Below are 72,089 nucleotides of genomic sequence, written 5' to 3' on the forward strand. Positions count from 1 at the left end.
GGAGAGGCCTTTATATAGAGAAGGACAAATGATCTTTCCCAATATATTTTCCTTTTCTATAATTAATTAAATAATATTTATTTAATTAATTAGCTCATTTAATTAAATAACACTTATTCAATTAATTAGTCAAATTAAATAACACTTATTTAATTTTGATTTTCACAATAATTAAATAACTACTTATACATTAAACTCAATTTAATGATTACATTTAATTATCATATACATTCCATGTATATGTGAAGAACCTCTCTATTAATTAATTATTTGTGAATATAATTCACTTGATTTAATTAACTTGAATCTTATTCAAATATAACTTTCCAATTTGATTATAGATCATATCCCTATTAATTATATATTAATCACATTAATATATAGTTTCCTTAAATTAATTTGAACAATTCAAATTATCCCTCTTAAGTATCCTCTAGTTAGCTAACGATGGGACATGGTGGACCTGTATATCAGAAGTTCCAACGATATGAGATTAATTGGTTAAACTCATTAACCAAATTAATCAATATTCTTTAACTACGTGTACACTCCACTAAAGACCCACAACTACACTCTTCTCACTATAGATATATTTCTGTGTCTATGGATATAGACCAATACTAGCAAGCTAGTCCTTCACGAGTGTTCATAACTTCAAACTGGGTCAAATTACTGTTTTATCCTTGGGTTACCTCTGGCTCCTTAAGTATCAATGCTCCTCTAGTGAACAACCTGTTTATGGTCCAACCAATAAACAGAAACCCCTTTCGAGCCAATGAGAGGGTAAGACCCTTTGTTCAAGTCTCAGAGACACCACTTAAAGGAACAATCATCTACTTACTCTCAAGAAGGGAATGAGTGAATTCCATCTTATATTATTATGTTCCCAGCTCCCCACTCGGTCTTGTCCCTAAAATGGTAGGCATATTGGGTTGGCAAACTGCACACCCTCACCCATGCAAGTCAAAGGACAATTCCTCGTGAACAGAAGTTTATAATATACTTAGGATTAAGACTAAGTCACCTAGGTCATCCTATTGAAATATAAACCTAACTAGTCAACAATGTTATATCTAATGGTTACTATTCTACAGTCCAGTCTTATGCAAACTCATTGCATAGGATACCCCCACTCGCGTGTCACCTACACGAACACATTGGATCAATACGTTTGTATTAAATACAAAGTGGGTCGTACTCATAATGTTGCCAGGATAAGTACCCAGTCTTATCCCTATACTATAGACCCTTTAGGTTATATCTTGAACATTGATCCATGCATGTCTTCACATACAGTTCAAGACTCATAAGGCAACCTTGGATGCTAGTTTATTAGCTTTAGGGTTATTTAGACAAAATAGACAACAATACAAATGATGACATTTATTGATTTAACATCCATAACTCTTTATTGATGACGGTCAAATAATAACATTTACCATCTACGAGTTTTAGGGCATAAAACCTAACAAACAAGAGTTGTTGATGTTGGTTCATCTAGTAGGTCACATCCACCTCAACCATTGAAGGAGCCTCGACGTAGTGAAAGGGCTGCGAGCCTGTCTGCTCGTTATATGGGTTTAATATAAACCTTAACCGTCATATCTGAAGGCGACGTTGAGGATCCATTGTCTTATAAACAAGCAATGGAGGATGTAGACAAAGTTGAATGGATCGAAGTTATGGTTCTTGAAATGGAGTCTATGTACTTCAATTCAATTTAAGATTTAATAGATCAACTTGATGAGCTAAAACCAATAGGTTGCAAATGGATATATGAGAGAAAAAGATGTGTAGATGGTATGGTGCAAACCTTTAAGGTTAGACTAGTGGCAAAAGGTTATACCCGGGTTGAGGTAGATGACTATAAGGAGACTTTCTCATATGTTACCATGTTAAAGTCTATCTAGATACTTCTGTCCATTACCGCATATTATGACTAGAGATCTAGCAAATTGATGTTAAGACTACCTTTCTAAATGGCAATCTTGAGAAGACTATTTTTATGTAGAAACTAGAGGGATTCATAGACCAAGGTCAAAAGCAAAAAGTTTGCAAGCTTATTTGGTCTATTTATGGACTGAAACAAGATTCTCGATCTTGGAATATAAGATTTGATTTTGCGATCAAATCTTATGGCTTTGATCAAAATGTTGATGAACCTTGTGTTTACAAGAAAATCATCAACACTTCATTATCTTTCTTAGTGTTATACGTAGATGATATCCTACTAATTGGGAATGATTTAGGTCTACTGACAGATATAAAATATGATAGAACAAACACATGCAGAATGGAAGAAATAACGGATCTAAAGTACTCTAATTAGGTTAATTTCAAAGAATAAGCATGCAATTAAATTAAGAACAAAGGGATAGAGGATATACATCCTTCGTAGTCTCAATTCTTCTCCAAATCAGCTCCAATCTCCTCACAAACGGTTCATAGACCACCACGAGAGTCTTCTCGACTATTCTTCGTCCTTAGAACGGGATGGTGGGATCTGGTGAGTGACTAATTTGGAGAGGAAAAATTAAGGATTTGAGAGAAAATAGGTTGAGATTATCAAATAATCTCATAAAATAGGTTGCATTGCTAAATGTTATCTTCATTTAAACACATGAAACTTTGAGTTTGATGAGAATTTGACATTAGAAAATCTACTAATTCAAAATGGGATTAGTAGGGAAAGTGTCTTCGAATGAAGATAACATTTAGCAATGCAAAGTTGGAATTTCCTTCTCATAATTGTTGGATCTTTCCACCAACTTGATCAAAGGTTAAAGTTTGACTCTCAAAGTCCAAAGTCAACAATTTTTATTTTTTGACTTTCATTACATTTTTTTACCTAGTCAACAATTTTGATTTTTATTGCAATTTTGACCAATTCAATTTAATTTCAAAATTAATTCTAATAATTAATTTTAAAATTAAATTAATATAAAATAATTTAATTAATTTAATTTAATATTAAGTTCAATACTAATCCCAATTAATATGAATTCCTATTCATAATCTTGATATTTAAATCTTATTTAAATATCTTCTATTTTCTCTCTCTTCATGTTTAATTCACAATTAAACATTACGTTAAATATATCATATATATTTAACGCTTTGCTCCAAAAATCGAATTCGAACACTTTTATTTTGTTCGTCATACTGTTTTAAGGTTTAGTCCGATATGAGCTAGTAGGGGGACTTCATGGACTCCAACGATCCAAGATTATTCGACTAATCTCTTTAACCTAATTAACCACCATTCGTTAACTATCAGATCATTCCACTAAAGCCAAGTAGTTGCACTCCCCTCAATGTAGATATATTGTGTCCACTCGATATAACCATGATTAGTAAGTCAACCTTTCATAGGTTGTTTGGGTCAAAAGCTGTTTTACCCTCGAGATTACATCTTGCTCCTTAAGTCCCACTGATCCTCTAATAAATAATTAGTTTGTTATCCAATCACTAAACCGAGTCCCTCTTGGGCCAATGAAAGGGTGGGGTCCCTTATTTAAGACCTGGAGTCAGCACTTAAGGGAACAACCTCTCTACTATTCCTAAAAGTAGGTAGGAGTGAATTCCATCTTGCAGTCTATGTCCCTAGCTATTTACTCGGTCTTACCCCTGAAATGGGAGGCTCCATCTTGCAGTCTATGTCCCTAGCTATCTACTCGGTCTTACCCCTGAAATGGGAGGCTTATTAAGCCAACGCTGTTGAGTCAACCTTCACCCATGAAAATCTAAGGATAATCCTAAATAAACAGGATTTCATAGTTAGCTCAAGATTAAGGTCAAGTTACTTAGGTCATTGCTTTGAAATAGTCAGTCTTAAATAGTAAACAATGTTATAAAATAAGAGTGACTTATTTCTTGGTCCGATCTTATGAAAATTCATTGCATAGGACGCCTTCACTCCTCATGTCACTACATAAATGAATCAGGATCACTTTGTTTGTAGCATTTTATAACAAATTGTAACAACTACAAAGTGGACCACATCCGATAGTGTTACCAGAATAAGACACCCAACCTTATTCATATACTATAGACTGTTTTGGTTATTTACTCGAAGTTGATCCATATTTATGTCACCACATAAAGTTCAAGTATTCATATAATAGCCCTAGATCTTTAGTTTATTGGATTTAGACTTTACAAATAGAATTTACATATTCAACAACAGTTTTATTGAATAAACGTCATGACATCTTTATTGATAATAGAATATGTTTAACATTACAAACTGTGATTTTTATGACATATAACCCAACAAAAAATAGTGGTTGGCACCCCAATTCCAAATGAAAGATTTGGGGGAGAGGTGCAATTTGTTCTGGGCATTCAGATCTTTAGAGAACGTAGGAACAAATCGCTGTCTTTGTCTTGGGCATTGTACATGGACAAAATACTTATCAAGTATTCGATGCAAAACTCCAAGAGAGGCTTGCCATCTGTCAGGCATGAAGTTGTTTTATTTAAGGAACGGTTTCCTAATACACCTCAAGAAGTTGAGGAGACGAGACAAATCTTCTATACATCGATTCTTGGTCCTGACATTTGTGATGCAGTGGGGATAGTCAGTAGATATTAGTCTAATCCAAGATTAGATCACTGGATTGCCATTAAAACATCCTCAAGTATATTAGGAGAATAATAAACTATATATTTGTGTATGGACTAAGGTTTTGATCCTTATAGGATACATTAACTCTGATTTTTAGACTGATAGGGATTCAAGGAAATCCACTTCAGGATCAGTGTTTACTCTTAAAGGATGATCTATGTAATATAGGAGCACAAAGCAAGGTTACATAGTTAACTCTACCATGGAGGCAGAGTATGTACAGCTTGTGAAGCTACCAAGGAGGTTGTTTGGCTTAAAATTTTTTTAACTGATCTGGAAGTTGTTCCAGACATGTCAAAGCCCAACACCCTTTATTGTGATAATAGTGGTGTTGTGGCTAATTCCAGGGAGCCTATGAGTCATAAGTATGGAAATGCATATTAAGCACAAGTATCACCTGATACGGGAGATTGTGCATTGAGAAGACGTGATCGTCATAAAGATCGCTTCGGAGCATAACGTTGCTGATCGTTTACAAAGGCCCTCACGGCTAAGGTATTTGAGAGCCACATGGAGAGTCTGGGTCTACGAGACAAGTCACATTTAGTCTAAGACAAGTGGGAGATTTTATTTGACACATATTGTATGCCTTAGTTTCTTGTTTCTGTGCACTGTTGTACTTGTTTGTATTTTTATTATGTACACCCCACTAGCTTTAGGACAAGTGGGAGATTGTTGGGATTGATGTCTTAAATCTCGTGGTCTAGTAGTTTATAATTGTATTATATAAACATTTTATTTATCTAATAAAATAAGAGTATTTTATTCGAGATTTAGTTGAATTAACCCACAAAAACTAATAAATTAAGATCCAAAGTTATCTCCTGTAACTTAAACATGTATGTGGAGACATACAGGTGAATCGTGTTTAAGTGATAGTCTAAACGATTTGTAGTAGATGGATGAGGCTAGGTACCTTATCCTAGTGACATTATGAATATGACCCGCTTTGTAGTTATTACAATTGTTGTAAAGTGCTACAAAATGTCTGATCCTAATCATTCATGTGGAGGCATATGAGTAAGGGTATTCCATACAAAGAGTTTGTATAAGACCAGACCACGAAATGAATAGTCTCTCTATATAACATTGTTACTAAAAGAGGCTTACATTTCACTAGGATGACTATAAGTGACTTGGCTTGAATCCTCAGTGAGTTGTGTACTCCTGCCTATGAAGGCATTCCTTTGATTTGCATGGGTGAGAGTGACCAGTTTTGCTAACTCAATATGCCTATCATTTTGGAGATTCGTCTAATTGGGGAGCTGGGAATGCAGCTTCACAAGAAAGAATTTACTCATTCTCTATAGTTAAAGCAAGTAGAGAAATTGCTCCCTTTAAAGGAAATTTATAACACCCCATATTTTTTTTAGTAGTATTAATGTAATTTTAGTAATTTTTTTTTAACTAATTGAGGACGTTTTTAGAATTTTGGACCTTAAGTGTAATTGCGGGAATTTAATTATGGACATTGGAAAATATTTATGTTGGAATTGAATGGCAGTAGTTAAATCTTGTTGAAAAGAAGGGAGTTTAAAGAATTTATGTGGATTAAGAAAAGAATAAAATATAATATAATATATTTTATTTTATTTTTCCTTTTTTTCCCTTTTTTTTTTCTTTTTCTTCCCCTCTTCCTTCTTCTTCCTCACGCAAACTTAGCAGTCGATCTCCCCACTGCCGACCTCGACCAGCTATTCCGATCTCCCTGCCACTCGCTGCTGACCTTGACCGCCAGCCCAGATCTGAGCCGCGAACAACCCAGTTTCGACTTCAGCTTCTTTGCACCTCAATCGGCGTCCAGATCTGATTTCGGTCTCCCACATCGAGCCACCCAGATCTGATTCCGGTCTCCCACGCCAAAGCCGCCCGCGTTCGAGCGGCTTCGTCCGAATCGACCAACGCTGCTCCATACGCGTCTGCATCGGTGCCACCGCGGTGCAATCGACCAGATCTGTACCGGATTCTTCATGTCGCCGCTGTCATTGCTCGTGCCGTCATCAGATTTGTCAACTTGGGTAAGATTTCGACTGGTTGGGGTTGTTTTCAATTGATTCTTGACTGCCCATTTACTGTTAGCACCAATCGATTGAGGCCTTTATGTGTCAACTTTGGATTCATGTTCTTGAAGGTATTAAGGTGCTGTTTAGTGAAGTTAGAGTTGTTTAGCATATGGGCGCCTCATATCACATCTTGGGTGAGTTTACCCGGATTTTTGGCAGTATTTGGAATATGTGTGATTAGGTATTGGTTTTAATTTTAAAACTTGGTTGCGTTCTTATGTCAGGGTCTTACTTAGATTTACTGGTTTCATTGGCTGTCTGAGATTGTCTGCGGATTTTCGATTTAGGTAAAGTTAAATTAAAGATCTTTAAATAATTTGGTTAATTGGATTTAGAACCCAGATGAGTTTAGAACTTTGGATTTGTTATTTTTGGACCAGGGGTGCTAAACTAAAATTTGTAATGTATGTTATAGGGTGGATTCAAAGCCTTCCAAGAGTTGTAACAGGGTTAATTACTTGGATTAAATTGTGACCAAATTTAAGGTAAGTAATCTTAGTACTGGAACTGCCCACGGGCCAGGCACTAGATGTATGCTAGCACGATAAATGAATGTTATGGCAGTATGACAGCATGATATTCTGATAGCATAGTATAACCAATGTACGCTCGGGTAGGAGATCTGAAAGGTTTATTTGTGCACATAGACACTTGAATGCTAGTATGAGATTGTATTTGATTCCATATGGTTGTATTGAATCTGATGATATTGAGGTATATGTGTATGTTATAGAGCCATGATGTTGAGGTATATATGTATGTCATAGATTCATATAGTGATAATTTTGATGTTGAGATTGTGCAAGTGTCCTTATTGATTAATTATATGGCCATTAGATTTTGTGTTTTCTTCGGGATTCATCAGTTTGTGTTTCCTTCGAGATTCACCAGTTTTGTGTCTCCTTCGGGATTCACCAGAGGTAGTGGGCATACTTAACTACAGTAGGATAGAACTCAGTCTCCTTTTTGTTTCATGTGAATATGTGTCCCATGAGGACTAGAGCAGTTTATATGTTTCACCAGAGGTAGGTATCTAGAGGACATAGATGCCTAGCCTGACCCCAGTGGTGGAGTTACTTACTGAGTATTTTATACTCATTCTTTCTCGTGTTGTTGTTTCAAGTAAGGGTAGAGATGCACTGACGATGGACAAGCGAAATTCATGATCGAGCCACTGGGACTAGTTTTTACGCTTCCGCTCATGAGATTTAGAGTTCTTTTCATGTTTCTCTTAACTTTTAGTTTTGATGGTTAAAACTTACTTTTAAGAATCGTTTTTCAAACTTATTTATTATCCTTTATGATTTATGGGTACTCTACTATTGTTTTAGTATTTGAATTTAATGAAAGTCTTTTGAACTTACCTTATTTAATTAGCATTTATTTTGCCATAACTGAGTGTCGTTTTGAGTTCCATGCATGCATGTATTTAGTAACGGCCTAACCTAAGTCCTAGGGGGTCAGGTCATTACAAAATTAGACATGAGGATTTTCATGAGCAACGTAATTATCGTTCCAAATTTCATTCGAATTGAACATACACAATTACAGTACAAGAAACGAAAACTAACAGGTCATGCACAATACGATATTACAACATGCTTTCAGATAAGATCAAGGGATAAAGTATCATACCTTTGAAAACTCATTCTTCAAACTCCCTCGATCACGAACGCTCTTTCACAACGACCGCAACACAGCACGATCAACAGCAAACACGAACTCAATGATCTTCAAGATCACGAACCCAACGAACCTCCAATACGTCGAACTCAGTCGAGTTGAGTGAGGACACCACCACAATGATTACCTTGGTATTCTCGGTGTGAGAATCTGGAAGTGTGAGCTTTGTGTGGACTTGGTTAGAGGAATAGACCGAAGGAACAACAATCGTATAGACGATTGAGCAAGTGGGAGATGAGAAGTGTCTATCGTATAGACGAATGCTCAATCGTGTAGAAGAAGGCAACCTATCGTGTAGATAATGCCTTGCGATCGTTTAGCTACTATCAGTTGAGTGAACTATCGTATAGTAACACTCCACGATCGTTTAGTCTCTCTTTCAGCTATCATTTAGTGAAATGATTCCACTTGATAGCAATCCATGAGTTTCTTTTCGAATTAAGCAACTCTCCTAAATTTAGGAAACATTTTTCCTTTTATCTCACGTTTACAATAAAACTACCAATAACCTCACACTCAATTGGTTATTAGAGAAAAAGAGATAATTATCCAATAATTAATATTATTATAAATATATATGATAACCAACTTATCATCTTATATTTATTGTTGAGGTTGATGCCCTAAACTCTCACTGGGTCTTGTAGTTTGTAAACATTTTATTGAACAAATGCTTGTGATGTAATAATATATGATATTTTCTTCACTATTGTCTATGAAACATTAGATGTTTTAATTGCTTTACCACAAACCAATAAACTAAGATCCCTGATTGTCGTTGTAACTTAAGCATATATGTGGAGACATACAAGTCGATCATATCTTAAGTGATAACTGGTTTGTAGTATATGGATATAAGAGGGAAACTTTATCCTGGTAACGCTACAGATGCGACCTGCTTTGTAGAATAGTTACAAGTATTCTGACTTGCTACAGATTGTCTGATCCTGATCATTCATGTAGAGACATGCGAGCAGGGGCATCCTATACAAAGAAGTTTGTATAAGATCGGACCACAGAGTGAGTCTCTTTATATAAAGTCGTTCATGATAGAGACTTCACTTCATTAGGATGACCATAGGTAACATGACCTCAATCCTGAGTGAGTGGAGAACTCATGCCTTTGAGGGCAATCCTTTGATTTGCATGGGTGCAAGTGGCCAGATTGCCGACTCAAACCTACCATTTTGGGGATTCGTCTGATTTGGAAGCTAGGAACTCAGCTACACAAGATGGAATTCACTCCTTCCTTAAAGCAGGGGTAAGTAGATAGATTACTCCCTTAAGGGCTGATTCCGGGGTTTAAACGATGTGGTGCCACACACCTTCTCATGGCCCAGGAGGTGTCCACACATAGTAGGACTATGTTGTATTGTTCATTAGAGGGATCAGTGGTACTTAAGGAGTTAGATGTAACTACAGGGGCAAAACGGTAAATTGGCCCAACTGTACTTACGAGCATCTGTGAAGGGTTATCATACTGTTGATTGGTTATAACCGATGGACATATAAATATATATGTAGTGAGAAAAGTGTAGCTGTTGGTCTTTAGTGGAATGCTTGGCAATTAATGGATGGTGGATCTTGTGGCTAAAGATTTTAGTCAGCTATTCATGTACCGTTGGAGTTTCGAGACAGGTCTATAAGGTCCCCTTGTTAGTTCAATGGATTCAAGTTGAGAATAAATTTTTGGGTCAGTTTGAAGTGTTTAAATTGACAAGAGGGAGTTTGATTATATATGATATAATTAAACAGGTCAATTATATATGATATAATTGACATGATGTATGAGATACATTAATTGGAGGAAAAGGATATAAATATGATTTATATCTAGTAGAGAAGAAAAGGGTTATGGTTTATATGTTTCATATGATGTGATATTAAACTATAGGTTATAAATATAATATGATTATATTTATTTTTTAATTAAACAATTATAGGATAATTGTTGGCGATTTTTTCTCCGTAACCGAATGAGATAATGGGATGTTGCAATCAGTTTTTGTAACTGAAGGATAAAATAAAAATGGTTTTCATTTTGCAAAGAAATCGATTAATTGCTTCACGATTAGTACACTGCCCATCGCCTAGCAAACGAGAGCATACACGATGGCTCAAAGTTTACTAAATGAACGCGTACACGTGCGCTTTTCCTAAACGATCCCATAGTTTTTTCTAAACGATCGCGTACCCGAGCAATTTTACTAAACAGTCGTCTAATTGAACAACCCCTTTTTACTACATGATCGTGTACCTTTACCTAAACGATCAAGCACCCGTCTATGCGATAAACTCCAGATATCTCCGACTTGCTTGATCGTGGTAAACGATCGTTGTTTCCTCCTCCCCTCTACCAAATCCAATAGAGCTCACACCTTCTAGATTCTCACTCCAAGAATACCAAGGTTTCTGAGTGGTTATGTCCTTCTTTCTGTCTATTCTGAGAAGTTCGTTCAGTGGTAGACGATAGTGAGATTTGGTGGGCGATAGACTTGACGTTCACAGTGACAACGAGAGTTGCTAGCTTGACAAGAGCGAGATTTAAAGAGAAGAAGAGTTCTTCAACTGGTATGTCTCTCATCCCTTTGTTGTTTAATAGTTCCAACCTTGCCGTAATTTGTTGTTAAATGCATAACTTGTATGTTTGTTTATAAATGCGGTATTTTTGTCACAATGAATTTGAAACGATCTTGCTTCCACTCATAGGTACTCTTTAATAAGAGTTCCTTCATTTATAACTTATAGTTTTAATATTTCATCTCATGAAACACATAAACCATAGCTCTTTTTCTATTTTATGGTACTTAATGGAAATAATATTTACACTAATCCTCCACTTGATGTATCTTATTCATCACACAGATTATATCATATATAATTAAATTTTCTCTTGTCAATTTGAACATTTCAAATCAACACCAAGAACTGATTCTCAACATAATCCATAACTCTTTTTCTATTTTATATCATATGGACTTGTAGCTTGAACCTCTAACGGTACGTGAATAACTGACTAAACTCTTTAATCACAGGGGTCCACCATATGTTAACTACTAGACTGTTGGGATTGGTGTCTTAATTCTCTCGGAGTCTCGTAGTTTGTAATTTATACACATTGTTTATGAATTAAATAAGAGTTATTTCATTCTAGCATTTACTCATATCCAATAAACAAAGCTCCATGGTTATTGTATGTAAACTTAAGTATGTAATGAGATATATAAGTGGATCATGCCTTAAGTGATAACCTAAATAGGCCTGTAGTATAAGGATTAAGGAGGGTTACCTGATCTTTGTGACACTACGAATACGGTCCGCTTTGTAAAGGTTTGCAAGTGTTGTGAACTACTACAGATGGTAGATCATGACCATTCATGTGGACACATGCGAGCGGTGGTGTCTTATACAAAGAGTTTGTATAAGATCGGACCACGAGATGATTCGTCTCTGTATATAATGCCATTGATACTGGAGACTTACACTCACCTAAACGATCATAGGTGACATGACCTCAATCCTGAGTGTTTTGAGAACTCCTGCCTTTGAGGGCGGTTCTTTGATTAGTATGGGTGAAAGTAGCCAGATTGCCAACTCAACATGCCTATCTTTTTTAAGACTTGTCTGATTTGGAAATTGGAAACTCAGTTACACAAGATGAAATTCACTCATTCTCCGAAGCAGGGGTAAGTAGATAAATTGCTCCCTTAAGGGCTGATTCTGAGGCTTGAACATGATGGATACAATTTCTCTTTGTAAGAGAGGACTCAGTCATAGTAGGACTATGACTGATGTTTATTAAAGGGATTAGTGGTACTTAAAGAGTTAGATGTAACTATAGGGGCATAACAGTTATTGGCTGAGCTGTACTTACGAGCGATCTGGGAAGGATTATCGCACTGTTGATTGGTTAATATAGACACATAATATATATGTAGTAAGGAGAGTTCAACTGTCGGTTTTTAGTGGAGTGTCTGGCAGTTAACGGATGGTAGATCCCGTGACTAAAGAGTTTAGTTAGTTATTCACGTACCGTTGGAGCTTTGAGCTACAAGTCCATAAGATCCTCTTGGTAACTCAATGGATCCAAGTCGTGGATCAGTTTTTGGTATTGATTTGAAATGCTCAAATTGATGAGAGGTAATTCGATTATATATGATATGAACAGTGTGATGTATGAGATACATCAAGTGGAGGATTAATGTAAATGAGATTTACATTAAGTGTCATGGAATATAAAAAGAGCTATGGTTTATATGTTTCATGAGATGAAATATTAAAACTATAGGTTATAAATATAGTATGGTAAGTTGGTTATCATATATATTTATAATAATATTAATTATTGGATAATTATCTTTTTTTTCTCTAATAAACAATTGAGTGGGAGGTTATTGGTGGTTTTCATGGTAACCGTGAGATAAAAGAAAAAAATGTTTTCCTAAATTTAGAAGTAGTTGAATTGAGATTTCCATTCTCGGAAATTACTCACGAAAAGGTTGTGAAGTAAATACGATTTACTAAATGATAACTTGGAGAGACTAGATGATCGTGGAGTGTTTCTATACAATAGACACTCTGTAACGACCCGAATTCAGGAGGAGTACATGAATGAACTGGTATCACATCCGAATGAGAGGGATCCTAGGGACATGAAAGTATGGTTAAGAAAGGCTTAAAAGAATTGAAAGTTACTACCTATACCAACAAGGTGAACCTTCCTTTTCGGTGGCTCAATCATAAGAACTCCAAAGTTAAGCGTGTTGAAAAGACCCGTGTTGGTTTGTGGGGACAACTTTCACTTCTAGAATCATTCAAAACAAGTGAGGATGATATAGCCAGGTCGCAGGGGAGGCAGGGGAATGCCGGGGCCATCCAGATTCCGAATCCTGGGCCTGGGGCATTATACACTCTGTTGGCCGATGAGTTGAACAATCGTGCAACTTCTGCTAAAAGATCGCATAACCTTTGTTAAACGATTGGGATTGGGCATCGTCTATACGATAGACTTTGACATTTTCCAGTTGCTCAATTTTTTACACGATTGTTCTTCCTCCAGTCTCATCCTCTAACTAAGTCCACACGGAGCCCACACTTCTGGATTCTCATGTTGTTGTATAGCGGTCGAAGTTTCGAGCGTTCGTGTTGCTGTTTTGCTGTGTTGCTGTGAACGAGCGTTCGTGATCAAGGGTGTTGAAGATGAGTCTTCAAAAGTATGTGTGCTCTTCCATTGATCTTAGTAAAGCATGCTATAATTTCGATTTTGTGCATAGCCTGTTGTTTCCATTTCTTGATTGTAATTGAGTGTGTTCATATACGATTGAAATTTGGAATGATCCTTCCGCTGCTCATGAAAATCCTCATGTATGATTTCCTTCACGGACACTCCACTAAAGACCGACAACTTCACTCTCCTTACTACAGATATATTTTATGTCCATATCAACCAATTAACAGTGCGATAACCCTTCACAAATCGCTCGTAAGTACAGCTGGGCCAATTAACCGTTATACCCCTGTAGTTGAGTTGGCAATCTGGCCACTCTCACTTATACTAATCAAAGAATCGCCCTCAAAGGCAGAGTTTCCAAAACACTTAGGATTGAGGTCATGTCATCTATGGTCGTTTAGGTGAGTGTAAGTCTCTAGTATCAACAACGTTATATAAAAAGACGAATCATCCCGTAGTCCGATCTTATACAAACTCTTTATATAGGATACCCCAGCTTGCATGTCTCCATATGAATGGACAGGATCTACCATCTATAGTAGTTCACAACACTTGCAAACCTCTACAAAGCAGGCCGTATTCGTATTGTAACCAAGATCAAGTATCCCTCCTTAATGCTTATACTACAGACCTTTTTAAGTTATCACTTATGGCATGATCAACTTGTATATCTCATATGCATGCTTAAGTTTACATACAATAACCATGGAGCTTTGTTTATTGGTTATGAGTAAATGCAAAATAAAATGACTATTATTTTATTCATAACAATATGTACAAACAAACTACGAGACTCCGGGAGAATTAGGACATCAATCCCAACACCCTTACGAGCTGATTCTGAGGCTTGAACAATGTGGCGCCACACCCTCTCCTTGCCCGAGAGGGGTTTGGTTATAGTTGGACTATAACTTATTGTTCATTATAGAGATCAGTGGTATTTAAGGAGTTAGATGTAATTATAGGGGCAAAACGGTAATTTTGGCCCAGTTGTACTTACGAGCAATTTGTGAAGGGTCAACGTGCCGTTGATTGATTATATCCAATGGACACAAAAATATATCTATAGTGCGAAGAGTGCAGCTGTCGGTCTTTAGTGGAATGACCGACAATTAATGTAAGTTGGTTAATTTAATTAAAGAGTTTAATCAATTACTCATGTACCATTGAAACTTTAATCTATAGGTCCATAAGGTGCCCTTGTTAGCTCAATTGGGATTAATGATAATCAAATTAATTTTAGATTAATTTGAATTGTTCAAATTAATAAAGGGAATTAATTATATGATACATTTTAATATAAAGTTTTATTTGAGAGAAATAAATATTTGAATATGATTCAAATATTAATTATATTAATGTAATTCATATTAAATTCTATAGCTTAAATGTAATAATAAACTATAAGTTATATTATATGTGATATGATATAAATTATAGGTTATGTGTTATATTTTCTTCTTAAGATCGATCTGTCTTGAAGTGGTCAAGGAAGTATATATTATAGCAATCGCGCATAGAGTATGATTTTCTTATTCTTCCTGCTTCTCAGACGTACGAAAGACAGGCAAGCTCTCCCAAGAAAGACTCTGTGAAAAATTTTCTCTCAAGAGATTACTTCTCCTTCGCTTCCAAAAATTAATTTTTGAGTCTCATACACTTTCAATTGATTCTCAGTTTTGAGAATATCGAGGTTGCCGCGTGGTGGTGTACGAATTCTTGGAAAATTGTTGCTGCGTTCGTGAGTTTATTCGAAGAGTTTGAATTGTTCGTGTTGATCATCGGGAGAGGATTCATGAAGATAATTTGGTCTTTAAGGGTGAATATTCTTCCACCCTTTATTTCTTCTTAATTCTGTGAAAATTGCATGTTTAGTAGAATGAAGATCAATGTTTTTGGGGACTACGTTCATTCCGCCGCGGGTGTTCTTACATCCTTTCAGCATCGTGCATGTATGAATTTATATATCAGATTCAAAGGTTATAACGTTATAATTCCACTTTTGATGAAGTTGAAATAATTGAGTTTGTCTATAAAAATATTTATACTTTAGCATATCTTGGATATTTATTTTCTTCGTTTTCTTTATAATTTGTATATTTTTAGTTTAAAATATTCGTTGAAAAATAAAAGATTATTCAGCACTTACAAGCTTATGTTTCTTTTGTTGAGAAAAACAAAGCATGTGTAACTTAATGCCTCATAAAATCTTTAATTAATTGCCAATATTTAATTAAAATTTAATCGTTTATAAATAAAACAAAGTAATCATATTTTTTTAAAGGATCTAAAGAACTGGGATGTAAAGAGATTGCTCATTTCATTCTCAAGAAGTTATAATAATTTTTATTTAAGAATAATTATCTTATCATACTATTTTAAAAATTGGACTAAAGGAAGAATATTGTTGGACTATTTTGCCACCTCAACAAATCTTAAATTTATAACATTAACCTTTATTTTAAAAATAAACCTTTATTGTTCTTATTACTTCTTTTTTTAATATTTAAATCATAATGAGAAGAAAAAACTTCTTGTTACGGTTTTATTAAAAAAAAGTATTACCTACTTTTTCAGAATTATTTCAATATTTATTATTATTTAATTCAAATTCAAACTAAAATTAGAATTTACATCAATATTATTTATTTATTATCTTCTGATATTCTCACATCCATCCATAACATATACATATTTAAGAAATAAGATGTTAGAATATGAAAAAAAAAAAATCTCTTTATTTCTATAATTTAATTTCTAAAATTTATGAATTTACCTCAAGTATATGATAAGATTTTAAAGGTTTTATATTGTAACTTTTATATTCTACAACCATATAAGCATTTTTTTTCACAAACATTTAAACTCTCTTCTAATTTTTGTGTTGCAATGTTAATACATTGTAATTTAAGAGAATACTTGAGACCATGCAAATAGGTCAGGGTGCTTGAAAATGATAAAATTTCAATTGAAATTAAGTCAAACAGTGCTTTAAATTAAGTATATACAAATAATCTCTCTTGTGATGATGTATTTAGTTTTTCTTTAAAATGATAATAGTAATTAATATAAAATAATAATATTATGAAATTTTGTATATTCTATGATTTTTAAATTTAATTTGTGGTAACATTATTATATTTACAGTTTGTCAAATTATTTCTAATACTTATGCTTTTATCTGCTGATAGTTCAATCATTTTTAAGAATTAGATAAAAGAGTTGCATTGAAAATAATAATTTCAATTTACTTATAACATTGAAAAAAAAAGTGAAAATCTAAAATACAAACAACTTGAACATAGTGTTTTACCAATTCATTTCTAAATATTGATTCTAAGATTTATAATTTTACCTATAATTACTTTAAAAAAAAAACTTTACCTATAATTATATTTAATAATAATGGATTTAAAAGTTACTAAATTTTATTAGTTAGTTTTTAAAAATAAAGGTCTAAAGTACGTTGGCACCAATAATTTAAATGACATGCATAAAAATAAGAAAGGACTATGCAAAAAGTTAGATTGGGAAAGATTTTGAATATTAAAAGTTTTGTCAATTTTATTCATAAAAAAGAATTATAAAATTTATGAATTTAGTTTAATTATATAAAAAATGTAAAATTTTCGAGTTTTAATAATTTTTAACTTTCTACACCGATACAAATAAATATTTTTTTCAAAGTATAACGAACCAATGTTGGATGCTTACTCAAACTCTTCTACAGAAATTTATTCTTAATATATAATAAAATGAAACGAGAATTATATCAAAATGATAATATAATCGAAAATATCACAATCAATGCACGTGTTAGAAAACTTGCATTAAAAAAAGTATGACATCAAGTGTGTACAAACATCACGAACAAGGTTAGATATTCGATCCTTTACTCCACAGTCGCAAAATTAAAAACAAAATAGAAAAATGAAAAAAATATTAAATTATTTACAAAAATAGCAAAAAAAATACTGATAGATACTGCGTCTATCAAATAATAGAAATTGATAAAAGTCTATAATTAATAAAAATTGACAGAAGTATAGAAAATGATAGAAGTCTAAAATAATTAAATTTTATTATTTTATATAAATAAATTCTCTTTATCTTTCTATTTTTGAAAAAAAAAAAAAAAAAAAAAGATCTGAGGGCGGTTCCGTGGGCGAGACTATAGGATTTGAGGAGTGCAAATCTCCACCGCACATTAATGTTTACGACGATGCTCTCCTTTCTCCATTCCTCCGAACCAACGTATTCTTCTTCACTAACTTCCTCCTCCCTTTCCCGTTTAGCTTCAACTTTTCCGGCCACCGCCCCCGCCGCCCTTGCCGTCGTAGTTACTTTCAGAGTCGATCCTTCTCTTTCACGTCTCGTCATCCCCACCACCAAATCAACCATCTCTTCCTCAGATACTATTACTTATCCTCCCAAACATTTTCGGTCCGCGTTCAGAAATTATTATTCCAATTCCGATTCCACATTCTCAGATAGTGACGACAATGGCGATTACTCTGACGCCTCAGAATCTGAAACGAGTTTTGACGACGGTGGTGGCTTAAGTATCCAAATCGAGAAGTTGGGTAGCAACTCTCGCAGAATTTACTCGAGGATTGGTATTGATGCCCCACTCCAGGCCGTGTGGAATATCTTGACTGATTATGAGAGATTGGCAGATTTCATACCTGGGCTTGCTCTCAGCCAAATACTTTTTAAGATTGGCAACCATGTCCGACTGTTTCAGGTAGTCTTTTATTCTTCTTCTTTATTGCCTTTTTCCTCTTTATGTTCTTAATTATGCAGGAATTTGAACATATTTCATGATTTCTGGAGCATTGTCTTTTAAGATTGGTTATGATCAAGGTTAAATATACCATAGCCCAGCTTAAGAGTTTGATTCTGATATACTTTAACTTGCTACTATAACAATAGATGAGGGATGAAAATTCCAACAGAATCAGGTTATTTCCAACTGATATTAATGATTTTGTGCAAAAGGTCATCAATTAAATTTATATAGTTATCCATATTGTGAAGGGAGTGGTAAGAATTTAAATAAATATTCCATGTGTGAGGAGTGCCTCTAGACCTCACTTCTAACGCCTAGGCGTCCATAAGAACTATATGAGAACACAAAACTAAATCCTATCCCTTCCCTTCGAAGATTTAATTTCCTTTCTCACCAAATGTTATGAAGCCTTGAATGTGTAGTTTGGCCCTTCTTCTTGAATGAATTAGCCATTAGGGAAGCTTCATTTTCTTTATTTGCCTTTCCCTTTCACCAGAGCTAAAAGGTAAACTTTCTTGATCTTTAGAAGATCCTTCCCAATCTCTTTAGACTGAGACTGTACTCGTGGGAGGACAGGAACTGACATATCAGATCTCTTCTTCTTGAATGAATTAGCCATTAGGGAAGCTCCATTTTTTTAAGGTATAATCTCCTCTATGACACTTACAAGAATGCCGAGCTGCGGCTCGGTTTCATTTGTTGTTTTGTATGGATGAAATGCTCTCCTATCATGATTGCTATGTAATATAACAACCATTGCATCTCTATTTATTTCTCCATTCTCAAAGCTCTCTTTATTATTTCTCTATTCTCCCCTATCGTCTGTCATTTGTAGCCTTCCCCTTTATTATGTCTGCATTCCCAAAGCTCCCATGGGAGTTACTAATTAGATGGATAGGCTGGTTATGAGTTTCTTTTGGAAAGGAGGAAGCTTTCGGCCTTGTGTTCATTTGTTGGTGAATTGGGGAAAAACCTCCCTCCAGTGTCATGGACGTCTTGGTTTTGGAGCTTTCCAGTAGGGGGAATAGTGCTCTTTTACTCAAGTGGTGGTTGTGGAGATTTACGCAATAAAAGGATGCTTTGTGGTGAAGAGTCATCTCGGATATTTACGGTGAAGACAAATGGTTGAAGACCCTTTAGTCGAAGTAGGAAGTTAAGTGGGATCTCTAACCTTTTCAGGCTCAACAAAATTCGCCTTTTCATGACAAGTGGTGGATTTTGTGGCAAGCTGGCTTTTTCATTGTTTTTCTTTTTTCTTCTTTCTTTTTTTGGGTAGTCTTCCCTTGTTGGACCGTCTTTATATGCTATTTTTTTGGTATTCTTTCATTTTTCTCCCAATGATGCCCTCAATTTCTCATTAAAAAACCAAAAGTAGTTAGTTAGAGCACATTTCCTTTTGAGAAGTTCTGCATTTTGAAACAAGACCAAAGGGCAGTGATTTACCACTACTCGAACGAATTATCTTTCCTCTGCCAGAAGAGTTCGGTTTCAATGTTTGCTGGGATGAAACTGCAGAATTTCTTAAGCTTGAATGCAAGTTTCAAAACGATAAAGCTAAATTGATGATTTTTGAAGTGCACCGGATAAATCCCCACAATTTCCTTAGATTTTCAAAGATTTCTTTTTTCCAGAATACTAAGCGAACAGACATTGTAACTAGTTATTGCATCCTATTTCTTATGTTTTCTAGAATCTTATTTTTCAAATTGCTTCTTGGTGGTGTTAAAGCTATAGCAAATTCTATCAAACAGAAGTTAGAAATTTGTTTGATTGGAAATTAAAAGAATGGAAAAGTCTCCATAAGACTTTAAGAATTCATGCACTTCAAGCCATCCAAAGACAATTTTGTGGTAATTCAATAGGTAAGAGGTTTCACGTGAGCTCAGCCCTGGAGGCTCTTTGAAATTCAATGTCACCGGTGGTTGGAAAACAGAGCAGTGGATGCACTCTTGTCAACAACCCACAGTTCGACTTTCTTCCCTTGCTACATTGAGCATAATTGATGTTGAAAAGGTCAAGAAAGAGTTAAGACCCCCATTCGTTGAAATCAAGGTTGAGCTACTTCAAGACACTGATATTATCCCACATGCTTAGAACTTCAGGACATAGTTGTACAACCTTTAGAGCAGATCCTGTTCAAGTAAGGTTGTTATTATCCTACTTTCGTGCTGCAACTTGCAACAAGATAAGCAACTGTCCAGGGGGCAGATAGTACTCTCATCATGACACCGTTACAGAGAGTACTGACGTACTTACAAGTGGATCACTAGCAAATTGTATTGGCAAGGCATGGAAACTGACGTCAGAAAAATATGCGGAAGCCCCAAAATCTGAACAGATCTCTGTATGCCACTGCCCCATAATCTGGTAGCCAGAAGCCCCAAAATCTGGGATGATCCCCATATACCACTTCCAAGAGTCCCTGGAAATCTATTATGAAATATCAGGAACTTGTTCTCGATTGAATTGCCTGCAAAGTTGGGGACATGGCCAACACTCGTTGGAATGATTTTTGGCTTCTAAATGATCCCTTGGCGCACATCTTACCTCTCTATTGAGGAAATATGGAATGAAGATGCAAAAACTCGGAATCTTTTTTGAGAAGGAACCTCAAGGATGTTGAAATTGAGGGAGGGGTTCATCCAAAGAAAAGGAAATTGAGGAATGGTTTGCCTTTTGACCCCATATCTCCTCCTTTTGGTTTAGTACCTTCCTAGACAGAATTCTTTGGAAGCTGGTAAGTGGTAAGGACATACTTTCCACCAGCTCTATTGGTCAACTAATCATACAACGTTCCAGTGTCTACTGCCAACCTTTGATGGCCCGATTTGGAAAGAACATGTAGCATATTTTTGGGATGTTCATCCTCTCATCATATGGTTGGAGCACAGCCCTCCCAAATGAAGCACACTGTCTCCTCACATATGTTCTTACGCTCCATCCGTTCAAAAGGTAGAAGTAATTTATTTGGTTGATGGAAGTTAGTGGGAAAAAAGCAATGGTCAGTCTTTTAATGAATTAGTATACTTTCCCATACTTGTAATTTCAATTGAAGCTGGTGCTGCCCAATGAGTTGTGACTTAGTCTTCTTTTGTTACCCATTGTTGCGATGCATTTTTTTATGTACCAAAATATTGTTTTCCTGAATTTGAAGCTGTTTCTCTTCACATGCACTTCTGCTTTTCTTCGTGTATTAAACATGCTTTGACATTCCTTTGATAGGTTGGAGAGCAAAACTTGGCCTTTGGTTTGAAATTTAATGCTAAAGGCATCATAGATTGTTATGAGAATGATCTTGAAAGACTTCCATTGGGTAAAAGACGAGTTATCAAATTCAAGATGATTGAAGGTGACTTTGAACTCTTTGAGGGAGAATGGTCAATTGAGCAGGTAATTATACTTACATGTAACATTCATAAGAAATTATATCAGTAGGTTCTCTACAGTTCTCTTAGTCCTTTTATTTATCATTAATACCACAAACCATGAATTTTATAAATTCCTTTTTAAAGGCCTCGTATCTTATAAACCAGCACTAACTCATTGAAAGGTTATGTTAATGCAGCTTGATGAAGATGATAACTTGCAAGATCAAGAAATACATTCAATTCTATCGTATAGGGTTGATGTAAAGCCAAAGCTTCTGTTGCCCGTTCGACTTCTTGAGGGCCGGCTTTGTGGTGAGATAAAGGCTAACCTAATATGTATTCGAGAAGAAGTACATAAAACCAGTTCAACCACCTCTTAATGGATTGGATTCGATTCTTCCCACATTTATAATGTAACTACCCTAGAATCACATTTATACCGACTGCAATGGTATAAATTCCTTTGATCAAATTAGTTTCATCACAAATTCTTGCCAAAAACTACATTGGATTTGTCATTTTCCAACACAAACAAATGGGTATAGTGTATTCTTCATCATTCATTTTTATTTTTACTTCATATATCTTGATTGACTGTAGCTAGAGTGCATATTACACAAAAGATGAGGCACATACACGTTTAGATCATTACAAACAACGAGCTTGGAGTTTCTCTAGTAGATGATCTCTCAATGCTGCACAAACATTCTTCCAAATCCGCCAGTTGACTGCCAGAACCTTTAAGTCAATACCATGTCAGTAAAGATGCCTTGTAATAAATAAACGAGAGAGAAGAGAGAGATTATGGGGTAAAGAAAAATAAGCTTACTTCATGGAGACAACTATGCAGCTTCTAGATGTTCTTGGGCGACATTATCATTTATCATTGCAGTAAATACAGCAATTATTTTGAGTATTAGGATGTCCCAATCAAAGACCAGACCATTGGTCTCCTTGGTAACTATTATTGTCTACTTGGCTGAACATGTAAATCATAAATCTGTGAAATATAGTAGGTGTTAAGTTTGACTTCATCTTGACGTACCACCATCTACATATGGCAAACCTATTCACACTTTTACAAGAAATCTTGCTATTGCAGTATATTGGCCTATTGCATACAGGCAGACGACAGTTTAGGATAAGGGATATCAATCAAGAATATATATGTTACAAGCTTGTTCTTCTTCTAACTACTTGTCGATTCTGAGGTTATTACATAAATGACCCAATTCAGGTCGATCCTTCATCCATGATGTGAATTTCATCTCCTCTGCCTTAGTACAGTAGAGGTAGGATCTGAAAGTGATGAGAAAAAAATACCGCCTGCAGATGCGAAGTTGAATTAAAATTACACAACTTATTTGAGCCAAAAAAAAAAAAATCCCAATGTATCGGCGAAACAAGTGGAAGGAAAAAGGTGAGTATGAAAAAATCATAGCAAATGCAAGAAAATCTAGCACAAGCAACACACTAAACGCAAGGCAATTTAATGACACACTGAACGCAAAAGTTGAAGGTGATGGATCAATATCCCCAATTGTGGCTTGAAATTTTGGTGGAAAGTCTTGGAGAGGAAATGACAATATAGGCGTTTGAAAATAGAACCTCAATGCTTTGATACTTTATTAAATTACCACTAAACTCAAAAGTATAATCTAATGGGTTACGTTGAATTTAATTAAATCAATAATTTAACACTGACCTTAGAGCCTTGATACCCATGTCCATTAGGTAAGCTCGATGTTCATCATCATAGCCAGGAAATTTTTTAAGTTCCTTGCAGTAGTAGAGAATGTCATCTCGTAGATGCCCTGCTCCTGCACACCTTTGAAAAGCAAATGACAAATTCAGCCTTACCGTTAAAAAGAAAGGAGTCGTTCAACAGCAGGTTACAAGCACGTATACATAGTAGGAGTTGATGTTCTCTTCGGTGTACAGGCCATATACAATAAAGCAAGAGCCATAAATAATCTTTGGAATACCTGTCAATGACAATGTCAACATCTGCTTTACTCTTAGGACCATACATGAGAACTCGTGTAAGGCTTAGGATGTCACGATAATCCCCGATTCTGAATGCTGCTTCTTCAGATGCTTGAGCATGCAAACTGTCTCCACATGCATAAGATAAATCTGAATTAGTCATGGATTGTGGAATATTTGTTGCAAAATGATCTGCCTCGCCCCCAAGCCTTATACATAAAATCGCCATTGCATATGCTGCTCCTCCAAAACCTGTGTGTGATACAAAGAGGTAGCATCCTGCAGAGCTAGAGAAAAAAAATTATTTCAAGAATTTGAATTTTGTACAAAGAATTGAAAATTTTACAAAACTGAGAAACATGAAAGCTAGTTTCTGAAACCATAACACATGGAGGCTTGAGAATCAAAATAGTCCGACACCACATGACATTAACCAATTATAGAACTCGTGTATCTGAACCACCTCGTAAATAATGAACAAAAGCTTATAAACTATAACGGCAAATCAAAGGAAATTTTGTTATTTATTGCATTTTAATTCTTGAAGCAGTAGTGTCACTGTTGTAAAGCCATTCCACAAACAAGCTCCTTTAAGAACATGGACTCGAGATTAGGTCTAGGTGGGCATCCTTAAAACCTGGAAAATACTTTTGTTTGACCATATTTTTCACATCACTATAAAAATAGGCTTTAAAATACTTTGGTCCCTCAGTTTTTTATAAAAGTAACAATTTGATATTTGGAAGTTTGAAACAATAAAGTCCTTCAACTTCAAATTTGTAATAATCTAGTTGTTGACTTCAACATACAATTTAAAAAATTTAACACTTCAATCTTGACCACAAACAAATTCCATCGAAATGAAGTGTCAATTTTTACCATGTAACACTTGGTATTGTAGTTAAAACCATATTGTCTTTATTAGCTTATCGGTATTAAAAAATAATCTATATCTTAATGATTCATTTTACAATAAGAATGAAGTCGTTATAAATTTTAAAGTACATAAACTAAAATGTTACATATTAAGGCTTAGAAACTAAATTGTAACAAAATCTAAATTATAAAGACTAAATCGTTATAAACTACATTTGGGCTAAATTGTTGCTCTATGAACTTTTAGAGATCAGAAGTGTTTATTAACCATACAAATATATCAACATGGAGATGCATGGGAATTTTTGGGGGAAGGTACTTACTTATCTTTACAGAACTGGATTGCATCAACGTCAGAAGCTAATGCTTCCCTTTCTCTGGTCAACGGTACCCTCTTATAAGTAACATCATGTCCCTCATCCTTCAGATGTGCATAAACTTCAGCAGGAGTCTTCACATCATCGGCAAAGATATTTTCCCAATATCCTATAACATTGGATTGATTCAATGAGGGATTATATTCCTCACGATGTAAAAGCATACGACCACCAGACTGTTTGATTTCTGACACTATGTCTTCTTTTAGTCGTGCTTCCATGTGTTCTACCTACATTTGATCACATTCAACGAAGTTGGGATATTTGGCTTGATTATTTATTCATAGACAATAAGCATGTATGCAGTTACAAACCACTGGACCGGTGATTCCAGCATGCTTGAGAGTATCAAAGGGTTTATTCAGCTCCCTGAGGACAAATGGGGTATCATTGATGTAAACAACCGCTTCCTCCCTGAGATCAATTATTGTCACATTTGGAGAAGAAGATGCATCGACTTCGAGCTTAGTACGTAAATATACTAGCATCTCTCGTGCTCCAGTAATTGTTGGAGTTCCCATGCTATAAACCGGGTATCCATCAACCTTGGGTCCAATAGAGAATTTTTATATAAGAACATTATTTATTTTGTATATTAAGATAAATGAAATAATATAAAGGGCATAAAAGACCAAGTCCAACAAGGGGGAAAGGGTTAAAGAACAAAGGAATTTCATGGAGTTGCCGGTGGAAGGAATGAAAGATTAAAAACAAGACAAAAAGAACAAGGTCAGTAAAAGGTAGACTAAAAAGAAACATAGTGCAATATGGAAAACTAATGCCTTAATCCCACATAAAGGAAAAATATCTGTATGATATAATAACTAATAATTCTTCGCATGCTAGGATTACCATTTAGAATCTCTTTAGTAAGTTAGTTGGTCACGGACACTCACAGGTATCAAAAAAAAAAAGGAAAAAAAAAAACCATTTAGAACCACTTTAAATAGGTCAAGATATCATTATAGAAAAGAAACTAGAAAAAGTACACATATACCTTGAACACATGAGGTGCACCATGAATTTGTATATAGCTGGAAGTTCTCTGCCCAGGAAAGAAGTACATTTTAAGAATGGATCCTTTGCCCAAAACAGAACCACAACGAGCCTTAACAACAGCCTCCATAACAGCATCTCCATGTTGAGACTCGTGCTGGGCTCTCAACGCCTCCTGAATTTCCAAATTCAATATTACTCAGTATATGCCCTTCATTTCTGACATTGGGTAACTTAAGTATATATAGACAGAGACTGAGAGAGAGAGAGAGAGAGAGAGAGAGAGAGAGGGAAAGATAGGACACACAGGCACAGTAAAAAATCTCCCAGGCCTTAATCTTATGCTCCATTTCATTGCTTGGACTTCTGGACTCTGATGCAACCAATTCTTGAATGTCATTCCCCTACCTTCTCCTTGACCACAGATACCATCAAATGCTTCACTACCAAGATATGCAGCAAAAGCAATCAAACGGAAATAACGCTCCAAATACTCAGCTCCACGGTTCAAGGCTACCCTCCTCACCCTTGGCTCCACATGTTGATTAAATACCTTTCTGTACTGCAGAACAGCTTGGCGAATATTCTGCAGTGCAGAACATCGATCAATAATAGCATCTAAGGCTTCTCTGCATTCCATGCCATTATCAAATAGTCTCGTAATCTTCCACAACAATAAGATGTCATTTATACCAAACACACGGCTCTGGTTCTTCTGTTTAACTTCTTTATATGTGGAGGGTGATACTACAGCGTTAGTTTCATTATCTTCATCACTCGACGAACTGCCATCCACTTCTTCACGAGTTTTCTTATTGAGCAGAATTTTAATAGGCCTTCCATAATCCATCCGAAGTTTTAATAGGCAGGCAATTACAGTTCCAGTGGTTGTTCTTCCTATACCCATCTAACAATATAAAACAAAAGATTAAAAAGTAGTAAAACAAATTAGAAAGAAATGATGATCATGATTCTCTGATCCACAAGTTGACATTCAGGCAAAGTGGGTAGAGTGGAAACTTCAACCTGGCAATTGAACACAAAAGCAGTATCCTTTGAAGCAGAAACTATATTCAATGCCAATGCGTCAAAGTCAGAACTTTTAGGAGCTTTACCATCAGTAATTGGTACACGTGCATACTTAATAGGAAAGCCATCACACTCTAGTCTTTTGAAAACTTCAAATGGAGTCTGAACAGACTCAGAGCTCACGTGTTCCCAAGTGTCATAAATTTGCCCATTGTCTGTTTCGTGAATGACCATTATTGCACCTCTATAGCGTTCAGCTTCCCTCAGAATATCTTCTTTTAGTCGTGCCTCCATTCTCTCCACTCGCTCCCGATCAATTCCCTGAAAAGAATTTGTATGATCGTGACTTCCCAAAGCATGGTGAAATGGTGTAAACAATAGCTTAAAAGGAATAGGTGCGGTTATTGCATCATATGAATTGTCAAGACCAAATGCAGGGAGAGTTATGTTGGGGAGGTAATTTTCTGTCCAAGGTATAGCTGCTGGCTAATCTAACCCATACATATGTTGTTTGTTTGCTATGATTGTTGGTTTAGTCAGAGGTTTCCTGTTGTGACAGTCAATTCATATAAATTTTGCCATAGTGAAGTGTGGATTCTCTTGTGCATGGATATTGTCCCAAAGTCACATCAACCACGTTTTAATGTTGTGCTCCTATTTACATGAAAATGTTGAATGTAAGGTACCGTGTACTCCAACATGTTCTTGTACGGTCTTTCCACTTCACGGAGCACAAATGGTTTTCCATTGATATAGATAACAGGTTCTTCCCTCATATTGTGCCAAAAAATTGGACGACCACCTTCTGAACTTCCAATTCTTCTAATGACAGATCGAATACCATCAATGGTGGGATTTGCCACTCCATAGACTGGAAATCCAGGGACTTCTCTAAAATTGGGTGCACCTTCCACCCTCTCGGGTAGACTTTGGTTTTGACAACCGGGACAATGGTCGCTTTTTAACACAGTTAGACTTCCAAGAACCTCCCCATTTCTCAAGGCCGCGACTACACCCATCTCAGAAGGACGACCATCAGCAGATTCAGCAATCTTCATGAGGGCAGGCTTCAAACTTGCATATCCAAGTGCACCCATAGGATCTCTTCTCAGCAACCTTCAAACACACAACACAGCGTGGAAAGAAAGTTAGCTAAAGTATATTCCAAAAATCTAAAATTCCCAAGGAGTGATGAAATTTTATGTGAATTCAGTTACAAAATTAATGGCGTAAACAATCTGAGATAGTACTTGTCAATGCATATATAAATATCGCAGAAGTATCTCAATTACATTTCACGCCAAACTACAATTGATGCATTCAGAACTTACGTATTGTATATTTGGATGACAATCATGTGAACATAGATTCCTGAAAGCCAACTTAACATCTAACACCTAACTTAGCATAATCAAGAAAAACCAAGTCAATGTGGATTGGTATGATATAATACAATAAGTGGTTGGACCATAGCAGCGATTGTATTGTATCTCTCTCAAACTGGCCACCGGAAAAAATGTTCCCCAACAATGTTTACAGCCTCTCCAAGGCAATGCCAGTATTCATGCCAATCATTGTTTTAGCGTCTTTGTTATCCAAATCAAATATACCATTTAAATTAAAATTTGTATCAGAAAAAATTACAAATGTAGGACACAAACCAACGGCCAACCCCATTAATTAAACAGAAAAAGTTCCCCAACAACTTTTACCACAGCTTCTCCAAGGCAATGCCAAGGTTTTTGATCAATTGTTTCTTTAGCCTCTTGTGTTATCCAAAACAAATATTGCATTCAAGTTGAAATTGGTATCCAACCCCCATGAATAAAAAAGAAGATGAAGACAGAACTGAAAGATTTACACAATGCAAATTGTTATACCTGCGTATGATGCTATACAATTCAGGCCTTTCTTTCATCCATTCAGCAAAACTGCAATGACCAGATGATGTAGAACGTAACGCTGATCTCTCTGAATGGATATAAACAGCAAAGCATATGAGAAAGTAGTATCTTTCCAAGTACTCCACAAAAAATGACAATGCTGCTTCTCTCTTCATCTCATCAGCTTGCCGCAAAATACTGTTGCGGTATGTGGCAATTGCTTCTCGCAAATTCTGTAGTTCAATTTAATGACACATCCTATTGTTGTGAACTTCACCATAAAAATTGAAAAATAAACCATAAAGCAACAAGAAAATAGGATTCTCAGAAAGTAGAATAACAGGTAAAAAAAAAAAACCTAAATTTAACTTCAATGAGCAAGAAGGTATAGCTGAATCCATTAAGTTCGAAGATTACCTGCATGGAGGAACATTTATCTATGACTTCATCCACTTGTCGTTTGCCTTCAGCACCACCCTAAGGGGAATTATCCTTGCTATAATAGGCAAAAAATACTAGCTAAAAATTTTTGCAAAAAGTGGTAAGAGACAGCAGCAAGTACCTCCAGTACCCGAGTCAAGCTTCTTATAACTGCATACTCTCCTCTACGAATTGCTTCGTCTGAGTTCGGCAAATTGTCATCGACATTGGCACTGCAGTCAGAAACTTTTCCAATTGAATTTGTCCTTGTGATACCTAGTTGATTTGGTAAGAAGATTAACATTAACATCATGCTTATCTAATTCATTCAAAAATCCAAGTAATCTAGGGGATTATGTATATAAATTTAATGTGCCTGCACGAACTGTTCGTTTCCTCCTTTTTTTGGTTATAAAAAATCACGTTTTCATTAGGAAGAAGTGGAAGAACACAAAAGGCCAACAAAAAAAAAATGACTGAGCAAAGGGAGCAGAACTAAAACAAAAGGCGCTCTAATCTAACAAAATAAGACCTAAAAAGCATATTTTCGATGTCCCTGCAAGATAAAATTTTGGCTATATAAGTTATTTCAAATAAGGAACCTAACTCTCCAACAAGAAAGATTCTCTCATTTAAACCAGGATTTTACAGGGTCTCTGGGACCACTACTTTTCTTTTTAAAAAGATACATACTTTCAATTAAGAAAATGAAAAGGGACTATTGCTCTAAAATACAAAAACCAAAAGAAACCACAAAAACAAAACTTACAAAAAGTACAAAAAGAAACATAACAATTTCAACAAGAGTAACTAAAAAGGAACAGTAAAGCTCTCCCTATCTGAAGTCTTGGATGGAAAAACACTTGAAACTTTTGGATAGAGAGCACTACACCATGACGAGACCACACACTAATAAAACTAAAATATAGCTTGCAGGCCATTCATGGGTGATTTAACACTTCCCAAAAAAACCTAACTTTTCATCACACCACAATAGCAACATTATCTAAGGAATAATGTTAAAAAAATTAACAATTATATCTACAAGTTATAGACACTTAACATTAATTTGAACACAAAAGGTAACAATAATACCAGAAGCTCCAACTCGATTCAAGTAGACCAAAGTTGCAATCACCATTCCAGTTGTAGTTCTCCCACGGCCCATTTGACAATTGAAAATTATCTCTGTATTTACATCAACTTGGGAAATTTTGCGAACCTGTATACAGGAATGAAGACTAGATAACATACCTAACAAGACATTCCAACCAAGCTACAAATAAAACAATAAGATTGAAAAAAAATTGGTCCAGGAAGCATAAACAACATCCATGAAAGATAAATGAATGGGACAACTATACAACACCATGAGTTTGGGCAAGTTGTAACTATGCCCTTGTGGGTGCTTCTACTTCAATTGAACTAAACGTAGAGCCCCTAAAATTGTGGATTCAAGCTCTAGTCAGTTACATAGAATACTACATATTAAATATTTAACAATAAATGATACAGCAAAAAAATGTCTAATGAGATCGGTCGAAGGCACAGCTAGCTTAGACATCTTCCATCATTAAAGAAAGAAAGAACTATATACGGAATCATTCCTTATTTAATATTCATTCTAATTACTAGAATATTGCAAAACAAAATCCGCAAGAACCTTTCCGTGAGAAGACAGAGAAAGTACAAAATAATGGGTAGGTAGGCCCATTCGTAATTGACTTTTCTATATAAAAGAAAAATCAATTACATAAAAAGACCACCAACTAAATTAAAGAAGAAAGACAATAAAAAAAAAAAGGTGTTTATATTTACACCAATAGAGAGAATAAAAGATACCATATTCAAAAAGCTATAAAAACTGGAGGAACTATCTCCGAGGATTCCACCGTTCCTTTCACACCAAAGATACAAGAAAAAGACATGGTTGAAAGCAAGCCATAAAGACTTCTTTGGTCCATGAAAAGATGGCCCACAAAAATCGAAGCAAGGAGATCCACCCAATATATGGTAAAGCCAAACCCTAACCAAAAGCACCTAACATATGTGACCAGTAGAAAGAGGCAAAGAACCACCAAAAGGATGAGTCAAATCCTCATCCACCAAAAAGTACATGACGCAGCACAAAGGAGATAAGAGATACTAGGCACTCTGCATTGTAAACGATCAGCTGTATCAATGCCCCCATGACTAGGCTCCAACAACAATGTTTTTATTTTCTTAGGATAAAGATCTTTCAAAAGAACCAAATAAAGGTTATGTTGGCCCTTTGAATGAATTAAATCTGCCATTCAAGAGTTGATGGTAAAACAATGGGAAGGATCTTTTGGCCAAACCCACATGTCATCAAACGAAGATAAAAGATTAAAAGACGAGCCCATTCCAAAACTTCAGCTTTGTTAAGGTTCCTCCGAAATCCTAGGTTTCAAGCAGATTGTGAAGAGTTGCAGAAAGAAGCAAACGATCACGTTCTCCGAGGCCACATTAAATCCTTCAATTTTCAAATCTAAGCAAATCATCTCAAGTCTTATTTCTTGTGAGGTCTTTCCAATCATCTTGGGAATTTAATCTTTAATATGACCATCAAATTTTCCCAATCCAAATCAGTTACTTCAAGACCAAATCTGCATAGGACCTCTGATTCTTGAGCAAAACTTGGCTTTAACAATTTTTTTTTTTTACTCTTCTTTGGAAAAACCCTCTGAGAATGAAAATTGACCAAGTCTGAATGCTTCTGACCTTTGCTGACCAAATTATTTTACTTTCTATTTCTATCTTTTGTTTTCTAATAAGAAATGTCCAAGGGGTATGTATATATATTTTAAGAGCATCAAACTTTTTAATATTTCTCCAAATATTAAAGTTATAAAACATGGGTGCTTAATATCTATAGCAAAACTGCAAAAGTTTCAAAAACAAAACGAGTAAAACAAACTCAAGAGATCCTGTCAGATTAAGAAACCTAAAAGATTAGTCTGCATCTCTGTCTTAAACAAAACAAAGGCAAACCAAACGAAAAAAAAGACTCCAAAAATATGGCATTCCCTAATTGTTTAGGATATCTGACTCTCACACTATGGTATTAGCAGCACTTGCAATACTTAGCATGTGCAGCGCATTCCTTCTTGATAGGGCCAGTAATAGTCGAACCTTTCATCTCACTCTCGATATTGACAATAACACCAGCATTAACTTCACTACATGTAGACACCATCCTTAAGAAGTTGTTCTTCCTTTTTTTCTTCCAACGTTAATCCACCATTAGACAATTTGAATGGAAAAAAAATGAGTTTTTTCAAGCAACAGTGGCTTAAATCCGTAAATTTTAGCTGCTGAAAAGATAAATTACAGAGAAGAACTTGAGCACTTACTTGACTTGAAATAATCTTTGAATCTTCGAGACCTAACAAAAAAATAAAAAAGAAAAAAATATAGAGAGAAGAGAGTTTTTTCTGTTCTCCTCCTATAACTAAAAACTCTGACTTTCCAGTTAAAAGAAAACACTCAATGAATCATGGAGATACCCCACTTCTTTCTCTTAAAGAAAAAAAGTTCCTTCTCATTATGCATAAGAGTCTCAACAAAGCTATCTTATGTAATGCATAATTAAATACTGTAAGTAGGACGAAACAAAATTGGTATATATTAAGAGTTCAAAACACTAAAAACTCACCAAAATATCGAAATCTGACTCTTTGGGAGACTTTTCATCAGTTACAGGAACACGTTCATAGTCTACATGGACTCCATCCACTTGTAATTCTTCATATACCTGCATCAAAAAGTAACATTTGGCTAGTCTGAACGTAGATATTTAATAAAGAAAACACTAAAACTAAATTTAAAGCGAATTTTAAAGTGGTAGAACATTAGAAATAGTAAGAGTATTAGCAGGGATATAATTGTATGCTTAGAAAGTGGTTTGTGTTTATGATTATGAAGAGAAATTAGAAGGTTGGCATAGGCAAATTTTAGAAATAGTTTGCGGGAGAGTCCAAGCCTCTTGAAGTGTTTGGACAGTGTAAATTTCCCTCTTAACATCAATACAAATTTTTGTCCAGATACTGCTTTTCCAAAAATTCTGACTCCAAAAATTCTGACTCCCTCTATTTATTTTTTGAAACTTTGAAACTGATACAAAACTTTTTATTGAAGAAATGAAAAGAGATTAATGCTCAAAATACAAGGAAAAAAAAAGTGAAGAAAAAATACAAGCCAATTTCTAAGCAATTACAAACATATAACTACTAGATTCCTAATAATATTCCCACCAGTTCCCTCCTAATGCTCTAACACAATATTGATACCTCTAGAGGTGATTTGATGGAATCATGAGACACCAGTTCCCATTGGTCTACCATTTGACCATCAGGCATTTCATCGGTCACAAGAATCTTATTCCCATATCTGCTAAGTCAGATTTAACAAAATTAAATTTGCCATCAAATAAACAAGAGTAAAATAGAAGATAACAGTTTTTTTTATAAAAAAGCAATCAATTATTTAACATCAAATACGCAGCACATATACTTAACCTTGAAGCTTTTTTTCTTTTTTTTAAAAAAAAAATATAAGGATTTATAAATTTGTATATAGCTATAGCATTTGATTGTCAAATATCTTATGTAGGTAGCTATCATAGATTTGAATCCATACGGCCATACCCTAAAGTCTCTTGTTTTTGTAGCCCTAAAGTCCCATTACACATTTTCTTCTTAGATAAAATACCTTGAAGCTTCAATTAAGATGTCTTCTTTCAATCGAGCTTCCATTTGTTCAACCCTAGCTCTGTCGATTCCCTAATTCAAATTCAAACACAAACACATGAAACCTAGTTATACTTTACAATATGATCTTTACCATGCAATAGAGTATAGCATATGAGAGGAATTAAATGTTAAATACCCCCAAATCCTCATAATTTAGATTAAGCCTTAAAACATTTTAAAGTTATACCTACAAACTTTCTATACATCAAACAGAACCAAAATTTTAAATTAGAAAATAGGCTAATAGAAAAATGTAAAAAAAAGGGGAATTAAAATCCGAATGACACTATCAGCACAACCATAAAATCAAAAGGTTAAATTACAAGTTTAGTACCTGAACTTTGAGGCTTGTGTCTAATAAGTCCTTAAACTTTCAATTTTGTGTCCAATAGATCTGTGAATTTTAAAAAATTTGAAAGCTCAGGGACTAACTTTGTCGTTTTGAAAGTTCAGAGACCAAACAGACACAAGCTACAAAGTTCAAGATTAAATTTGTAATTTAACCTCAAACCAAACTACTAGGAAGTTCTTTGATTCTCACCATTAAATTAGCCTGATTATGCAACTTCTCTCATTTACAACCCAATAAAAAACATGAATGTGCACATGCGCACTGATAATAAGTAGAAAAAGCAAGAATTTTTTTTTTTTTTTTTTTTCTAAAATGTTTCAGTTAGAGAGGGATATACATAATGTGATAAATACATGACTTGACTACGAGGAACCACTACAATAATCCTAAAAAAGTCACGCTACCCAGATGTAAACATGAGTTCCAATTTCAATCTTAAATACGAATCACACAGCCGGAGAAGAAAACCTACACAACCACTCCTAACAATATAAAACGAGTAATAATAAGTTGAAAACTAAGAATTGAAAGACACAGTAAAATGTGAGGTAATGAATCTCCAAAACAAAGAATATGCTCTTGGATACAACCTAAAGAAGAAGATAATTTTTAATCACTTTCACATGCACAACAAATAAGTAGACTCTTCCATTAAAGATGGTAAATTGCACAAACTTCTTTAGTCAAGGAAATTAAAGACGTGATGGTTTTTTAAGGATAATATTTTCCAATAACTTACCGTGTATTCAAGGTTGGAGAAAGGTCTTTCCACATCGCGCAAAACAAATGGACGTCCATTTATATATACCACCTAATCCAAATACATAAAAATGAATAAACAAAATCAAAACCTATTCCAAGTGACGTAATGGTTTAACTATAAATATTAAGAAAATAATAACATATGCCAATGGGTTTCTCTGGTTTCCTTTTAAAATAAAAATATGCCAATGAGTTTATCAGGGAACTTTTTAGGAAATGATGTCATTTTACTCGACACCATATGCTAGATGGCCAAAAATTCAAATACACAATATCCATAGTAAATTTAACTAACATGTAATTATTAAAGATAAAAGGACTATAATGACTATATTTCTGAGTTAGGATCAATCAAGGTAGGAAACCTCTAGCTTTCCAATAAATACCCCAACAAATCTAAGTGCTGTATCTATTTTTGTTTAAATAATTTTGAGTAACGTAGAGATTATTTAATTTTAATTAATTATATCGTAAATAATAGTAGAAAAAACTTTACACCGTGTACTTAACCTTAAAAATCCATTTTATCCCTCGTGATTCAAATGGACAATAAAGAGTTCACATTATGTTAGACTGTCATTTTTTTTCTTTTTTGAAACAGAAATGAGATTTTTTCATTGATATAATGAAATGAGACTAAGTACAATAAAATAAACAAAGAAAAAATACAACAAAGAAATTGGAGCAACAAGAACAAAATGAAAGAGACTAATCCTTAGAACCAATTGGGCTTTAACTAAAATACAAATACCCAAGGAACAAAAATTCCATACTATTAATCTTCTGGCAAAGAGAAAAGCTTGAAGCTTGAGTTACAAAGCTTTTTGAGAGTAGATGAGGTTTGGATCTGAACTCATAACCAGATTGAACTGAGCCAAACAGTCTTCTTATACAACCATACCACACAGCCAGCACAAGGGTAGATCACAGAAGGATCAGGACCCAAACAACTTTCGGAAGGCCAAAAGATGAATTCAACAAAAATTTGTTCGAACCCAATTGATGATATAATTATCTTGCTGCTCAGGCAACAAATTCTCTTAACAAATTTCAAGTAAGGCAGAGGAGTAAAACTCCCATTCCATGGGGCAAAAGAAACAACGAAGATGGTCACTAGGATCGGCAACTCGTGTGAAAAATCATCTATTATTCACTGGTGAGCGAGACTACTTCATCCGAGCATAATGTCACAGGCTTCAATTATTGAAACCAAATGCTGAGGAATTTCCTTCTTATTCAGAGGACGAATTGATAAACCACATGCCTTGCCTATTAACTGATCTTTCCCTGTCTGAAATAATTGATTTAAACCTTTGCCATATTCATTGAAAGACTCTTCGTCTTCTTGAATTTCCTCTGGTTCAGATCTATCAAAATCATCACTACTAGCACTTGCAATTGAATCACCATCAGAATCATACTTGCTGGAACTGTCAAATTTTTTTTAAACCAAAAAAAAAAAAAAACTTAACTTTTCATTTAGAGACTATTCAGATTATTTACTTGCTCTTTCACATTGGGAAATGACATGAGGAATTCTACTTTGGCTTGATATTTATATGGGCAACTTTTCTTTGAAACCTTCCTTTCCCAGATTGTTTGCCGTATGTTCCTCCGAATGGACTGTCTTTTTTATTATTGAGGGGGCCAAGTAGATGCTTGACAAATTTTCTTTTCGAAGAACTTTGAAGTAGGAAGAAATATTTGACTTCCAGTCTTTATTATCCACGGTTTCCACAGCCAATGGGTTCGGATACCATATTAACATGAGAATCCATTTCTTGAGCTCTCTTCCTTATCCCATCTTGTTCCTACATCAAGGTGTAATTCTTTTATATTGGAGTCTGATCTTGTAGTTAGTTGAGGACTTCTTTTGGGGGGCTTGTTTTTCTTTGGATGCCCTCTTAAGTTCTTTCATTTCTCTCAACAAAGGCTCAGTTTCTTACCAAAAAAAACTTGATTCGTGTTGTATCTCTTTCACTCCCTTTTGGGAGTTAGTGTGCTTCGATTTTTATCTTTTCATTATTTCAATAAGTTCGTATTTTCAAATAATGAAAATAAAAATAAAAATAAAGGTTGCATAATTTCCAAAATTTATCTCATCATAAAAAATTCTCAATAATTTTGTTCACCTACTGAGTATAGCAGCATTGGAGGGTACAGAAAACAAAGGTTAAAAACTACCTACCAAAAAAAAAAAGAACATTTTGATGAAGGGATTTACCGGTTCTTCCCGAAGGTTAATCCAAAGAACTTGAGCTTTTTGCCCATCTTTTTGAGCTCCAACATACTTGAGAACATTCTGAATTCCAAGAATTGTAGGAATAGCAACACCATGGACTTGTAATGAATCGGCCTAAAGAAACATTGTCAAAAATAGAATGTGTGAATGGTGAAGTACACAATTAACCATCCAGTTAATTAATTGGAATGCATCCATAATTACAGTATCACACAAAAGGTCCTCGGGGGAAGATTTTGGGAAGCCTAACAAAGTGTTTGCATTTTGATTTCAGAACAGAAAATTGAAACTATATATATTAACAAGACACGCCTCCTAGGAATAAGTGTTTAAGGGATACAAACTCTAAAGAGAGTGAAACTAAAAGGAAAATTTAAATTAAAATATAAAAAATAGAGACAATTACAATCAAATAGAGATCAACCATGAAAACATTTAAAGGACAATAGAGTGTTCCAAAATCCTTGCCTTCTGAGAGCCAAAACAACTCAATGAGAGCTTGCAATATAGATAGCTTTCCATACTTTGTTTCGGGAGTACTTCACTAAATTTCCATATTTTGGTGGGTATTTATCAAATTATCATGCACTTCTAGGACCTCCCTTTAAAAAAAAAATTTCATTCTTCGGTTATGTGTCGAAAGATAGAAATTAAATTACTACCACTTTGGGTATTCACTTAATTTTGTTAGGTATAACCATGTAGGTGTTTTTCTTCTAGTATTCAAAACGGTGTATTTTGGACAACAATAAATCACACATCTCTAGTCCCAAGATGATTTATTTTATCACCCTCCCAAAAATACGATCTCATTAGTCTTTCCACTTCCAAACAAACATCATAGGCTCCCCAGAGTTAAGTCTTTTTTGGGGTTAGCCACCAAGAGAAAGACCAAGATAAGTGAATGGCTGCTTTTCTACTTTACAATTCAAATGAGAAAACACTTGTTGTATCTTGGAGTCATCCACATTACTCCCACACAAAGATGGCTTTCCCCAATTCTCTTTCAAACAACAACACCATTCAAACAATTCAATAGTATTAATGAGGGTATTATCAAGCATTGTATTGTCATACTTACAAAAAAGCATATCACTTTGCATGTTGGAAGATAGAAATTTGTACATTGTCTTGACCCACTATAAACCCCTCAAAAAGACTCTTTTAGAGTTAACGACTGGGTGCGTCAACCTAGTTGAGATTTCCGAATGCGCCTGTTGATCCCCTTGTCTTTTAGATTGTATGGTTATTATGTCTCATTGTAATTTGAACATTAACCTCTTTTCATTATATCAATGAAAAGTTTGTTTTAAAAAAAAAAAAAAAAAAAAAAAAATTTACAAAATTTTTAAAAAAAAAAAAAAAAAAAAGAAAGACATTTCACTTACAATAAGAAAGAGAAAAGATGAAAGCAATCCCCTTGCTTTATACCTCTGGAAACAAGAATTCTTCCTTGCAATCATCCACTAAGAACTAAAATCCAAACAAGATACTAAAAAGGATAATCATGGACTTACCCAAGATTAACTACTAATTATACTACATCAATTCTATCCCTTAAAATAAATAAATAAATAACAAATCTCGTCCATGAATTTTGAAAAGAAAATGAAGTCGAAAAGTAAATTGCTTAAATGAGAATAGCTTCAGGCTCATTCTTAGCTGGCAAAAACCCTCGAACAATATACTGCTGAAAACAAGAAACAACCAATCAACCAACAAACAGCTTGTCATGGCAGAAGGGCCACTGAAATTCTTCCTATGGAAATCATGAAACAAAAAACTACAATCATACCCAATGAAGAAAAATCTTCAATTGTATTATGTATATGGGACGGGCCAATTCTTTAAAATGGATGGGCTTATGTGTAGACATAAGTCGGGCCACACATATCTTGGGGTAGAAAACACCAAGATGACCTGATAGGTTTTGAGTCGGTCACATTGAATTTGCGTCGAGTCATCTTCCTCCTCTTTGTATGCAACAATGCATAACACACATTGAAATCTAGTTGAGAAATCACCAAGCTCACTAGAAGGGCTTCGACAACAATTCCATTATTGCCGATCGTGCTGATGCTCAAAGTTGCAAATCTTCTTTTCTTGTCTTTAATCATAGTTTCAATTTTATTGGCACAATCTTCTTCACATGGGTTTTATGTTCCCATCTTCTCTGTCTTCTTATGACCAAGCTCCAAGCCTACAGGCCTAGTAATAGAGATGATGTTACCCTATGGATGTTGGAAAAATAGAGATGATGTTACCCTATGGATGTTGGAAAATGATGGCCTCTTTTCAGTTAAGTCTTTCTCTCCCAAGCTTGTTTTGAAGGAAGCTACGACAAACAGAGTTCTGATCTTGTAGGAAAGCCAATTGTCTTAAGAAAGTCAAAACCTCTTATGGATTTTCTCCTATGAAAGGATCAATATCTGTAGAATCCAAAGAACCCTACATACTTATGCTCTCTCCCATACTTGGGGTGTTCTTTGTAACAGAAGTGAGGAGCCCTTGATGCACTTTTTCCTTTTTTGCCCCTTTGCTGCGGATTGTTGGGGAAGGTTGCTTGGCTTGTTCAATTTGCAATGGTGTTGGCCTAGCAAAGCCTTTGATGCACTTCTTCAGCTTATTGAAGGCCCCAGGTTTCATGCTTTGGCAAAAACCCTTTTGTTCCAATGGGGTCTTCGCTCTTCTCTGGAGGCTTTGGTTTGAACGAAACTCAAGGATCCTTTGTGGTCATGAACTAAATCGGGATATTTTTTGGGATCTTGCCCCTCTTTTTGCTTCTACTTGGTCTTCTACCTCTAAATTCTTTTGTAATTAGTGCCTAATTCTTATTTACACCAGTTGGCCTTCTTTTTTTATAACCTGTTGATGTGCAGGGATATCTCATTTCCCCTTGTTTTGTATTCTCCTTTTGATAATGAAAGTTGTTTCTTTTTTTTTTTAAAGGAAAAAAAAAGGCCTCAAGGCTTTTCTTCATAGAGGGGCGATGTGTAAGCTTTGAGGTGGTATGAGGTTCAAGGTGCATTTGAAATAAAATAAAATTCATAAAATGTAAAACCTTATGTCTTATCCATATTGTAAAAATGCTTTTTTTTTTCTTTTTTTTTTTAATTAGAACTAAAAACCATACACAAGAAAGTAAGGAAATAAAGAAAGAGCACAGGAAAAAAAATATTGAATAAAAAAGGGCAAAATATGGGAAGATCTGGGAAAGAGGTTGAAAAGGCAATTTAAAAAAAAAAAAACAGCCCTTTTTTAATTACAAGTAGAATTGAAAGCAATATTTGTTGAAAATTTGTAAACCATAGATTATTGGAAAGAAATTTGAAGTAACATCAGAACCACATAAAAGATGGAGAATAATTATGATAAATATTGGTGGTAGTCACGAAGATGTGATGAAATTATGATAAAAAGCAAAAGAAACTTATGGAAGTGGAAAGGAAAAACAAAACAAAAGTAGGGGAACGCACCTGACGGTAATTTGGAGCACCATCTATTTGAGGTGATAATCGCTTGTTCTGGCATCCAGGGAAATGGTCACTTTTAAGAATTGTCTTTTTACCCAGAACTGATCCTCCTCTAAACTTCATAACATGTTCTGGCTCCTTCGGTGTCAACGACATAGCTCAATCATTAACAAAGATTCATGCACCACCACAATACTGTACTACCAAGTTATTAACTTTCACTGCCACTATAAACACATCAACCTGCAGAATCGCAAACAAATGGATGAAAAGTTACAAATAGTCACACGAGTAATATGTTTACCTCTTTCAATAATATCCAAAATAAAATTCCACTTTTCAACACAATATTTTATTCTAATTCTATTTAACATCTTTTTTGTATTCAATCTGATCCAAAAAATCATTCCCTATGTTCTAATCCTCACAAAACTGCAACTATTTACGGTTCCAATCACAAATTATTCAACGCAGCATTAGTAGCTCGGGAGAAACACAAATACATATGGTCTTTGAATTTTACTACAAGATTCGTTATTGAGCTTGGAAAAAATGAAATACCACCATCCTTCTATTCCAAAGTGTAGTCATCACTCAACAAAATAGAAAGAGATGTTTTTAACACTTTTTTTACTTTCCTTCCTGATGTAAGAAGAATAGGGATTAATATGGTAATTAGGCAATATTCTAGGTTAATTCCTTGTTTACCCCCACTTGTAATAAAACTCTATAAATAGGAACATCCCCCAGTTGTATGAAAAAGATCCACAATCTTGGTTCTTGGAGGATTACTCCTTAAAACTACTTAGACTACATCAAGTTGGTATCAGAGCAGCCATCTGGGCCAACCGCCGGTGGAAGATCGGAAAACTCTTGGCGATGTCAATTGCAAGAGGGAGCTTTGTGAGTTGTGCTCATTACCGAACGACGCACATCTAATTAGGGAGAACCCTTGAAATTCCAAGAAAGAAAGAAGAAACTGAAGATTTTTCAAGATTTTGCAAGCATGGACTATTACCGACCAAAGAAGATATCCAAGAAAAAAATACAACAGTTAATATAGGAAAAAAAATCAAATTTACTTCCAAAAACAATGCTGGAATTCTGACTCAAATGATTCCGATGAAGAATCTCAACACACTAATTTTGCTCATTCCCAATTTTCTCAAAGAACCTATCACTATCCACATCGGAAATTTGATTCTAGTGATTCTAATGACTGATGGCGTTTCTAAATCAAACTCATTTTTCAATAAGTCGATGTAAAGATTGGGAGTTAGATGAATTAAAGAATCATCAAGAACAGATGTTTACAACCTAAGAAGAACGTTCAGGCCTCAAAATTACTCTTTTGGTCATGAAACACGATCAAGAAAAATTGATTCAAGAAAATCAATGGATGAGTCATATACCCACTACGAGATTGAAACACATCCAAGTATTCCACAAAACGACTACTTTGATCCCATAGCATTGGAGGAAATAAAGAAAACAACAAAAGAAATCCAACGTTCATTGGGAAAAATGACTCAACATATTGACCAATTATCAATTCATTTGCAAGAGTTCAAGAACAGATTGATTTGATATACGGAAGAAAAAATAAAGGAATCACGATTGGTCCTGCAAGAAGAAAGGTCACTTGAGTTTTGAGTGCCCATAAAAGAAGGGCAAAGGGAAAAAAAAGCCATGATGATCAGAAAAAGGTAGTGTTGGTCACTACGTTGGCCCTGTTTGCCAACATTTCAGATAGTTGGTGGATCGGGTCCTCGCATCATATTTTCTTCCGAAAGGATTTGGTACAGATATGATTGAAGAACTAGGTTCTTCATATATTGGCAACGGCACTTCGACTGTAATAAGAGGCAGATGAATAGCAATCAACTACCGTCGTAGTTCCTATACTTTGTTACATTGGAAGTAAGGAAATGACTATATACTCTCGCTATGTAACTAGCAAGCAAGCGAGTGAAGTGAGACACCTAAATGTCACACTTTATCAAAAAAGTTTGTGTTCTGGTTACAACACACTAATGAAACTCGGGAGAGAACTGACCCACTGGTCTTGATCCCATCTATACACATGCAATTTGTTTGGTAACAAGATAACAAGAAGCGTGCTAAAGCCACAAAAGGGAGACAAGATTCATCAATTAGGTATCTATTTTACTCATTAGCATTCGTTTAAGCAGCACAAGTTGCACCGCCATCACCAATAGTGGGATAGGCAACTAAAGAGAAAGCAACATCCTACGCTGACGGTATTCTATCTTATTTTCACAACTTCAGAAAAATGGAAGACCCGATACGATATAAGGGCATCGAAAGCTGCTAATAGTTGCATACACAGAGGGACTTTCCACAATGAGTGGTACAGGAACAACCAAAAGATGAAGGCCTCAAAGGAATAGCACGTTTGTACTGCAAAGAATTCTCGATGTGAAAACACAGAGACAAAAGGTTGATCTTTGAATAGGAAAAAAAGTGGTTTGCAGGGAATTGGCTTATTCGAAAATAACAAAGACTCGCTAAAGTGGTATTCATTCTCCTTTCGAGGTTATATAATATACTCGACTATAAGGAGAGGAGAGCTGTAAACTGACCCCCTCCGGGAACTGGGGAATAGCCCCGCAGGGAACTTCTTGTTAATTGCACGCACTAAGTCTTTAAAAGCTAACATGAATCCCCAGAACGTCCAACCAATCACAACTAGCCCGAGAGAGAATTTCCACTATCCATTCCGAATTATATTAGTGACAGCGCAATCATCCCAACTGTCGAATCTCGTGCAGCAGGAAGCATTCGAGTGAGATTCAAAACCATTTAGCAATCTTCAATCTAAGGAATAGAAAAGGAGGACAGGTTGGTTCGAGGACCCGTTGGTCAAAGGAAAGGTGAGGTCCTAATGGCTGGGATGAATCCGTATGATAGGAGAGTATATACTCTTGATGAGATTTCATAAGTCTTTCAAAGCCCCTTAAACAGCGGGCTAAGTCTACCCCTTTGAATCAGTTGCAGTTGAGCTCTAGTCCCTTTAATCAATTCATAGTCCCGATCCAAGGACGAAAAGAGTCTATTTCTTTACAAAATTCCAGAATGTATCATGGCCCTATCTATTCATCTTTTATTAAAAAAAAAAAAACACTGAAAAAACCTAATTCAGCTCCACGTAAGATGGCCAAAGTACGATTGAGCAATCGACATGATATACTTGCTCAAATAAGCATATGATGTGTAAGTGTGAATAGAGGCCAAGACCGACAAAATCAAAGGGGTTGACCGACCTATAACTTTTATTTATTATTAGAAACAATATTGTAATTGAAAGACAAAAGAAAAAGTATGTATAAACGTCCAAGAAGTTCAAAGTGATAAATGCCTACAGTGATTACCAAGCTAAAACAAGAACCATAGAGCACCACGCTTTGGTTTCTATTCTATATTTCTCCTTTGAATTCCATTTGTGTTGTGAGAAGACTCGGTTTGTCTTAACCCAATTTCCAAGCCACCGATGCGGGTTGTAGGCAAGCTTCCAACTCTTTGAATTTCAATCCACTGGGCACAAGAAGAAGAATGTTTACATATCATCAAAATCTTCGAGATCAAAAAGCTTTCCTCATCCCTGTTTTGCTCTTCAATCAAGTGATGCTGCTAGTGAATCGACAGAATATAAAAGAGGTTTTGATTCCTGTGTAGACACCTCCTTAGCCTGAGGAGAGGGGGGTGTTCCTTGATATTAAGGCCTCAAGGCGGTCGAAGAAGGCCATTTTGTGTGCCCATCGGACGGCAGCCCTTTCGGGGGTTCCTTAGGGATCGACTCACTTTGCATAGATTGACTGAATGCAGAAAGCCTTCCACTAGCAGGCGATCGTGTTTTTCATAGGATTTCTCGTTACTCATGTCTCACGTCAGCATTCTCACTTCTGACCTAGCTACGCCATGCATTCAATACAAAATCTGGAAAGTTGCAGGGATGACAAAAAAAAGGCACTTTCCTGTCTTACACTGGAAAGAAAAAAAAAGAAAAAAGGAAATCGCTCAAAGGAATTTGTCTCCACTAGCGTCATTCGAAGAACGAAAAAAAAATACGCCTTTCGTGCGGGTTGGAACTTACCCGACAAGGAATTTCGCTACCTTAGGACTGTTATAGTTATGACTGCCATTGTTCAATCTTTTTTTAGCCATTTCCCTAGAGATCTTTATAATTAATGCAATTTTCATTTTGCTCATTCATGGAGTTGTATTTAGTACCCCTCTAAGAAATATAATTATCCACGAAGAGGATTCCCAGACTGGACTGAACGGGAGGGGAGCTACTATCGGTATTGGAAACATGTTCAGGTCGTTGATCCATTCCGTGGAGTGAAATCCATCATTGGCTAAACAATCATTTGGTTATGCCATTTTGGGCTTTGCTCTAACCGAAGCTATTGCATTGTTTGGGCATTGTTGAGGATAAAAGAAGACTGAAATGGCCTATTGATTGAAGCTCTACGTTGTGGAATCGTCCGAGTCCTAGGGAGCATTCAGGTTTAATCCTTTGAGTTAAAGGAGGGCATATATTCTCTTTCAGAAAGAACTCTAAGTGAACAAGGCAAAAGCCTATCTTTTCTCAAGCTTGATTCTCCTGATAGAATTTAGTAGGAGCATTGAAAGATCTTTGATCTTACCAAGGAACAAGTCCAACAAAGCACTATTCCCTAGCAACATCAGAGTTTACAGCTTTAGCTCCACTGGCTACACAGGAATCGCCAGCATCGCGAGAACCATCCGCAGCACTCAAGACACCTGAGCCATTTCAGTTTTGGCTTTAGGGGAAGGAAGGGCTAGTTGTGGCCTGTTAAATTAAAAAGGTTGTCCTCGGTCGGAAGAGTCTTCAGCATATTGGTCACAATCATCAAAGACCTAAACTGAAGGCATGTCTACAAAATGCAGTACCATGCAGCTGCTTCAAAGCCAACGTGATGCTCCTTGGTCAAGGAGGCCAGTTCAGGCTTTCTTTAGAATTGTTACTGGTATACTAATTTCTTAATGCAATCCATTTGTATTTCATTCTTTTTTTCTTGCCTGAACTTTTCTTTTCTTTGCAATACCGAATCGAATATGAAGGCAAAAGAAGCTCCAGCAGACCCCAAGGATAAGGAGAAAGGAAACCAATCGATCTAGCCATGAGGTGGTGGAAGAGAGCTCTAACGGGCCTTGGAGGATCGAACCCACATATGTGGCAAAATACAGGGAAGACTTGTGGCTAGGGGTGAAAGGCCAACCAAGATCGGATATAGTTGGTTTTTCGCAAAATCTGTTTTAGTAGAGCGTATGATGTCGATGGCCCGAGGTAGAACACTCAATGGGGTGAAGGGCATCTATCTGATCTATATGGCATTTCGTTTATACGGTTACATTGAATTAGCCAAAACAGGAGTTTATATCCTTTCTTTGACAAACTAGCTACTCCCGAGGTGATTGGGCAAAAATCACGCAAACGAAGTAAAAGATAAAAAAGAATAATTTGAAAATGTGGATTCGGAAGTAGTTTCAAGTGAAGAAGAAAATCCAACAAAGAAGATGGAAATGAGGTATCGAACATCGAAACAAAAATAAAAAAAATCAACCAAGAACGACACACCGATTGTGTTGGAAATTGTTTTACACAACGTCAAAGAACTTGAAGCAAAAGATGAAGAAAATGTGATTCTTGAAGGGTTCTCTTCGGAAGCTAATTCTTTTGTGGTTGGTCGTATGGTTACGATTTTGAAAGAGCTTGATGGAAACTTCTTTTTTAGGTTTATGATCGATGGAGAAGTTCATCTTTTGGTGAAAATATTGGATTTTTTTGTCTCGAATTTACTTTCATAATCGAAATAATTTTGTTCAAAATGTAGGAGGCTAGTTTGGCCATATGCCATTGAACGAGTTCATTTTACTTCTTGATTGTTTCATTTTTTTTCTTTCTAAAACTCAAGGACGAGTTTTCTTTTTGGAGGGGTAGAATGATGTAAGAAGAATAAGGGTTAATTGGGTAAATAGGCAATATTCTAGGTCAATTCTCCTTTTACCCCCACTTGTAATAAAACTCTATAAATAGGAACATTCCCCTCTTATATGAAACACAATATCATTCTAATAAAAGATCCATGATCCTTGCCAACCTCCCAACCTACTACATGTCCTCTTTTTTTATGCCTAAAAAAGTGATTTCAGCCACTGAAAGAATCATCAGAAACTTTTTTTGGGAAGGCTTTAAAAGGGGAAAGATAAATCATTTAGCAAAGTGGGAGATAGTCTCTAAGAAACAAGCAGATGGGGGGACTCGGAATTGGAGGTTTAAAAGCTAAAAACGTGGTCTTACTAGCCAAATGGGGTTGGAGGTTCCTAAAAGAGCAACCCTCCCTTTGGAGTCAAGTTATTTTGAGTATTCATGGTAGCAGTCAATTTGGTTAGCACACTTCTGGCAAGGTCCATTGTAGTCTTCAAAGCCCTTGGATAAATATTTCAAGATCTTGGGTGAATATTGAGAAGTTGGCAGACTTTAAAGTGGGGAATGGAACCAGAATTGCATTTTGGCAAGACCCTTGACTGGATTCTTTTCAGTTAAAAGACAGATTTCCTTCCCTTTTTGGCTTAACATCACTTCCCAACGGTTCAATATCACACTTTTGGGACTATCACACCTCCTCATGGACTCTAAACTTCAGAAGAGACCTAAAAGATGATGAGATTTTAGAGTTCCAATCCCTACTAGCAATATTGGTTAAGCAAAAATTATCCAATAAGGAAAACATTCGCATTTGGTCCCTTGAAAAAAATGGCTCTTTCTCGGTAAAATCACTGGTTAATCACCTTTTTGAGACCACCCCAATTTCAACCAGCCTTCACAAGAGCCTATGGAAGTCCAATAGCCCTCGAAGAGTTAATATAACAGTTTGGATAATGCTGTTTTGGAACCCTAAATTGTTCCTCGGTGCTGCAAAAAAGGCTGTCTTGCTATTCTATCTCCCCCAATTGGTGTGTCCTTTGTAAATCAGTTGAAGAAGACCTTCAACACTTATTCTTTGACTGTTGTTTTGCCTTCAACTGCTGGAAAGAATTCCTTAATTGCTTCAACATTCTTGGGTCTTTGATATTTCTTTTAGAAGCAATGTACAACAATTACTTTCAGGTCCTATTCTAAAGAAATACTCCAATTTACTATGGATTAATGGGGTAAAAGCAATGCTGGTTGAAATCTGGTTTGAAAGAAATCAAAGAGTGTTCAATGGGAAGGAAACTCCTTGGTTTACTCGCTTTGAGGTGGCAAAACTCAACGCCTCTCTTTGGTGCTCCCTTTCTAATTGCTTTGAAGCCTATTCCTTGCAAGACATAAGTTTAAATTGGCAGCCTTTCTTTCAGATGGAAGACTAATCGAAGCATCGACGATAGAGACAACAGCTTCTCTTTCGTTAGTATTCTTAATTGTCTTAACTTCTTGACGTAATTTAGATTTTTGTAGCTTAGTTCTATACTTTGTCCGGTTGCAAGATTTTCTTTGTATTGTCTCATTAGACTGCTCTTTTATTAGCCTTTGATGGCTTTTTCTCTATGTTGGATATGATGAGGATGCTATGGGGGTGTCAACCTAGTTGAGATGCCCGGGTGCACCTACTGATCCTTTAGTATCCTGTTTGGTTTCTTTGTATTAGCCTTTATTATCAAAGTACTCATCTCTTATACTATATTTATTGATTAATAAAAGGTTGTTTCCTTTTAAAAGAAAAATAAAAGATCCACGATCTTGGTTCTTGGAGGATTACTCTTTGAGATTACTTAGGCTACACCACTTCTACCCATTGTTTAGTCAAGGTGACAAGTTTTTTTTGGATAAGAAACCATTTCATTGATAAATGAAATACCCAGAGATTACAACAAAAATAACTCAAGAACAAGATGAATCAACTAGAACAACCCCATCAAAAGAAGACGAAAAAAAATTACAATGTAACCAATGGGGGGTGAGGGATGACAAAATGATGTAAAATGGATTGTCTGATACAAGGAACCCACAAGAATGGAGAGGCCAAACAAAACAACGATCCAAGGAACATCAAACTGATGCAGATCCCCAAAGTGATACAACATCCAAACCAAAGCATCCTTCGGTTAAAAAAAAAGTGACAATCGAGATGGAGAAAACCCAATAGAAAACCGACTAGCTAGATCAAGCCGACAATGAACCCTCTCAAAGGATGGACGAAGCTTTTTTCTCATTTGAGATTGAGCACTCCAAGTTTCAGATCTCTTTGATGCTTCTCTTTTGTTTCATATTGCTTGTGTTTTCCTTGTCCTAGCAAGAATGACCATAATACAAAGGCCATTTTCTCTAATTCAAGACGTCAATGCAAGAATGCGAGGCAAATTGAACACCTTGTCTATAAGTGGAGGAATGAAGTCATACCATTGTGCATCAAGAGGCTCATCAAAGGAACAAGGTGTTCAAAAACCTCACTTCTATCGCAGAAAATGACAGAGAAATTAAAAGAAAGCAATTAATCTAAGAATACAAGAATTTACGTGGAAAACTCCCCAATTGGAGAAAAACCATGGACCAAAAGAATTTACTATGTGAAAATTTGCTATAATCACACAAAAATATCTCTCCGACCTCAACTACAAAATCACTCTCTTCAAAGCTTTTGTTACTCACACCCTTTTTCTTTTTCCCACTCTCAAAGTAGAAAACGCAAAAGAGGAAATTTAATTAGCATATATAAGCTTAAAGTTTTTGTTAATTGGGATATCTAAAAACAAAGGATATGAGATCTTTTTATAGAGATGAAACTCATCCTCCTTCTAATTCAAATCCCAAATCTTGCCAAAAACCTCAACAAATTCCACCTTGACAAGATGTTTGAAGAATCCACATCTTCTGAAAAGTCCATTGTCTTCTCCAACAATCATAATTCCCAACTCAAAGAATTATAAATCACTCCATAAAAGAGTAAACCACTTGGAAGAATACCGCCTTCCAAGAATTTCCTTTGACGTCACATGCCAATAAGTCTTGCTATAATTTATGGTGCAACTTCCACCTACTTGCTCATCTGGAAGTCTTTCAGTCATCGACGTTAACTTCCACCATACACCTTGAATAACTACCGAGTCAATGCCTCGTGTGCAACCTGTGGAACCGCTAATATCACATCCTCTATCATGGTAAAGCGAACACATCTGATACCACGAGGATGATTTTCTTCTTCAAAGGGGGTCACTATCTCCCCTCCCTAGCAAGAAAGGCAATGTTAGCATCTGACTCAGATGCCTTTTGACGAATCTACTATATTAAGACAATCCTTTTTCACGTGTCCAGACTGTACACATTCCCAACAAACCCTTTTTGGCACAAACTTTTCTTCTTACATTTGCTAACTATCAATGCTAAATTCTCTTGTGAAGTATGCCCTTCACTCTTTAGTCTTTTTTCCTCTGACAAAAGTTTACTAGTAACCTCAGCAAAATCTAAAGTTTCTTTCCCGTACATTAAGATTGGTTTCATGCATCCATAAGGTGGAAGTGACCAAATGAGTTGGAGTACCTTATCTTCATCTTCTATCTTCACTCCTATCACCTCCAGATCAGAAACGATGCCATTGAGAATACTCAGATTATCTGAGATTTTTGTACCTTCCAACATTCGCAACGTGTGAAACTCCTCTTTCAGATACAACCGATTTGAGATGCTTTTTGCCTGATACATTGCTTCAATCTTCATCCAAAGCTCTTTGGTTGTTGAAATTTCATGCACATTTGTAAGAACATTTTTAGCCAAATTTAGTCTGATTGCACTTGTAGCTCTCAAATTCATCTCCTCCCAATCTTCATCGCTCGTGCTGGACGTCTTAGACCTTTTACTGGAACCACCATTGGATTCTCCTAGATCAACATCACCGCTTAACTTTTTAGAAGCACCACTACTTAATCTTCCCTTCAAGGCCTTGTATCAGGACATCCTTGACTTATACTTGCCACATGCCGAAGTTGATCCTTCCATCAAATTTCTCCACATCAAACTTTACTGAACTCATAAAGCTTGACATATCTGCTTCATTTCCTAGCAAAATAGCAAATAGTGAACAACCCACACTATTCATAATACCGCAACCCGTTTCAAGAATTCTTTTCTGATGTGGAAGATCAGACAATACTACAGCCACAAAGCATACTTAGAAATTCAAGAAACTACAATCTTGACGCTCTGATACCATTGGTTGGGAAAAACCTCCCACTTCTACCGTAAGAATTAAGCAGAAAATAACAGAGAAATTAAAAGAAAGCAACAAATCTAAAAACACAAGAATTTACGTGGAAAACTCCCCAATTGGAGAAAAACCACAGACCAGAAAATTTTACTATGTGAAAAATTGCTACAACCACACAGAAATCTCTCCCCGACCCTAATTACAAAATCACTCTCTTCAAAGCTTTTGTCTGCTCACAACCCTTTTTCTTTTTCCCACTCTCAAAGTAGAAAATGCCAAAAAGGAATTTAATTAGCATACATAAGCTTAAAGTTTTTGCTAATTGGGATATCTAAAAACAAAGGATATGAGATCTTTTTCGAGGGATGAAACTCATCCTCCTTTAAAATTAACAATGTGGGATTCAAATCCCACATCTTGCCAAAAACCTCAACATAAGATTGAGAAGAGCTAGGTGCGGTCACCAAACGGTTTGATAGGTATAGATCCAAATCGACATCCGATGGCAGCACAATGGTCGTTGAATGTTTAACACCTTGGCGAAAAATGGTTTTTGGAGGAAAAAGTAGTATGGTTAGCATTGTGCTTGGAGAGATCGATGGAGCAGAAGAAGAAGAAGGATGAGGGAAGGCCGAGAAAGGGATTGTTTAAACTTATGAGAGAGGGTGAAGCATTCAGATGAAATGGGAATGGGTTGCGTGTGAGAGAAAGTTTGTTTGGGTTGCGTGTGGGATTGATTTGGCATGTGAGAGATGGAGGAGCAATCAGATGAGGGAGAATGGGTGGCATATGAGAGGTTTTTTTTGGATGGGAGGGAAGGAAGGGCTCATGGATTGGTTGGCCTGTCAAAAGAGGGGGAAGATGGGATGTGACACCATATGGGTGAGGAAAAGTGGGCGGGAAAGATGGAGTATTTGAAGATTTAGTTGTTTCAATCAAAGGAGAAATATCAGTAACGGGTAATGGGTGGCGTGTGAGGTTTTTTTTGGATGAGAAGGAAGGAAGGGCTGATGGGATTGGTTGGTCTTTCAAAAGGGGGGAAGATAGGATGTGACACCAGATGGGTGAGGAAAAGTGGGTGGGAAAGATGGAGTATTTGAAGATTGAGTTGTTTCAATCAAAGGAGAAATATCAATAACAAGGTTGAGCCAAAAAACTAGGGATTGATGGGATGTATCAGTAGGACTTGTGGCTAACGGCAAGGACACCATTAAATCAGTCAAAAGAGAAGGAGCAAGTTTATTTGATAGGATAATAGGGGGTTATGTTGGGGCATTAACCTGGACAATGGGACACACACTATTAAGCATTGAGTACATCGCTTAAGGCAGCACATTCAAATGCCTCCGGTCAATGTGCTTTGGATTCCGGCTCCTTTTCCAACAAAAAATTGGAAACCTGAGGAATTTGGGGAGCTGGTAGGTCAGAAGGAAACCATTTTTGTTCACTTTGACCTTTATACTAACCTCCATCATATTCATTCTAGCCAAGGTTTTCTTAGATCTCTCGATGTAACCTCCGCAAAAATCTCTGATGAGCTTGAAAGTGTCAAAAGACCATTGATCAATAGGTAAATTTCGTACTTTAGTCCACCCCCATAAGATGAACACTTCATATCTCTATAAAATGCTTCAATATTCCATTGTTCAAACTTGAAAGAAGCAAGCATAAAAGAAGAGGAAGGAGAAGAAGAAATACCTTCTAAGCCCTTTGTTAGAGAGGATGGTTGGTGGTTTAATGTGGGCAAAATAGGGTTTTTTCCTAATACGTCCTTGTATGTAACCTTGGTATTAATGTTGGAGCAAGTTCGTTGGGCTCTTTAATAAAAGAGTTGAAGAACATCCATCCCTTCTTTTCTTTTCCCAGAGGAATGATGACTTCGTCAAGGGCCTTAAGGCCCCATTAATACTAAGCTTAACCACCTCTGCACAATGACCCTTACGACTGATGGCCTTCTCAACCCAGAGATTATATTCATCAATACAACATTTCTAAAAGAACTTTTGGTTGAAGGGGGCGTCGATCAATACATTGAAACAAAAAGAAAGCCAAGAACGAGATTCTTTCTTCAAAGGTGACAAGTTGAATATATTGATTGGATCGTCTATGTCGAGATTATCCAAAAGGCTCCTAAGAACTTCAAAAAAAGATTTCATCTCTCTTTTACTAGAAGTTTAAAATCGTCCAATTCTATCCAACTAATATGTAAATCCTTGTCCTCTTGACTCATTTCTTCCTCTTTGATTGCTTACAAAAGCTCAACTAATATGCGTTGATTTTATTGAGGCTATCACCTCTGAGGTATGGCTTGAAAAACTTAGAGAATTTTTTAAGATTAACATTTAGTTTGAGAACATTTTGGAATCAACATTAAAGTTTCTTATTGTTGTTTTTTCTTTCTTTATTCGCAAGCTTCTCCTTTAATGATATTAATAGTATTAGTAGAAATTAAGGGGCTTTGATATCCATGCCTTAGTTTGTTGATTTTTTTATTTTTTTTCCTTTGCACCACCCATTAGAGTTTATAACCTCGAAAGTTCTTTGTATTTTTCATCATTCAATTTTCTTGGTAATGTCCATGAATGTAATGTACAACTTGTTGGTAGTATAAACTATGAGAGAGATTTTCAAAATGTAATACTAGCGATTTCAAGTTTCTAAGTGGGTTAAAATTGTCCCCAATCTTAAGGAATGCTCCTTTGCACTTTGTTTTGGTGGTAGTCTCTTAGGTTGAAGCTACACTCTCCAAGATCATTTTTATTAAAGATGGTCAAAGTTTGTTGCATATGTTTGATGCTTATCCCTTTAATATTTTGTGTGCATTTTTTTGCAGGCTTAGATGGTTTCAAGATTTCTATTAAAGCTTTGGTTTGAAAGAATTCAACAATCTTTACAGGATAAACTTCTTCATTGAATTGCTCACTTTGGTTTAGAATAGGTTCAAGCCTCTTCACGTTAGATTTGGATTGATTTTTTCTCTTGCTTAGTCCTTTTCTCCTATTCTTTCCTATGTATTCGTTTTGAAAATTTTGGAATTTTTACTTTCAGTTCCCTTGTACTTTGAGCATTAATCTCTTTTCATTTTATCAATAAAAAAGTAGTTCCCTTTTCAAAGAAAAATGGTACCCAATTTCATTAGATGAAAAAACTCAAGAAAAGTATTGTAGTAATTAATATTATTGCCAATATCATTATGTGGCTTCCATCCTCTCTTCCTCTAAAAGCTCATTCTCTAATTCTCTTAGCCCATATTTGGTAGAGAGTCAATTGATATTGAGGCCCTTTTGGACATTTTTTTATTTCTAAGGGGAGAAGGGACTTTTTCTTTGCTCTCTCTCAAAATGGGTGACCCACAATGATATAGTTGAAGAGATCCTTTATATCCTTCGAAAGAACTGTGAACCATCCAAAAGCCTTAAATACTCTACTTCAAAACTACCATGCAATAGTAAAGTGACCAAAAATATGGCTTTGCATTCCATCATCATCTCCTATGGTCATGTGATTTGTCTAGGTTGGTGTGAAGCTGTTTTTCTGGAGACGTTCAACTTTAGCTTGGCTTAACTTACAGGGAATTAGTTCCATGGTGGAGGAGCTTCTTCTCCATCCCTCTTCCGTAGGAAGGGTTGCTTCTTGGGTTTCCTAGCTTTAATGCTATTTTTAGAGGGTTTGAAAGACTTGGAGGGAGTTGTGGCCTCTTTCTAGATTTTACACCTCTCTTTAGCCCTTTGTGTGCAAAGTATTTGTAATAACCCTATAGGTCTTATCTTGTTTGATTAGAGTCCCTTTTTATGTTAGCTTGCCTTGTTAGGGCTAAGAGGTTATTGTGTTCGTATTCTCTTTGTATTCCGTCATTTAATTTTTTTTACGAAAACAACACATATCATTGGTGAAATGAAAAAGAGACTAATGCTCGAATTACAAAGAGACATAATCATAGGAAGATAGGAGCCAGAGGGATCAGTAGGCGCACTCGGATATCTCAACTAGGTTGACGAACCCATAGCGTCCTCATCACATCCCAAAACAAGACACAACTATTGCAGTAAAATAAAAACGACAATACGACATAATTAATTTCTATGTTGTAATTCAAGTCAATATTTAAGAACCTAGAAAATTTTAGGGTTGGTTCTGATGAGGTTACCTTGTCTCATCTTTTGTTTGCGGATGATACAATGTTGTTATGTTCTGGTGATGAGGATTCCTTCTTGATCCTTAACCATATGATGGGGTTTTTTTAGGCCATATCTGGGCTTAAAATTAACAGGAGCAAATGCCAAACCCTGGGTATTGATTGTGATTAGGATAAGCTTGGAAGGTGGGCGAATGTGATAGGCTGCGAGGTTGGGTCTTTCCCTTCCTATTACCTTGGTCTTCCTCTGGGTGTAACCCGAGGTGTCTTTTTGGGATCCCATTTCTGAGAAGATCCATAAAAGGTTAAACTCTTGGAAGAAAGGTTTTTTTTCCAAGGCTAGTAGGCTACTGATCGAATCAGTGCTGAATGGCATGCTCGTTCACTACTTCTCCCTGTTTTTGGCCCCCAGTTTAGTTTGCAAAAGCCTTGAGAAGTACATGAGAGACTTTCTTTAGAAAGGGGTGGATGAAGGAAAGGGTCCTCATCTAGTTAGTTGGGAGATCATTGGGCACCCTGTGACTTAGAGCAAGGATTGGAGTTGTGAGCTCCATGGAGTTATGAAGTCTGGAGAGTTGTGAACTCCTGGGGTCCACAATGTAAGGAGTTAATAAGGTACAAAATTGATGTTTTTTAGTAGTGGAACCTACAAACTCCTTGGACCAAACAAAGAGTGGAGTTCACAACTCCACTCGTCTCGATTTCCTACTTCCTAAATCCTTGGGCCAAACACCCCCTTAAGGCTTTAAAACAAAGCTCTGCTGGCTCGGTGGCTTTGATGTTTTGCCCTTGAACCTGAATCCTTGTGGCATAGAATCATTGTGAGTAAGCACAACACCCATCCCTTTGATTGGGTGGCGAAGGGGGTCAAAGGCACACACCGAAATCCTTGGAAAGATATTTCGCTTGAGTTTCCCTCTCTCTCCCATTTGGTCTATTGCATCGTGGGAGATGGTAAAGGTACGTACTTTTGGGAAGACTAGTGGGTGGGGAATAGTTCCCTCTACTCCGTGTTTTCTCATCTCTATCATTTGTCTTACTTTAAAATTCGTCTAAGCTCTTATGTTTTGGTTTGGTCAGAGAGCGCTGTCATTTTCCTTCAAATTTCGTCGTCAATTATCCAATAGGGAGACAACGGAGGTTGCCTCTCTTCTTTCTTTGTTGGAAGAGTGCAATTTTAAGGAAGGGAGAAGGAATGTTTGTGTCTAGAGGCCTAATCCTATTGATTCTTGTAAGTCCTTCTTTAGGTTGTTGTTGGATCCCTCTCCTGTTAGTGAGTCAGTCTTTGATGTGGTTTGGAGGATTAAAATAACAAAGAAAATCAAGTTCTTTCCCTGGCAAGTTTTGCTAAGTTAAAAGAACACTTTGGATAGGTTGCTAGGAAGATGGCTTCGTTAATGGGTCCTTTCAACTGTATTCTTTGTCGAAAGGTGGAGGAAGACCTAAATCACCTTCTTTAGGGTTGTCAGTTTGCAAGGTATGTGTAGATTTGCTTCGTGTAGGAGTTTGATGTTTAGATAGCTTGCCAGAGGGATATTCGTGTGATGATCGTTCCTTCTTCATCCGCCTTTCAGAGAGAAAGACCCTTTTTTTGTGGTTTCCGAAGGTGTGTTGTTTGTGGGATATTTGGGGGGAGAGGAACAATAGAGTATTTAGAGGTTTGGATAAGGACCCTATTGAAGTTTGATCCTTAGTGAGGTTTCATGTTTCACTATGGGCTTCAGTTTCAAAACTTTTTTGTAATTATTCCCTAGGTAACATCTGACTTAGTTGGAAACCCTTTCTTTAGAGAGATTGCTTTTGTGGCTTTTTTTTTTGTATGCCCTTGTATTCTTTCATTTTTTTACTTAATGAAAGTTGATTCTAAAAAAAATCCCAATTTGACAAATGTCATAAAAAGAAAAATCAGCAAAAGGCTTGGAAAGAGGAGACTGTGATGAAGCCTTTAATCGTGCATATTCAAACCGGTCAAACCAAGGGAGATGCTTGTCTTCAAAGAATCTCTAGTTCAAACTGGTCAAAGAGCTTTGACTCCATTTAACCAAAGTAGATTTGATTTTGTGGGCAACAAAGGACCAACAACTAGTTGAAGAATGTTATCCTTTGACACATTTGAGAAAATCCATTTAAAAATCTTTGATGTATTAAGGCTGCCATTGGCCCAAAACAGATAATTTTGCATAGGAGACGTAGAAGCAAGTTCCTTGATAAAAGATTTCACCCAAACAATACATGAAGACATGATTGTGAATCTTCAATAGATTATAGAACCAACCTTGATGGTATCTAGAAGACCCAAAAGATTTTGGAAAGCAATGGTTTCATCATCTTTCAAATGTCTGAAAAACTGGAGACCATGACAGAAAGTGAGAATCCTATATATTTGAAACCAAGCCACAATGAGACGTAGAGATGGCAAAAACTAAAAGCTTAGGAAAACAAAGATTCAAAGAAGTATCCCTAAGCCATGGGTCCAGTTTTGATGCTCTTTAATTCTCAAACACGGAATCCCATTCTTTGTTTGTCTTCCAATTGGGATCTGCTCTTTAATTCTCAAAAAATGTGATCTAACAAAGACTGAGGCCCACTATCTTCCCTAATCCATGTGAATTTTATAGAAATTTTCATCAAACCAAGCTCATCCATAATTTTATTAAACTTGCATACCTTTAGTCTATCTTCAAATTGGGAGTTGCTCATGAACCCAATGGACTGTATTAAAATCACCCCACACTCCATGAATCTTCACAATAAGAATTACACGATCTCATTTGGACCATATAAATTTGCAATCCAGAAAACTTTATTTTGCAGAAAAGATACTTTCCACCGAGAGGAGATAGCCACCTTTTAACACTTCTAAAACCTTCGCCTTGCATCTCATCCCACATGATTACCAAGCCTCCCAATCTACCAATTGATTCAATCTTTACTCAATTAGTTTCTTTTGAGCTCCATAATGACTTAACATGAAGTATAAAGCATATAGATGAATCTTGTTTGCAATAAATCCAAAAAAATCATAGATTCGTATTGGTTAATCTGAGGGAGAGAATCTTAATTTTATTTTAAAAAAATAATAATAAATAAACTAATTGTCTTATTTCCGACTATAATCTACATATACAAATATGGTTTGAGGTTATTCGGTGAATCAAAGTAACTCCTACAAGCTATGGATTAAAAGAGAATGGGATAATGCGATAGATTACTTCTGACCGATTCTCTGATAATTAAAAGGAGATTACTTCCGACCGATTCTCTGATAATTAAAGAAAGGAGATGCTGGAAAGTTATTGGTCGCAAGGCAATTTCAGCAGAGACCAAAGATATATACGGATGATTAAAGCCTCAATTGACAGACATATGCAACAAATCAAAAGGCAGCTCGAAAACAATAGATCATCTAATCTTCAATTAGATAGTCCTGATTTATGTTTCTCAAGTGGAGAAAAACAAGTGTGGAGATTGGGAGAATACCCGTAAGAAGAAGAGAGTATAAAATCAGCGTAAAGCCGCTAGGAGGCTGCGGCGACACGAGTGAAGGAATACACGGCGGTGGCAGCAATGAACTGGAGAGAGGCGGTGACAGCGACAGCGACGGCAACGGCGACGGCGACGGCGACGACAGTGAGCTGCTGGAAAGGTCGGAGGAGACGGCGTGAAGATTGAAGGAGAAGATGAGAGGGTTGAGGTTCCTCTTTCTTTTATTTATTTTTATTTTATTTTACAAAGTGGGCGAGTTTTTCTTCCTTTTTTTTTAATTCTGTAAGAAAAACGTGGGCTGTGTTTTTCTTTCTTTTTAATTTTCTAATTATTATTAATCGTTAATAATACGTTTTAATTTATCTAAAAACTTAATGAATACCTCTAAATTTGATAAACGGTATAATTTTAGTCTAAATTTATAATTTTATCTATTTTTTAAGTACAATTGGAACTAAAAATGTGAAACATCGACCTCGTAGTTTTTAATCCATTTGGATATCAATTGAGTTAGTCTCGATTTGATCTAATTTTATCTAATTAAACTTCAAATTTTGACAAATATTATCATTTTAATTTTAAATTTAACAAGTATTGTGATTATTACATTTTGATAATTTTTCATTTCAAAGAGCGTTAAAAAGATTTTTTTATCTGCATTTAACGAATTATAAAACATAAAACATATACTATATGTGAAATTGATGGAACTTGAAGAAAAAGTACATGATTTTTTTTTTTCATTCCATAGTCAACATTATGCATTAGTTTAGCTAATTGTGTCACTTAAATTCTTTTTTAATTCATATGTTTTAAGAGCTTCTTAATTTTTTATTAAAATTAATAGGAATTTAGCAACTATTGAATAACGAAAAAAAAAACTATAATATTATATTTAAGATGTTTGGAGTAAAAATTTGATACGTTGCGAAATTTAGAGTTAATATGATTTTTAGTTAGAGAGATAGTTTGATTTTTCTGTAATTCTTAATGGTTAATTTAGAAGAACTATTAATAAATTATTGTATTTACGAAGGTTTGATGATAAAACTGAAAAGATTATATACAGGCAACTCCTTTTCCATTTTAAATTTGTATTATTCTAACATCAATTTTTAGTGTAGTTAATTATTGATTATTAGTTTAAAATAATAATGTAATTAACTTTTTTATTGTCAAAGTGAAGCATGCAATGCACACATTGTTTTAATAAACAAATTTTCCCATAATCCATTTAATTATTAATTATTAGTTTAAAACAATAATATAATTAGCCATTTTATTGTCAAAGTGAAGCACGCAATGCACACATTCTTTTAACATATATATATATATATATATATATATAATAAATAAATAAAAAATCCCATACTCTCATTCGTTGTACCAAAGAATATATGTTGATTTTATTTACATTAGAAATACAAAATAGGAAGAGCATGCTAGCATTCTATAACGTTGACAACTATGTAAATAATTCTAAAGGTTAAAATATTATTTAAATTCTTTTTTTTTTCCTTTTTTTTTTAAGGATTTTGTTCAATTTTAATTATTATACTTTCAATTATTTAATTGACTTCCCATACTTTCACAATTATATAAATAATTCTAAAGTTAAAATATTATTTAAATCTTTTTTTTATCTTTTTTTTATAAAGGTAATTATAATTAGTGACATTTTTAGGAATAATAACTGAGTGTATAACATCATTTTTAAAAATTGCAAATATAGTCAAGTCTAACAGCAATAGACTTCTATCATTGAGAAACTCTTATTAATGATATGGTCTATTACTAGGAGACTCCTATCAATAATATGTTATATCATTGATAGACTAATTAAATTTGGCCATATTTGTAATTTTTTTTACATTATGTTATATCTGCTAATGTTTTTTGGTCTAATGTCTATATTGGCAACTATCTTTTTTTAAAGGATTTCGTTCTGTTTTAATTATTGTACTTTCAATTATTTAATTTACTTCCCATATTTTTAATGAATTTTTCTTTAAATTTAATCCTTATACTTTCAATAAGAGAGTTTTATTAAATAATAAAGACTAAATTTTAATTAGACTAAATTCTAATTTTCTCCAAATATATAGAAATTTCACTTACAATCTAACCATGATTTGTATATATATTTACTACTTATCAATCTTCAAACTTTCGATATTGAGAAAAAAAGAATCCCACGTGTCACAATATGGAGAAAATGGATCATATATTCAACATAATATTCTAAGATTGGGACATAAATTATACCAAAGTTACTACTCGAAAATTTTGTTGGGAAAATTTTGTTTTCTCATGTTTGACGAAATTTTGAGATAGAATATTTCGATTCTCTTCATTTTGACGAAATTTCAAGGTTTTGAGAAAAATTTGAGAAATCTTGACATTCGGAGAAAATTTCAATTATTTTAATTAACTATATTAATCCAGTTCAAGTTTTTCGATTTTACGTTCCTGATTACACACAATTCTATAATTTCATACACCAATATTATTTTCGACAAAGGATTAAGCTTTTGTATATGCTACTTGTTTCAATTTCCAACTTTTCTCAATTTTTAGTTTTATTTTCGACCTAAAACTTTCATTTCTAAAGAAATTGAATTTGGAAAAATCATAAAAAAAAACCTATATTTATTTTTAACCTCATTCAAACTTTTTTCAATAAATGTTCACATCATTTCACCTCAAAATTGAATTGAAGTTAGTTCTTTTTTCTTTTAGCATTCAAAACTTTCATAATTTTTAGATCGTTTTATCTCAAATTATTTCCAAAATTTATATTATTTTGTGATTACTTCCATTTCTTTTTTAAATTTCTCCTCTCGCATCAACATTTACACATACATTTACAATATGTTAGGATGTATGTCCTAAACCTCGTTGAATAATCAGTTATATGAAATAATGGTTAATTGTTTTATATATGCAATTATCCATTAAAGAAATATCCAAGATTATTTTATGAAACCTGAACAGTCTGTGGTAGACGTACAAATGGATCATATTCAAGTAATGACCTAAGTAATCTGTAGTATTTGGATAAGGTTGGACATTTTATCCTGTGGATACTACGGATACGACCCCATTTGTAATTGTTACAAAAATTGTAAAGTATTACAAATAATTTGATCCTAATCGTTTATGTGGAGATATGTGAGTGAAGGTATTTTACACAAAGAGTTCGCATAAGACCGAACCACGAAATGATTAATCTCTCTTTATGACAACGTTGATTTAAAAGATTAACACTTCATAAGATGACCATAGGTAACTCGATCTCAGTCCTGAGTGACTTATGAACTCTTATCTATGAGGGCGTTCTTTGATTTGTATGGGTGGGAGTGACTTGATAAGCCTACCATTTTGGGGATTTGTCCTAGTAAGAAATTGGGAACATAAGATGGAATTCACTCATTATTGTCTTTAGGGTAAGTAGATGAATTGCTCCTTAAGTCTCGACACTGGGTCTTGAACAATAGAGCCCCTCATTCTCACTAGCCCGAGAGGGTTTTGTTTATGGTAGAACCATAAATAGGTTGTTCATTAGAGGATCAGTGGGACTTAAAAAGTTAGATGTAGTTATAGGAGTAAAACGGTAATTTGACCTAGTTGTACTTACAAACAATTTGTGAAGGGTTGACTTATTGTTGATTAGTTATATCCATGGATACAAAAAAAATATCTACAGTGCGAATAGTGCAGCTATGGGCCTTTAGTGGAGTAACCTGCAATTAATGAATTTTGATTAATTCAACTAAAGAGTTTAATTGATTAAGCTTCTAATTTGTAGGTCCATTAGGCCTCCTTGCTAGCTCACTAAAGGTAAAACAAGAATCATCTAATTTTGGATTAATTTGAATTGTTTAAATTATATAAGGGAATTAATTGTATGAGATACAATTAATATAATATAATATAATATAATATATATATATATATATATATAGTTAATTAATTATTGAATGATAGTTAAGTTTGAATGAGATTCAAATTTATATTTTATTATATGAGAGAATAATGTATTTGAATAAGATTCAAATATTAAATAATATGAATGAGATTCACATTATATTTATAGGTTAATTTAATATCAACGAGATTCATATTAAAACTATATGTTAAAATTAATATGAATGAGATTCATATTAAAACTATAGGTTATTAAGAGAAATAAATATTTAAATAATATTCAAATATTATTTATATGAATTAGATTCATATAAAAATATAGGCTAAAATTAATATTAATGAGATTCATTAAAACTATAAGTTATGTGAGAGGATATTATTTGAATATGATTCAAATGATATTAAATACAAGGATGCTTTCAAATAGAAAAATGAACCAAAATATTTACAAAGTATAACAAAATTTCAGACTCTATCAATGATAGACATTGATAGACAATGATAGACTTCTATCACTGATATTGAAAAATATGATAGATGTCTATCAGTGTCTACTAATATCTATCATTGATAGATTCTGAAATTTTATTATATTTTGTAAATATTTAATAGTTTTGTCATTTGAAATAATTTTCCTTAAATATATGATAATTAATTAATTAATATTTATTCAATTATATGTAAACTTAGATTTAATATATATATATTATATATATATATTTGTATATTAAATGAGAATAACTCCCCAAGAAGTTATTCTATGTATTGGTGGAGGAGAGTTGTAACTCCTCCTCGAACCAATTCTTTTACACTCTCATATTGAGAAAATTTTATTAGAGATTTGAGAGAAGAAGCTCTTTACATCTTTCTCTCTAACATTTCAAGTAATTCTCTCTCAAAGCTTTTACATAAAAGACATTCTCTATAAAAACTTTCCCTTCCAAAAGTGAAATCCCACAATCTCGATTCTTGCTGGAGAATAGTAAGATTTCTGACTGGTGGTGTCCATTGTTTGTGGTTATTCATGTACTTGGAAGTAGCTTCGAGTTCGAGGAAGAATTTCACAATACGAAGTGTTGGTGACGTGGGGAGGAATTAATGTTTATCTTATACATGTTATACTTTTTTTTTCTTCTGTTTTTCAAGTTTTCCAAAAAAAAAAAAATCATTGGCACGTGTGTTCACGCGCTTCTGCTGAGGAGGAGTTACAACTATGGACTTTTCTAATGCAATTCTAATTGAAACAAAACATTTCTTAGTACAAATTTCAATAGAATATTATCAATTTTTCTATTAAAAACATTTCAAATTTCATAATCCATCAATTATTCTCATTAAAATTCAACATAAACTTAAGTAATAAAAACATCAATTCATAATCCATCAATAATTCTCATTAAAATTCTAATTAAACTTAAATAATAAAAATATACATCAATAATTGTTTTAAGAAAAGTTACAACATGACAACAACAACATATTTGTTTAAGACACAACACAACATGACAACATGATAATAACATAACCAAACCAAGCTGCCATCAACGAATTTCATCCAACTTTGTAAGAGATGATTCCTGAAAAATAACACAAATATTGTACATTTTAATATAAATCAATATTAAATTAATAATAATAATCATACACAAACTTATAACTTACATCATCTGGATCTTGATCCTCAAGAACATTTTCCAAATCTTTAGCATCTATAGGAGTATGCTTATCTATTTAAGAGATGTAAAAGAAAAATTAGATCTTACATTGAAAATAATAAAAGTTTATTAAATAAATTAAACAATAATACTAATTCATACCTTCTGCCCATAACCAATCTAGAGTACACATCAAAGCTTCCAATAAATTTTCATGAATTTGAGAATGATGTGGACCTACATGTCTACGACCAATACTAAATGCAGATTCAAAAGCAACAGTAGTGACGGGAATGACTAGAATATCTTTTGCAATTTGATATAAAACAGGATACTTCACTCCATTCAACTTCCACCATTGCAAAATGTTACCACGATAGAAGAGACTCATCCAAATAATGATCCTACTCTAATTTGACATTATCAACATCATTTTCAACATTATTAACAAACTCTTCAAACTTGAGATATCGATCTTTCCTATTAACAAGAGCAGTTGAACTACTACTTCCATCTTGCCTTAAAGTTGAAGAAGTACTAATTATAGATGTAGAACGTTGAGGTTCTTCTATTGTTTTTGAATTTGAAATATAAAACTCCATCAAATCACAACATAAGTCTCTAACACGTTTAATTTCAACAGTATGATGAGATCAATTGATTTGAGGAAAATAAAATTGGATCAATCTCATCTTAAACCTAGGAGCTAATACTGTAGCTATTGCCAATACACCATGAATCACACTCCAATATTTTTCAAACTTAGCAATCATTCTTGATGCCATTACTTGTACCTCCTCAACATCAGAGTTAAGCCACTTAGAAAGTTCCAATCTAATTTGATAAACTTCTTCGAAAAAGACATTGGAGGTTGGATAACTTGACCCAGAAAACAACTCAGTCATAAGTAAAATGGTTCTAATCTATCACACATTTATTTTACAAAATTCCAATCAGTATCTGAAGGAAGACAAGTGTATAGTGGTACATGTTGTTTTAGACGAGGAAAAACATCCTTGTATTCCAAAGCAGTTTTGAGCATCACAAAGGTTGAATTCTACCTTGTAACACAATCAAGACATAGTTTTTTAGTGCATGGAATTTGTAATTGACGAACTCCTTCTTCAAATTTTTCCTTCCTTTTTACAAAAAGAGTCCAGAAATGAACAGTACCTCTAATATTCTCTATACCATCCGAAATTACAGCCAAACCATCTTTCATTATCAAATTCAAAATATGTGCACAACAACGAATGTGGAACAAACTTCCATGCAACCATAGTGTCCTTAAATCTAACTTCCTTAATAAAATGTCAACCATTGCATCATTTGTTGAACAATTATCTACTGTTAAAATGGATAATTTACGATCTATGTTTCAATAAAAATACATTCTATTAATACTTTAGAAAGTAACTGTCCAGTATGTGGATGTGGCACGTGTACAAACCTAGTATAGTAGTATTATGTAATAATATATTAAAATGAAAACTACCAAATGAACAAAAAAAATACATAACAACATAACAGATTTAAATTACCTTAAGAGTCTGCTTTGTAGGACCCAAGAATTATCAATAAAATGTGTGGTGATTTCCATGTATCCCTTCTTATGGCTAGATGCAGTCCACATGTCCGTAGTAAGAGCAACCATACTTCTATTGTTTTCTAAAAACTTCATTGTTTTAATTCTCTCTTCTTCATAAATTTTTATTATATCTCTCTTCATCGTGGTTCTTGAAATCATCTTAAACAACGGTTGAACACCACTCAAAAACTTTCTATACCCTTTGTGTTCAACCATGTTTATTGGATAGTCATGTAAAATTATAGAATAAGCAAGATCTCTTCTAGAAGCTTCATAATCGGTCGGATTTAAGACTACTTCTCCTTCATTGGTTTTAGTAGGTTTCAAACATGATTGTCTAATGTCTTTTTGTCTCCGTAAGGGATAAATTTTGAAATGGTCATGTAAATGCTTTGCCCATTTTTAGATTCCCCTCATAACTTTTTTCCACAATAATTACATATTGCTTTCATAGTGTCATTAATTTTTTGTCTTTTATAATGATTCCATACTACTAACGTCAACCTATTACTTTCTAGTACATCCTCATTATCATTGGTATCTAACGTAATAGGTGTAGATTGATCATTACCACTAGAAATACTGTTTATTGGTGTTGATTTGCTCATGTTCATAGATGTTTGAGTTGAACCACCTTGTTCTAACTCATTATTATTCGATAGAGTCATTTTCACCTACAAATATTCAAATAGCAACATTCAAAGATCAAACATACCGAAATTTCAGACATACAAAAAAATCAAATTTGAATTTCTAACAGATCAGATTTCTAACCATTCAGAAATACCAACATTCAAAGATTAAATATACCAAAAAGCGTACATACATTCAAATTTATAACCATTCAAAAATACCAAAAATCAAACAAATAAAATAACTATAACTCAATTTTATCTTCTAACAAATCGGATCTTAAAGTAATATTCGGATTTTGAAGTCTCGGGCATACCTCGAGGGAGAGTCGGCAGATCGGACAGTAGATAAGTGGTCGAGGTACTGTGAGGGAGAGCCGACGGAGAGGGATTCGACTGTCGACTGAGCAAGTGACTGTGAGGGAGTGACTAAGCAAGTGACGTTGGTCCGGTGGGCGAGTGACTGTGAAGGAGAGCTGACGGTGGGGTGTTGACTGAGCAAGTGACTGTGAGGGAGTGATCGAGCAAGTGACAGTGGGCCAGTGGGCGAGTGATTGTGAGGGAGAGCCGACAGTGGGATGTTGACAGTCAGAGACTCGAAGCTAAGAGGGAGAGTCGGAGAAGGAAAACACGGACACGGAGACGAGAGGGGACAGGAAATTACTTGTCTATTTAGGTTCTATAATATATATATATACTCGGGGCGAGGCCGGGGACGAGGAATATATTCCCGTCCCCGGCCCTGAAATGTAAATGGGAAAAAAAATTCCCCACTCCTTCCCCCATTCCCTGTGTATTCGGAGATGGGGCGGGTCCCTGTGGATTAAATGGACATCTCTAACTCTAGCTACTCCACGTAGCCACCCAACCATGCCGAGGTGCCAGAGCCACGAGCAGTGAAGCCACAGCCGCTAGTTAGATGTTTATTCTTCACATGAATCCTTTGTTGCTGTGATGTCGTTTTATGACCGTCCTGCCATCTAATGCTGCTATGCCACCCGCCATTGCTCAAGTTACAGATCCAATGTTGTCGTGCTACCCGCTGTCATTTGCTGCCCATTTGTTGACAGATTTGATGCTTTCAGATGAGACTTCTGCCGCCGCACACTTGCCACTCATCGTCGCTCGCCGCACTTGCCCTCGTTTGGCGACCGTCGAAGAGGAAGTGGGAGGCAACTAGGGTTTTTTCAACCCGCCTTCTCCTCCTTTTCTTTTCTTTTTTTTTTTAAATTTTACTTAATTATTTTTTCTCTTCTTTCTCCATTTTTTCTTTTCCTTTTTTTCAAAAAAAATTCTTTTCCTTTTTTTATTTTTTAAGGATTTTTTTCCATTTTTTTCAATCTTTTCCTTTTCTTTCTTCAATTTTTTCTTAAATTTCCATTTCCCATCATTTGGAATTTACTTTTTTACTAACTTGTCCTTTTTTTTTTTTTTTTTTTTTTTTACAGAAATTAAAGCTACTTGTAACTGCATTCGAGGGAGTAACTTTTAGTTTTTTTTTTTTTTTTTATCTTGCCAACTCATTATTATTATTATTATTTTTGCAAATGGTGATTTCTTTTTTGTAGAAATGCTTCGATATATGACTGCCGCCTTAACGAAGATAGAGATGACCTCAGAAAGGTTTAAACAACCCTATTATACCGCCACATCTTGAACAACCTCATTTGAACAACATAGGAATGACCTCGGAAAAGTCTAAATAACCCTATTACATCACTTCTTGATCAACATAAGGATGACCCTAGAAAGGTCTAACAACCTTATGTTTGGATTGGTGTCCTAATTCTCCCGGAGTCTTGTAGTTTGTAAACATTTTACATATTGTTATGAATAAAATAAGAGTTATTTTATCTTGCATTTACTCATATCCAATAAACAGAGATCCATGGTTATTGTATGTAAACTTAAGCATATATATGAGATATACAAGTGGATCATGCCTTAAGTAATAACCTAAAAGGTCTGTAGTATAAGGATCAAAGAGGGATACCTTATCCTGGTGACACTACGAATACAACCCACTTGGTTTACAAGTGTTGTGAACTACTGCAGATGGTAGATCCTGACCATTCATATGAAGACATGCGAGCGGGGTGTCCTATACAAAGAGTTTGTATAAGACCGGACCACAAGATGATTAGACTCTGTATATAATGTTGTTGATACTAGAGACTTTTATCTCACCTAAATGACCATAGGTGACACGACCTCAATCCTGAGTGTTTTGGGAACTCCTGTCTTTGAGGGCGGTCCTTTGATTAGTATGGGTGAGAGTGGCCAGATTGCCAACTTAACAAGTCTACCTTTTTGGGGATTTTTCTGATTGGGGAGCTGAGAACTCAGTTACACAAGACGTAATTCACTCATTCCCTGAAGTAGGGGTAAGTAGATAGATTGCTTCCTTAAGGGTTGATTCTAGGTCTTGAACATAATGGCCACATCCTCTCTTTGGAAGAGAGGGCTTAGTCATAGTAGAACTATGATTTATGTTCATTAGAAGAATCGGTGGTACTTAAGGAGTTAGATGTAACTATAGGGGTAAAATGGTAAATTTCTCCAATTGTACTTACGAGCGATCTGTGAAGGATTATCACATTGTTGATAGGTTGATATGGACACAAAAATATATCTGTAGTGAGAAAAATTCAGTTGTCGATCTTTACTGAAGTGCCTGGCAGTTAACGAATGGTGGATCCTATGACAAAAGAGTTTAGTCAGTTATTCACGTACCGTTGAGTTTTAAACTATAGGTCCATAAGGTCCCCTTGGTAGCTCAATGGATTCAAGTTGAGAATCAATTTTTGGAGTTAGTTTGAACTTTGAAGTGTTCAAATTAACATGAAGAAATTCAATTATATATGATATAATTGGTATGATGTATGAGATGCATCAAGTGGAGGATTAATGTAAATATGATTTACATTAAGTACCATAAAATAGAAAAAGAACTATGGTTCTTATGTTTCATAAGATGAAATATTAAAACTATAGGTTATAAATGTAATATGGTAAGTTGGATATCATATCTATTTATAATAATATTAATTATTTGATAATTATCTATTTTTCTCTAATAACCAAATGAGTGGGAGGTTATTGGTGGTTTTATGGTAACTGTGAGATAAAAGAAAAAATGTTTTCCTAATTTTAAAGAGTTACTACATTCGGAAATAACTCATGGAGAAGCTATCAAGTGAAAGTGTTTCACTAAACGATAACAATACAGAGACTAAACGATCGTGGACTTTAACTTTACGATAGTTCATTAAGCTGATCATAGCTAAACGATCGCATAGTTTTGTCTATACGATAGGATGCCATCTTCTACATGATCGAGCATTCATCTATACGATAGACAACATCATATCTCCCACTTGCTCGATCGTCTACACAATTGTTGTCCTTCAGTCTCTTCCTCAAGCCAAGTCCATATAGAGCCCACAACTCCTAGATTCTCACACTGAGAATACCAAGGTAACCATTGTGGTGGTGTCCTCACTCAACTCGATTGTGTTCGAGGAGCTTTTGGCTGTTCCTGTTATTTGCGTGGTGTTTGTTGTTGATCATGTTGTTGTATCGGTTGTTATGCTCGAGCGTTACAGTTCTTGGACACTTGGAGACTAATCGAAGGAGTTTGAAGAATGGTTCTTCAAAGATACTTATACTCTATCCCTTGACATTCTTGAAAGCATGCTGTAATTTCATTTTGTGCATGACCTGTTAGTTTTTGTTCTGTGACTGTAATTGTTTATGTTCAATTTCGAATGGAATTTGGAACGATCCTTCCGCTGCTGATGGAAATCCTCATGATTGATTTCCTTCACCTTATTTGATTAACATAGGGATGACCCCGGAAAGATCCAAACAATCCTAATACATCATCATTTCTTGATCAACATAGGGATGACCCTGGAAAGGTCTAAACAAACCTATTACATCACTTCTCAATCAACATATGGATGATCCTGGAAAGGTTTAAACAACCCTATTACATCGTCACTTCTTAATCAACATAGGAATGACCCCGAAAAGGTCTAAACTACTCTATTACATCACTTCTCGATCAACATAGGAATGACTCTAAAAAGGTCTAAATAATCTTATTTCCTCGACACTTCTTAATCAGCGTAGGGATGAACCCAGAATGAAAAGATCTAAACAACCTTATTATATCACTTCTTGTTCAACTTAAGGATGACCTCGGTCTAACAACCCATTAAAGCTTAAAATATAGTAAAGCTTTATGGGGCTTACCTTTTTTTTTTTTTTTTTTTTTTTTTTTATGTCTAACTGCCTTTGGATTATGCCGTCGAGACTTTTCCTTTATGGTTGTTTTTTTTTATCAGAACAATGGTTCACTTTATCAAACACATCTCGTTTGGTGAGAAATACCTCGTGATTCTTGAAGATAAAGGTTAGCCAATAAAAGATGGGTTTAACTTTCTTGTGGCGAAGTCGAGACTTTTCCATTCACGATAAGACCTCTAAATCCGACCACGTGTTAACTCTGGGACATCGTATAATTGAAGGTCAGGTTTATTAGAATGCCATAATGAAGGTTTCTGGAGAATTTGGCTTTACTGGTTACTACTAGAAGTGCCTTGAATTTGTAGTCGGCCGAAATGAGTGATTTCTTTATGATGTCAGTTTATTTGGCGCAGTGATGGCTTCTCTATACACATATGATCGTAATAGTGATATAGTTCGAGCCTTTTGCGAAGCTTGGTGTCCTTCAACTAACACTCTTCACACTATGATAGGCGAATTATCAATTTCTTTATGGGACCTATGGTCATTTGAGGGTCTTCCAATCAGGGGGAGCTTTTATGAGGAGGTGACTCCTTCCCTTAAAGAATTAACTGGCTATCGAGGTAAGGAGAAATATCTACCAAAGACTTGTGAACATCTTTTCCAGGCGTATTATTCAATAGTTTCTTTGCAGAGAGAAAATCTCAGGACACCTTCTAAGAATGATTCCCTAGTGTCCATTAGCTTTTGGATTTCTTTTTGGTTCCTAGGGGCTCGAAGATATGATAACCTACTACATGAAGCAAAAGAAAGCCCCTCGCTCTCAGTCTACACAGAATCCTGATGGTACGAAGATCGAGTTTCGAGAATGGTCGAGTAGAAAAAATATGCTATTCGCAGAACTCAAGATAAAAGACAACCTGAAGGATAAAACATATTTGGCTGTTTTTTTTTATCATGTTGGTTATGCCTTTTTGTGTTCCCATAAAAAGGGAGGCAATCTTTGCCCTAGAGTCTTTAGAATTGCTAGCTTGATGGTTGACGGGACAGTCTATAGTTTTACCGTTCCGGATTTAGCCAATATATTTCACTGCCTAGGGCTGATAACTAAAGCTTCAAACCCAATTGGACGCATGGACTTTCTCTTTTCTATACACTATGTCCACGGTTGGCTAGCCCACTATTTTAATACGCACTATCCCACTCCTGTAGCCATTTGGGGTCCAAAGATGGCCAACTTTTCTGGCGAGGGTGG

At 35.1% G+C, this 72,089-nt stretch overlaps 2 protein-coding genes across 3 annotated transcripts; one reads left to right on the plus strand and one right to left on the minus strand.

Moving 5' to 3' along the window:
• The first annotated feature begins 17,758 nt into the window (after window positions 1–17,758).
• On the plus strand, window positions 17,759–22,323 carry LOC120067209. Its single transcript, XM_039018714.1, has 3 exons — window positions 17,759–18,347; window positions 21,615–21,782; window positions 21,958–22,323. The coding sequence occupies exons 1-3, from the start codon at window positions 17,814–17,816 to the stop codon at window positions 22,138–22,140; spliced, it is 885 nt and encodes a 294-aa protein (XP_038874642.1). The 5' UTR covers window positions 17,759–17,813; the 3' UTR covers window positions 22,141–22,323.
• On the minus strand, window positions 22,252–59,022 carry LOC120067208 (paladin). 2 transcript variants are annotated; one of them, XM_039018711.1, is made up of 21 exons: window positions 58,776–59,022; window positions 40,932–41,171; window positions 37,438–37,569; window positions 35,191–35,262; window positions 34,059–34,129; window positions 33,638–33,737; window positions 33,004–33,102; window positions 30,423–30,549; window positions 29,470–29,603; window positions 29,325–29,384; window positions 28,905–29,140; window positions 27,711–28,140; window positions 27,022–27,345; window positions 26,303–26,902; window positions 25,997–26,170; window positions 25,314–25,544; window positions 24,946–25,229; window positions 23,746–24,033; window positions 23,466–23,588; window positions 22,590–23,086; window positions 22,252–22,498 (listed from the first exon to the last, which is right to left on the minus strand). In XM_039018711.1, exons 2-20 carry the CDS (start codon window positions 41,082–41,084, stop codon window positions 22,954–22,956), a joined length of 3,771 nt encoding a protein of 1,256 aa, XP_038874639.1. In that variant the 5' UTR covers window positions 41,085–41,171; window positions 58,776–59,022; the 3' UTR covers window positions 22,252–22,498; window positions 22,590–22,953. The 2 variants fall into 2 exon arrangements, with proteins under 2 accessions (XP_038874639.1, XP_038874640.1); XM_039018712.1 differs by lacking the exons at window positions 22,252–22,498; window positions 22,590–23,086; window positions 23,466–23,588 and having other exon boundaries at window positions 23,754–24,025.
• Window positions 59,023–72,089: the final 13,067 nt, after the last annotated feature.

Source organism: Benincasa hispida, chromosome 12 (genome assembly GCF_009727055.1).
Source record: "Benincasa hispida cultivar B227 chromosome 12, ASM972705v1, whole genome shotgun sequence".
In the NCBI taxonomy this organism is placed as follows: Eukaryota; Viridiplantae; Streptophyta; class Magnoliopsida; order Cucurbitales; family Cucurbitaceae; genus Benincasa; species Benincasa hispida.

Excerpts from the sequence above, each read along its gene's own strand:
- LOC120067209 (XM_039018714.1), top strand. The coding sequence starts at position 17,814 with ATGTTTACGACGATGCTCTCCTTTCTCCATTCCTCCGAACCAACGTAT. Across the intron at positions 18,348-21,614 it reads ACCATGTCCGACTGTTTCAG|GTTGGAGAGCAAAACTTGGC; the intron begins GTAGTCTTTTAT and ends TTCCTTTGATAG. Across the intron at positions 21,783-21,957 it reads GAGAATGGTCAATTGAGCAG|CTTGATGAAGATGATAACTT; the intron begins GTAATTATACTT and ends ATGTTAATGCAG.
- LOC120067208 (XM_039018711.1), bottom strand. The coding sequence starts at position 41,084 with ATGTCGTTGACACCGAAGGAGCCAGAACATGTTATGAAGTTTAGAGGA. Across the intron at positions 29,385-29,469 it reads GCTTGACTCGGGTACTGGAG|GGTGGTGCTGAAGGCAAACG; the intron begins GTACTTGCTGCT and ends AATTCCCCTTAG. Across the intron at positions 24,034-24,945 it reads ATCCAGTTCTGTAAAGATAA|CTCTGCAGGATGCTACCTCT; the intron begins GTAAGTACCTTC and ends TTTTTTCTCTAG.